Here is a 72,089-nt window from a genome sequence, read left to right as displayed (position 1 = left end):
AAATAATTATGCCTCTTGCAATATCTATCTTCCCTATTTGGTGTGTACTTGCAAACTCTATGCACTCCACAAAAATCGACATGCTTATAAGAGACATTTTCATCATGACTAGTGCAATCACCATTAGTAGCATGGATATTCAAAGAGTTCATACTAACAACATTGCAATCATGCTCCTCATTCAAAGATTTAGCGCCAAACATTTTATAGACTTCTTCTTCTAGAACTTGAGCACAATTTTCCTTACCATCATTCTCACGAAAGATATTAAAAAGATGAAGCGTATGAGGCAAACTCAATTCCATTATTTTTTGTAGTTTTCTTTTATAGACTAAACTAGTGATAAAACAAGAAACAAAAAGATTCGATTGCAAGATCTAAAGATATACCTTCAAGCACTCACATCCCCGGCAATGGCGCCAGAAAAGAGCTTGTTGTCTACTACGCAACCTTCTTCTTGTAGACGTTGTTGGGCCTCCAAGTGCAGAGGTTTGTAGGACAGTAGGAAATTTCCCTCAAGTGGATAACCTAAGGTTTATCAATCCGTGGGAGGCGTAGGATGAAGATGGTCTCTCTCAACAACCCTGCAACCAAATAACAAAGAGTCTCTTGTGTCCCCAACACACCCAATACAATGGGAAATTATATAGGTGCACTAGTTCGGCGAAGAGATGGTGATACAAGTGCAATATGGATGATAGATATAGGTTTTTGTAATCTAAAAATATAAAAACAGCAAGGTAACTAATGATAAAAGTGAGCGTAAACGGTACTGCAATGCTAGCAAACAAGGCCTAGGGTTCATACTTTCACTAGTGCAAGTTCTCTCAACAATAATAACATAGTTGGATCATATAACTATCCCTCAACATGCAACAAGGAGTCACTCCAAAGTCACTAATAGCAGAGAACAAATGAAGAGATTATTGTAGGGTACGAAACCACCTCAAAGTTATCCTTTCTGATCGATCTATTCAAGAGTCCGTAGTAAAATAACACGAAGCTATTCTTTCCATTCGATCTATCATAGAGTTCATACTAGAATAACACCTTAAGACGCAAATCAACCAAAACCCTAATGTCACCTAGATATTCCAATGTCACCTCATTTATCTGTAGGCATGATTATATGATATGCATCACACAATCTCAGATTCATATATTCAAACCAACACAAAGAACTTCAAAGAGTGCCCCAAAGTTTCTATCGGAGAGTCAAGAAGAAAACGTGTGCCAACCCCTATGCATAAGTTCACAAGGTCACTAAACCCGCAAGTTGATCACCGAAACATACATGAAGTGAATCACGTGAATATCCCATTGTCACCACAGATAAGCACATGCAAGACATACATCAAGTGTTCTCAAATCCTTAAAGACTCAATCCGATAAGATAACTTCAAAGGGAAAACTCAATCCATTACAAGAGAATAGAGGGGGGGGGAACATCAGCAGATCCAACTATAATAGCAAAGCTCGCGATACATCAAGATCGTGCCAAATCAAGAACACGAGAGAGAGAGAGAGAGAGAGACAGAGAGAGAGATAGATAGATAGAGAGAGAGAGAGATCAAACACATAGCTACTGGTACATACCCTCAGCCCTGAGGGTGAACTACTCCCTCCTCATCATGGAGAGCGCTAGGATGATGAAGATGGCCACCGGTGATGGATTCCCCCTCCGGCAGGGTGCCGGAACGGTCTCTCGTGAGGTTTTTGGTGGCTACAGAGGCTTGCGGCGGCGGAACTTCCGATATATTGTGCTCCTCGATGTTTGTAGGGTATATGGATATATATAGGCAAAAGAAGTCGGTCAGGGGAGCCACGAGGGACCCACAAGGGTGGGGGGCACGCCCAGGGGGTAGGGCGCGCCTCCCTGCCTCGTGGCTTCCTCGTTGCTTCCCTGACGTATACTCCAAGTCTCCTGGATTTCTTCCATTCCAAAAATAACTCTCCCGAAGGTTTCATTCCGTTTGGACTCCGTTTGATATTCTTTTTTTGCGAAACACTGAAATAGGCAAAAAAATAGCAATATGGGATGGGTCTCCAGTTAATAGGTTAGTCCCAAAAATGATATAAAAGTGTATAGTAAATCCCATAAACATCCAAAATGGGTAATATAATAGCATGGAACAATAAAAAATTATAGATACGTTGGAGACCTATCAGGGCTTTGTTATCACTTCATTAACCCACGCCGGGGACTTTGGCATCACTGTGGCGGCCTGCATTGGCCGAGCCATGTCACTACCTCGGAGTGCCGAACTCCTTGCTCGGACACCTCGGGCTTGGAGGCTGGGACTTCGGCCATGCCGAGGACTGCGAACCTTATCGGATCTGTCATAGATCAATGGGTGTCTTCGTCCTGCCACAAGCCCGAATCGCGTCATCAACACCGAACACATTAACCAGCTAAGTCACTTTCATGCTCAAAAACTTTCAGTTTTTAATTTTGTTCGGTTCGCCCAATCATTATACTTTTTGGCAAAAAGCTGGTTGTGACAAAATTCCTTGTCAAAACTTTGTTTGTGACACACAAATTCAAGCACCCCGTTTATTTGGGGGCTTCCTTTATGAAGCCTTTCCTCTTGCATATAATTATACTTGTATGGCTTCGTTCCTTATTCATGTATTACACCACAATATGCACCATGTTGACTTAAGTGTTCCGCAAGCTGGGTTGCCTTGCTCCTGTGTTTACCCCTACGTTCCCGATTGTTTAGCTAGGGAGTAAAGGGAGCACCTCTGTGGATGTCACGATCGGGTCATCCGAGCTCGGACTTCAGACTGGGTGAAGCCGAAAGCTAGCGCTCTTATTGTTTTCAATCATGGTCGGCACACAACAGAACTCATGAGTACAAAAAATCTATTGCACAAGTTTCATAGTAACAATGAGCAACCGAAGAAAGGTATCGGTGGGGGTACTATTTTCTTCAAAGATGCTTCTTACACTTCATCAGTAATATAGCATAAGTTCCCTGAGCACGCTTTGTGTGTTAAAGCCTTATGGCCCGATTGCCTGGTTATCGGAAACACCGTCGATATTCTCGACAGGTGGAGTACATAACACTTTTCGGCCCTTGACCGAAGAGGGAGAAGCCGATGATCGGTTAAGACGCGTTTAAAGTTCGGTTGAACACATATATGATATAAGTACTTCGGTACATACAATCATTATACATAAAATTCTTTTACCCAAGTCACTTGGGGGCTCTTAAAATTTATATGAGCTATTTTATTGTAAATGTGTTTTCTTCTTGGTCATTGCAAAGTCTTTTTCTACCACTCCTTTTTCGACTCGAGTGTATGGTCGATAGCCGGATAGCCTGTCTTATCTCTAAAAGCCGCTCGAGTTTAGTTCGCTAAACTAACATTGGAGAAGTACTCCACCTTTGGGATAAGGAGCTTGAAGCCGTAGGCTGACCTGCGTGAAGTCTTGAGATTGGATGTGTCATGTTAAAGCACGACAGAAGCAATTTTTTTTCCAATCTTCGAATTGGCACCGAACACTTGATCTTGTTTGGACATCAAGTTTTTACTGATGTTTTTTGGTTTTCCAAGCTTATGGCACTTTTAAACTATTTGTCTGTTTCCAGCATAAGTTTCACAGTGCAACGCCGGACACCTTTAGAGATTCGGCAAAAACATTATCGGATATTGCTATATATGCATCGGTTTCAAATTGTGTCTTCGGTCAATAGTTGGGTTGCCCGGCTCCTGTGCTTGCCTCCTACGTTCCGCTTTGTTCGGCTAGGTGTGCAAAGGGAGAACCACTACGATTGTGCTTCCAGCTCGCATGGTTAAGCACCTCAGTGGAGAAAGCTTAAAACTGACTATCACAATAAGCGTAAACTGGTCAGCGATCCGATGACTATGTTAAATGACGGAGCATTCATAACATTGGCCGAAGTGTTTATGGCTTGACCTCGGCTGTCGCCGAACACTAACCGGGGGCTCATAGCTAGCTTCCCCAGTTTAAAGCTCCCATGACTAAGTGAAAGTTATAAAGCCCGCATATCTGATTGCCTCATCACTAACACAACCGCCTTCAGGCACCGAGACATCGGCTAAGGGTTGTCTTGTTATTGCGGAAACACCCTGCATAGTATCTACAAAGGGGTAGAAGCTGATGATGGGCCACTTTCAACTAATAAACGGGCGCAATGGAGTCAAAATAAACATATCATCGGTATTTGTATTTAATATACAAGGGCTGCCTTCCGTAATCATTGTTATAAAGCCACAAATATGCATCAATTTGACTTAAGATTTTTCCAAGCTGGGTTGCCTGGCTCCTGTGCTTACCCCTACATTCCCGATTGTTCAGCTAGGCGGTAAAGGGAGCACCTCTGTGATTGTTACCACCGGGTCATCCGACTTAGTACCTTAGACTGGGTGAAGCCGAAAGCTAGCAATCTTAAAGGATCACATTGGTCGGCAACGACGGAAGTGAAAATTTTGGTTCATTAATACCATCGCGTCCGGGAACTTTCCCTGAACTAAATCCTCAATATTTTCCTCCCACATTGATTGGAGGTGAGGTTTCATGATCATGATAAGCATGACAACCCAAAGAAAGGAACCGATAGCAGGACTATTTTCCTTGGAAGCTGTTTCTTACATTAAGTAATATAACATATCTCTCCGCATACCTTTGTTTATAAAACCGTATGACCGGATTGCCTGGTTTGCCGTAAATCTTTGCTCTCATGAAGGCTTTATAAAGAAGGACAAACACTCCCCGATTGCTGGCCGAGGAGGTTGAAGCCGATGGTCGGTCAACAAAGTTTTGTACAATGCGGATCCGAGCATTAATGATGTAAAATACTTGGATACATAGGATCATAAATTGCGAGTAAAGTCGATTTATTGCAGCTCATCTTTTAAAGACCAAGCGAGCCACTTACATAAAACTCTCCTAAATCCCAAGTGGCATCGATTTCCTATCTATTAAGCCCCTTGGGGCCAACCTTGGAGAGCCCAGCTTTCGCTGGCTCTAGCTCCTTTAAGAGATCTTTATTCTCTTTTCGAGAAGTTTGTGTTAAACACAACAAAATTTTCTGTCACACGGATATCAATCCTTAATTCGGCCACCCGTGCCCACATTAAGGATCGGGGGCTACCGGGCTTCGCGCTCATTATTTATAAATATTAAAGGGGCACATCAATCCCCTGATCTGGTGCTGCCACCCGACTAGTGTCTCGGGGGCTACTGCGTTGTCTGTTCAATGCAGAAAATTCAGAGTGCTTAGTGTTCAGCTTGACCGAACTATGGGTAAATGCGTCTTCGGACAACAATAGGTACCATCTAGGCCTATCTGGCGTGAAGCTAATATATTGCGGCAACTTCTCAATACCCTCTCTCAAGGGCCCGTTCGCCGATCACTATTATCTCTAATATATTACACTGCGTTTCTATTCCTATGCATGCTGCTGAGCTAGGAGTTGATCCTTAGGACGATTCTGCAAATCTACCTAAGTCTTAGGGGCTACCAGGATCAGCAGTTTTATGTTTTCCTTCAGGTGCACCTCGGGTTTAGACTGACACACACCTTGAGGGCTACTGGATATACATATACTGGCTATATATCTCGGCAGAGAGTAAATTGCACCAATAAAAAATATTCACAAAAATCAGCCCACGATCGGGGTGGTGCACCACCTCGGAAGCAGTCTGGCATAAAGCTCGGGCGCCAGTGGCTGGCTCCATAGAGGGCATTTCCGGCATTAAGCTTGGCTGAATTCGTTCAATCTTTTAAAAGATCGAGGTAGTTTACGACACCTCGGACGCTGACCGTCGTTGGAGCTCGGAAGTGGTCCGGCATAAAGCTCAGATTCGAATGGCTCGTTCCATAGAGAATTTTTCAGCGCTAAACTCGGATAACCTCCTTCAAACTTTTTCAAGCCAAGGTGATCTATGACACCTCAGATATAGTCCGGCGTTGGAGCTCGGATATAGTCCGGCGTTGGTGCTCGGCTGCAAAAGATATCTTGAATGCAGTCCGGCGTTGGATCTCGGATGCAAGAGGACACTGTCGCACGGGAACAACTTAAAACCCGAGGTGTGGCATAAAAAATAATCCTAAGGCATTGATAAAGGCCGAGAACTTAAAGGGCCTCCTCGGATACCCGATGTGTAAACCCTTCAGATTCACTTCGGCGATACTCAAGATCGAAGATGAGAAGATATGTTGAACCGGTTTTCAAGAATGATGATCAAAGATGAAGAACAGTTCGGAAGGATCGAGGAGCGTCCCCAACTTGAAGACTGGTTCAGAGGGATACTGACGGTGTCCTGGACTAGGGGGTACTCACTAAGTCTGATAGTAAGTATAGGGGGTACGTTTAAGGAGGCAAGGTCCTAGCTACGACAAGATTGTACGCAAGTGTTTACGAGTTCAAGCCCATCTCGGAGGAGGCAAAATCCCTACGCCTCGGTGCCCTGAGGAGGTCGACTAGAATATGGGAGTGTGTGTTACAAGGGGTGCGAACCCTTGTTCCAGAGGAGGGGGTGGCTTATATAGAGTGCGCCAGGACCCAGCCCACCTCCGTTACAGGGGTTCAATGTACATAAAGATAGGGCGTTACTGATAACGCCAACTATAAAGTGTTATTAATGCTCTAAAAGACTACGGAGTGAACGCCTGACCGTTGCTGTCTTGAGTGACTCCTAGTCTTCAATAGGTCGAGTGGTTTCTTGTATGGTCGAGTGATATAAGGAGGGGGGATACCCAAGTGATTAACTGGTCGAGTGGATTGCACTCGACGCCTTCAACTGGTACTCCCTGCTGTCTCTTGGGTGCCTTTGCTTCTAGGGTAGTGACCTTGGGTAGGGTGTATAGGTCAGGCCTATGACCCTACCCTAGGTCTATATCCTCATCATTAGCCCCCGAATGGATTGAGGTCCGAGTGAAAAGAAGTTCAAAGTTAATCCTGCCTTGACTCTCGTGCTTCACAGATACTGGTGTTGGACTGGAGGTCCAGGTTGGAACTTCAGCTTCGTTTCAGTCGCCTTGATCGATTCAGAAGTTGTCGAGTGGATTTGCACCGCCACTCTGTCGAGTGTTACTTTTGACGCGAAATCTTTGGCGCGATTGGTTACAGCTTATCCCGGATCTCGCGGGATTCGAAATTTTGGGGAAGCACATGAGGCGGAGCGCGCCGTAGTGAGCGGGATGGATAGACAAGGGCACCTCGATCCCTGCGCCACCTTTTTCGCCATGTACCCAGAACGCGATTGTTGCGGGAGTTGACAGGATCGCTCGGTCACACACGTCAGCCACTCGGAAGTGTGTCTTTATAAGGCTTTTCGAGGCCGAGGCATCTGCACTATGCGCATCCATCCTCCCTCTTTCTCCTCTGCTTCTCCGGTGCCCCTTTCTCCTCCGCTCTCGACGCCGCCGTGCCGCCACCATGGTGAAGGACAAGATGACAGCGCTAGAACGCGCGAAGAAGGTGACGGGAGCGGCGAAGGTCAAGAAAACGAATCGTGGGTCGGCGTCGAGGTCCGGGCTACCGCCGGGTTGGACCCAGGGCGATTGGATCTGATCTTTGCTCCGGCCGGAGGATTTGGAGGAGCTGGCCGACTTCGGTCTGATCGTCGCTGGAGCTGCGAGGCTGCCGAAGGGGGAGATGGAGCCTCGGCCACGGCCGGGTGAGTGCGTCTTGCTTGCCACCCATGTCGACCGTGGTTTCTCCCTTCCCCCGCATCCTTTTTCCGGGGTTTCTTGAACTTTTTTGGAGCTCAGCTCCATCACTTCTCCCCCAACACCATTACGTACCTTGCCGCATTTGTGTCCATCTGTGAAAATTTCCTGGGTTGTCGACCGCACTGGTGTCTTTTCTAGAACATCTTTACAATCTGCTCCTAGTCGGTGAAGAAAGCAAATTTGAGTGACGAGAGGATGCACGTGATCCAAATGTGTGGGGGTTTGGGGATCCAGAAGAGGAAAATGAGTTCTTTCCCTTCCATGACACTTCCTGAGTCGGTCAGGGGCTGGCAGTCGACCTGGTTCTACTGCCAGGATATTGCGACTCCCGGTCAGTCGACTGGTCTTCCCCCTTTCTCTTTAGATAGCGCCCAGCAACCCTGTTCGTTGAAAGTGACTATTGCAGAGAAGGTGGAAATGAACATGTTGGTCGAGAGAGTGGTCCAGTTGATCAATCAGGGTGTAGCCGTCATGGACTTGTTGGAGGTGTTTCTCAGTCTATGCATCCAGCCGTTGCATGCACATGACCACTTGATGTGGATGTACTCCAGAGCCAACGATACCACTCGGGTTCATCCAGAGGAGGTTACGATCGAGACAGTGGCCCTGTGGCTGAAGGGCATTACAGGAAACAAGGATAACCCCAGGGGAGCCAGGAGAGTCAACCCATTTAGCGCCAACAACCAGCCGGACAAGGTCTGATCCTCGATACCGACTATACTTCAATATGTCTTGTAATTATCTCTGAATCCGACTGATATTTGTTTGACTTCTTGTCTTGTAGGTTTTTACCGAGATGTACTTGATGCCCAATGGTTTGCAAGCTCTGGAGCAAAACCAGGAGGGAGAGGACAACACGGAAGAAAGCGGTGATTGGCAATCTCCAAAAGACGATGACGAGGAGGGAAGTGATGAGTCGGACGACGACGAGGTAGTCGACTCACCACCTCACTCAAAGCGTTGATCCAAGCAATTCCAAGATCCAGCGGGCGGGCGTGGCAAGACCGTTGCTCCAAGTACTCAAGCACAGAAGCGCACTTGGACTTCGACTCCGGAGCCGACGGAGAAGGTCGCCAAGCAACCAAAGGTCGCCCCTTCAAAGGTTCGGAAGACCTTGCCCAAAATCAAGATGGATATTCCTATTGCCTCTGGGTGAGTGCTTTTACCTTTCCGCGTTTTCTTCTTCCGACTGATACTTCTGCTGTGACCGAGTGGATTGTGAACTTTTCCAGCCCTGCAACTTCTGCGACTGATATGGATGTTGACAAGGCCCTAGGCGATGAGGAGACCGATGACGCGTCCACTTCCAAAGATGGTACGCCCTTCCCAACTTGAATTTGTTCTACCGACTGGATTGTCTATCGAGTGAACTCTTAAGGTTGATTTTTGTTGTAGCTCCACGGGACGTCATTGAACTTCCAGATGATGATGAAGAAGTGCCTCTGAGGGAGAGGAGAAGGAGGGGCAGAGCTTCAAGCGGGAAGACGTCCAGCGATCCGGAGATTCGGCTCGGACCAATGTTACCTTTGCCGATACGTTGTCGACTGACCGTCCTTCAGGGTCGACCGCTCAGGCCCGTGTCACTCTAGTACAACTCCATGCATCTGACCCTGTGACTGCTCCAACTGAACTGCCATCATCACTCTTCGCTTCATACCAGACTCCAGACGACCCACCGAGTGCCGCCAGGGAGGCTCTTCTCCAGGTAAATCTCGTGATGGAGCAGATGAAGGTGGTGCATGAGGCCAGTCAGGTTGCTTACAATGCCAGCACCGCTCTGCAAGCCAACATCAAGGTTAGTTGATTTCCGACTGGTCCATTGAGCAAGAATAGTTTCCACTGTTGCTTCACTGTCCATATGATGTCCTTGGATGAGCGTTTTGGAACCTATTATGTGCATCTATGTGTTTGCATTTTGCATCCAATCACCCACTGGGGTGTTTCTGACTTAGAACTGAATAGCTCTTTCATTTGAGTCGACCAGGTTGGGTCGAGTGTTTTTCCGAACCAATGGGGGCACGCAGAGTGCACCCATTGGGTGTAGTCCCCGAGACCGCGGTCAACTGCTTGGTAGTCGGCTGGGGTCTGAGAATCTCTCTCTCTCTCTTTTTTTACTCATGCTGGGCAGACCATGCCGAGTGTAAAACCAGACCAGTGGGGGCACGCCAAGTGCACCCACTGGGTGCAGTCCCTGAGACTACTGTTGAATGTTTGATTCAGCGGTAGTCTTAGAGCAATTTTTGCTGTGATTGACTTTAGTTTCTGTCGACTGACATATCTTATTTGCTGTCTGCAGAAGTCTTGTGATCTTGGAGCTCAACTTTCTGAGCTGAATAAGAAGTAGATCAGCCTCAGCCTTGATCTGGAACTGGCTAAGAAGAACCTCAAGAAGGCCTAGGATGAAACAACTATCATGGGAGGTAACCACTCGTCCACTGTCCACCTTATGATTCTCTCTCTCTTTTTTCAGTCTCTTTGAACCGAGTGACCCCACTTGGACAGATGTGCATAGTGAAAACCGTCAACTTCAAGCTCGTCTGAAGAATGTTATTTCTTTAGACAAAATGAAGCAGGCTCTGGAGAAGAAGGATTAGGACCTTGCTGCGGCCCAGAAGGAGGCGCGAGAGAAAACAACACTTGCGGACAAGATGTTGGCTTCAGTCAGCAAGTTGGAAGAGGAGAACTCCCAGTTGAAGACCGCCGTTTCTGAGGCCAACCAAGAGGTTGTGCCGCTGAAGAAAGACAAGGAGAACTTGACCGATGAAGTTGGGAGCCTTAATGCCAAGAAGGGCGAACTTGAATCTTATCTAGGGCAGCTTGCTGCCAAGTTGGTCTTAAAGCTTGAAGGTATTTCCTCCTGTTTGACTAGTTTGTTAATGTCGATTGACACGCCTTGTTAAACTGTTGACTCACTTCTTTTCCGAATGTGCAGAATTTTGCCAAGACTTTGAAGCAGAAACCGGGCGGGTCGAAACGGGTCTTGACCCATCAACTCCCCTGTCAAGGATGATGTTGCAATGAACGTGTTGCGGTTGGAGTATCGCCTAGACGGCGCTGTGGATTATCTTGCACGACTGAAGGTTGCAATGACGCGGATTGATGCTGAACTCTGGCCTCAGGTGGAACTCTCATAGGAATCGAGTCTCTAATGACTCGATTGAATCAAATCCCTGGTCGAGTTTAGGAATGGAGGAAGTCATCTGCTCGTTGTGGTGCTGACGTTGCTCTATCATTGGTCTAAGTACACTACAAGGACGTCAAAGAAGACAAGTTGGCGGCCCTCAAGGTTGCCAACACCAAGAAGCTCACTTTCCAGTCCTTTATCGACACCTTCCTTGACGCCGCCACTCGCATCGCAGACAACATCAACCTCGACAATTTATGTGATCCAGCAAGTCCTTCTCCTGCCGAGTGAACGAAAACATTATGTCCCACCTTTATTTACCTCGGATTGCCGAGTAGTTATGTAACCGTTAAACTCTTTCAGGCTTGAATGCCTGAGTACTTCTGCCCGTCGCGGTTCTAAACTTTTGCAGGATTTATCTAAACTTGGCTTTCCTTGAATATTATGGCTTTTGCATTTATGGTTTCTGAATGTCTTTCGACTCCGAGTGAACTTTATCTTTTCACCGTTCTTCGAGCGGATCTGACATCTCTTCGTCCTTGCGGATCTCAAATGTGGTGTTTGGTCAACACCTAGTTCGTCCTTGCAGATCGGGATGGAGCGCATGTTGTATTTGTGGCGCAGCTCATACGAGGTGTTCAATCGACACCTCGTCGTCCTTGCGGATCGGGATGGAGCGCACATTGTGAGGATTGCTCTCCACTCGAAAAGTTTTTAACTTAGGCGATTACGGGGTCGCAGCTAAGCCTCCGAGTGGGAGGATTGCTCTCCACTCGAAATGCTTTTAACTTAGGAGATTATGGGATCGTAGCTAAGCCCCCGAGTGGGAGGATTGATCTCCACTTGGAATGTTTTTAACTTAGGCAATTACAGGGTTCCAGCTAAGCCCCCGAGTGGGAGGATTGCTCTCCACTCGGGATGTTTTTTTAACTTAGGTGATTTCAGGGTCGCAGCTAAGCTTTCGATTGGGAGGATTACTCTCCACTCAGAATGTTTTTAACTTAGGTGATTTCAGGGTCGTAGCTAAGCTTCCGAGTGGGAGGATTGCTCTCCACTCAGAATGTTTTTGACTTAGGCGATTACGGGGTCGCAGCTAAGCCCCCGAGTGGGAGGATTCCTCTCCACTTGGAATGTTTTTAACTTAGGCGATTACGGGTACGCAGCTAAGCCTCCGAGTGGGAGGATTGCTCTCCACTCGGAATGTTTTTAACTTAGGCGATTACGGGGTCGCAGCTAAGCCTCTGAGTGGGAGGATTGCTCTCCACTCGAAATGTTTTTAACTTAGGCGATTACGGGGTCGCAGCTAAGCCTTCGAGTGGGAGGATTGCTCTCCACTCAGAATGTTTTTAACTTAGGCGACTACGGGGTCGCAACTAAGCTTCCGAGTGGGAGGATTGCTCTCCACTCAGAATGTTTTTAACTTAGGCAATTACGGGGTCGCAGCTAAGCCCCCGAGTGGGAGGATTGCTCTCCACTCAGAATGTTTTTAACTTAGGCGAATCAGGTTCATGGCTAAGTCATCCATTGGGGGATTTGGACACAAATGATTATGGGGAATCAATCATTAAGATACTGTAAAAACCTTGTCTTTGGGAAGCAAACTGAAGTACTCTTATTACAACTCATCGGTTCGAGTGATTCTAAGTATAGAAAGGACGAAGCAGCTTTGCTTTCCGTGCACATGGCTCGTCCATGTTCTTGGCTACGTTGTATATGTAGTATGCTCCATTGTGAAGCACCTTGGTGATGATGGACCTTCCCAGGCCAGAGCAAGCTTGTGAGGCCGTTTCTGATCCACTCAGAGCACAAGGTCTCCTTCCAGAAATGCTTGACCTCTGATGTTGCGAGCATGGAATCGGCGCAGATATTGCTGATAGATGGTCGACCAAATCAAAGCCATCTCGCGTTCTTCTTCCAGGAGATCAACTGCGTCTTCGCGTGCCTGCTCAGCTTTAGCTTCTGAGAAGAGTACCACTCGGGGGGCATTGTGCAGCAAGTCACTCAGCAGTACAGCCTCGTCGTCGTTCTCAGCCCCCATAGGACAGACGGTAATTTGGTCACCCAAGCTCCAGCAGCGTGCTTAAGGTCGCGCATCAGTCGGGGTTTTAACAATTGAAGGATCAAACCATTCGCCTTCTTTGCTTGTCCATTCGACTGCGGGTGTGCAATGGACGCATAGTTGACCCGAGTGCCTTGGGATGCACAGAACGCCTTGAACTCATTAGAATCAAAGTTGGATCCGTTATGTGTGATAATGCTGTGAGGAACTCCATATCTGAATATCAACTCCTTGATGAAACTGACGGCAGTGCCTGCACCAAGGTTTTTGATGGGCCTGGCTTCGATCCACTTAGTGAACTTGTCGACTGCTATGAGCAAATGGGTGAAACCACTTGTGCCAGTTTGAAGGGTTCAACCATATCCAATCCCCAGACTGCAAACGACCAAACAAGTGGAATGGTCTTCAGGGCAGACGCAGGCTTGTGGGACATGTTGGAGTAGAACTGGCAACCTGCGCACTTGTCAACTATATCTTTCGCCATCTCATTCGCCCGAGGCGAATAGAATCCTGCTCGGTATGCTTTAGCCACGATGGTCCGAGAGGACGCATGGTGACCACAGGTCCCCGAGTGGATATCGTTTAGGATCATTCGACCTTCTTCTGGGGTGATGCAGCGCTGAGCCACTCCTGTGACACTTTCTCTGAAAAGCTGTCCTTTTATCACTGTGAAGGCTTTGGATTGATGGACTATCTGGCGAGCTTCATCTTCATCCTCTAGGAGTTCCTTCCTGAGAATGTATGCGATGTCCAGTACTGTCCAGTCGGGTCTGATTACCAACACCTCCATGATCAAGCCGACCACAGCTAGAACCTCGATCTCAGTCGGGTCGGTTGAACTTATTGGTTATGGGGGATCTTCCTTGAAGGGATCTTCTTGCACTGACGGGGTATGGAGATTCTCCAAGAACACGTTGCTGGGGATAGGTTTTCGAGTGGAACCTATCTTAGCCAGATCATAAACAACTTGATTCTTGATTCACGGTATGTGGTGGAGCCCTAACCCCTTGATACGTCTCCAACGTATCTACTTTTCCAAACACTTTTGCCCTTGTTTTGGACTCTAACTTGCATGATTTGAATGAAACTAACCCGGACTAACGCTGTTTTCAGCAGAACTGCCATGATGTTGTTTTATGTGTAGAAAAGAAAAGTTCTCGGAATGTCCTGAAAATCCACGGAGGAACTTTTTGGAATTAATAAGAATTTCTGGGCGAAAGAAATACACGAGGGGGCCCACAGCTTGTCCATGAGACAGGGGGCGCCCCCCTATAGGGCGCGCCCCCTATCTCGTGGGCCCCCTGGATCTCCACCGACCTCAACTCCAACTCCATATATTCCGTCTCATGGAGAAAAATTCAGAGAGAAAGTTTCATCGCGTTTTATGACACGGAGCCGCCGCCAAGCCCTAATCTTTCTCGGGAGGGCTGATCTGGAGTCCGTTCGGGGCTCCGAAGAGGGGGATTCATCGCCGTCATCATCATCAACCATCCTCCATCACCAATTTCATGATGCTCACCGCCGTGCGTGAGTAATCCCATTGTAGGCTTGTTGGACGATGATGGGTTGGATGAGATTTACCATGTAATCAAGTTAGTTTTGTTAGGGTTTGATCCCTAGTATCCACTATGTTCTGAGATTGATGTTGCTATGACTTTGCTATGCTTAATGCTTGTCACTAGGGCTCGAGTGCCATGATTTCAGATCTGAACCTATTATGTTTTCATGAATATATGTGTGTTCTTGATCCTATCTTGAAAGTCTATAGTCACCTATTATGTGTTATGATCCGACAACCCCGAAGTGACAATAACCGGGATACTTCTCGGTGATGACCGTTGTTTGAGGAGTTCATGTATTCACTATGTGCTAATGCTTTGTTCTGGTTCTCTATTAAAAGGAGGCCTTAATATCCCTTAGTTTCCACTAGGACCCCGCTGCCACGGGAGGGTAGGAAAAAAGATGTCATGCAAGTTCTTTTCCATAAGCACGTATGACTATTTACGGAATACATGCCTACATTACATTGATGAATTGGAGCTAGTTCTGTGTCACCTATGTTATAGCTATTACATGAGGAATCGCATCCGGCATAATTATCCATCATTGATCCATTGCCTACGAGCTTTTCACATACTGTTCTTCGCTTATTTACTTTTCCGTTGCTACTGTTACAACTACTACAAAAACCCCAAAACTATTTTTGCTACCATTACCTTTATTATCATACTACTTTGCTACTAAATACCTTGCTGCAGATACTAAGTTATCCAGGTGTGGTTGAATTGACAACTCAACTGCTAATACTCAAGAATATTCTTTGGCTCCCCTTGTGTCGAATCAATAAATTTGGGTTGAATATTTTACCCTCGAAAGCTGTTGCGATCCCCTACACTTGTGGGTTATCAAGACTAATTTCTGGCGCCGTTCCCGGGGAGCATAGCTCTATTCTCTGAGTCACTTGGGATTTATATCTGTTGATCACTATGAAGAACTTGAAAGACGCTAAAGCCAAGATTTTGCCCTCAACTACGAGGGGAGGTAAGGAACTGCCATCTAGCTCCGCACTAGATTCTCCTTCTGTTATTAGTAGGCTTGCGACACCTAAACCTGCTACTGCTATGAATTCTGATATGTCGCATGTTATTGATGATGCCACTTCTGCTATGCATGATGAAACTACTTCTGTGTGTGATACTACTTTGCCATTAGGTGAATTTCTTGATGAACAACTTGCTAGAGTTAGGGGGAATGAAAATATTTAAGAGGCTATTATTGATGATAGTGATGATGAAGGTTCTCCCAATGATTATGTATTGCCTGTTGTTCCTAAGGGTTATGTTATGAATGAAGAAGCTGCTAGGGAAATCTTTGCTTGCAATGATAGATATGATCTTAAGAAATTATTAGCTAAATGGAAGCAGCAGTCTCTTAATGCTAGAATGAAACCCGACCCTGCTTTTGCTACTTCACCTATCTGTGTTACTGATAAGGATTATGAATTCTCTGTTGATCCTGAAATTATTACTTTAATTGAATATGATCCTTTTTATGGCCTTGAATCTGAAACTGTTGTGGCACATCTTATCAAGTTGAATGATATAGCTACCCTGTTTACTAATGATGAGAAGTCTCGCTATTTTTATATCCTTAAGATATTTCCGTTCTCATTAAAGGGTGATGCTAAGACTTGGTACAATTCTCTTTCTCCTGGTTGTGTGCATAGTCCCCAGGATATGATTTATTACTTCTCTGCTAAATATTTCCCTGCTCATAAGAAACAAGCTGCCTTGCGGTAAATATATAATTTTATGCAAATCAAAGAAGAGAGTCTCCCACAAGCTTGGGGGAGGCTTCTCCGGCTACTTAATGCTTTGCCTAATCATCCTCTCAAGAAAAATGAAATACTTGATATGTTTTATAATGGACTAACCGATGCTTCCAAGGACTACTTGGATAGTTGTGCTGGTTGTGTTTTCAAGGAAAGAACAGTCGACGATGCTGAACTACTATTGAATAATATGTTGACTAATGAAAATAATTGGACTCTTCCTGAGCCAGTTCCTGAGGCAATTTCTAAACCAGTTAAGCCAACTCCTGAGCCTATTCCTAAACCCACTCCGAAGAAGAGAGGTGTTTTATTTCTCAGTCCTGAAGATATGCAAGAGGCAAAGAAATCAATGAAAGAAAAAGGTATTAAAGCTGAAGATGTTAAGAATTTACCACCTATTGAAGAAATACATGGTCTTAATATACCGCCTGTTGAAGAACCACATTGTCTTTATAACCCGACACAGGTAGTAAAGGGGCTGTTATTGATTGCAACAAAGGCAGTGTCACTTTTCATGTTAATGGTAATGAGCATACAGTACACTTTCCGAGGAAACAATCTCAAGTTCATAGCATCAATTCTATTGGAAAAGTTCCAACTATTATTATTGGAGGTTTTGAATTTCCTCTCCCTACTGTCAAGAAAAAGTATGATATTCTTATTGTTGGGGATTTTCATATCCCCGTTAAGGTAACTTAGTGTTATTCGAAATTTCTCCGGTTCCGTGCTATTCGGAATGAGTTTGTTAACTTTGTTAGTGGGTTCATTTTGACGATCACGAGATGGATGAAACTAGAAGGCACAACCTTCTGTACCCTCTTTTTACTTTCTGTTATTTAGATTAAATAAAGCAAAAATAGTATTATCTGTTTGTTTTCTGAATTATCCGTGCATTAAAAAATAGTCCGAAAATAAAAGTGCTCCAAATGCCCTGCAAATTTAGTATGATTTTTTCTGGAATATTTGAGGATTTTAGGCACTGAAAACACTGTAGGAGGGGCAAGCACCAGGCCACGAGAGTGGAGGGCGCCCCCCTATAGGGTGCGCCCCCTATCTCGTGGGCCCCTGGTGGCCCCCCTCCACTTATGCCAGCATCCACACACTTCATCTTCTACCCAAAAAAATCACCGTCCAGCTCAAGCACGAGTTCTAGCTTGTTTTGCTGCGATTTTCGATCTCTTAGCTCAAAGCTCCATTCACAAAACTGCTTTGGGAGATTGTTGCTTGGTATGTGACTCCTCCATTGGTCTAATTAGTTTTTGTTCTAGTGCTTTATTCATTGCAAATTTTTGCTGCATAGGTGACCATGTTCTTGAGCTTGCATGTTAAATTTTTGAGGTCCCAAGCAATTCCAATGCATGCTATAGACTCTAGGCACTTGTAGGAGTAGTTGCTATCAATCTTGTTTAGTTTTATGCACTTTTATTTTGAAGTTACTAAAAATTTCAGATTTATTTCAGAAAAATAAATATGCTTAGAAGAATGTACCAAGGTGGTTCCTCGGTGAAGAAAGGGCCCATGATTGCTATACGTGAGCAAGATGTTGCATTGCCGAGGGACGCGAATGTACGAGCTTGTGAGTGGCCATCCGATGATTTTATGGTCAGAGCAGGCTTTAAGGAGGAATTTGACGCGTATGTGCGTAATGCTGAGCTGAAGGACTTCTTACAAGATAAGTGTCCTTAGTACTATCAATTGACTGATTCCTTTGTGCGGAGGTTTAAAAATAACCATACGCGTAATTCTCCTAGTGTCCTATTTGATATTTATGATACATCTTACACCATGGACTTAGAGGATTTTACAAATGCTTGCAAACTCCCATAGTGGGGTAATATTAATGATCCTCACAAATCTGAATTTAGAGATTTTCTTGCTAGTATTACTGTGGGAGAATCTAGGGACATAGAACAAGCTACCATAGGGAGCATTCATTTTCCGGCTATACATTATTTTGCTCTCTTCATTGGTAGATGTATTAACGGTAAGGATGAAGCATGTCACATGTGTGTCCTTGATCTGTGTGTCCTCAAGAGTGCTGTGTTAGGTTATAAAGGTTATAACTTGGGGGCAATAGTTGCATGAAGGTTGCAGAATAATAGTAGAAAGGGAAATTTCTTTGGAGGAATTTATGCAACCCGTGTGGCTAATTATCTTAATATAGCCCCACGAGAGGGGGATATGATTTTCCCCCCTGTTTATTTGGATAAATAAGCTATGTTTAATCATCATTTTCTTGAGAGGAATGAACAATTCCTCCATTATCGACTAATCTATGACAGACGCAACGTCGTCCCCGTTACTCTTCCTGCTCCCTACCTTTTTGATTATCAGGCAAAAGGAAGATATGTTGTCACCAGGGAGGAAGCAGCTGAATACGAGAGGGGAGTGGAGGCAGCTCGCCAACACGCTGCACCTCAGGAGGTGGTTGCCGCTGCATCTCAGTACAACCCCGGTTTCACTTATGGATATCAGCTAGGCGATCCTTGGTACTAGACCAACTTAGGCCAAAAGCCTAAGCTTGGGGGAGTACGTATTTCTCACCGACTTTACATTCATGTTCACACACTAGTCGTCAGTGCTCATACTCTTTCATTGTATTACCCATGCTAGTTTAAATTTCTTTTTCTAGTTTTCTTCTTGTGTGCTTGATAAACCTTAAGAAAAATCAAAAAAAAATTAGTTAGTTTAATTTCCATGCTTGTAGTAGAAATTGAAATGAAAACCCAAAAAGATTTCTAGTTCTTCTTCTTACTTGTTGGGAGCTTTCCCGTGTAAATAGTTTTATTTTCTTTTCTTTCCTTTGGGGGTCGAGAAGACCATATTGAAAATGTTTAGTGGCTCTCATATGCATGCTTGTTTATTTAACTTAGAGCCCATATTACTTGTCATCTCTTTTGAGTTGAATGCTTGCAGATTCCAGCTTAGTCCAATGCACGTGCACTCTTATTATTATACACATCGTTCGGTCGTGCAAGTGAAAGGCAATAATGACGATATATGATGGACTTATTGGGATGAGAAAAGATGGTATGAACTCGACCTCTCTTATTTTTGTAAATATGATGAGTTCATCGTTTCTGAGTCAGCTTATTATGAAGTAAACATATTTGCAATAACATTTAGAGATTATAGTTACTTGTGCCATGCTTGATTAGCTTTGAGCTATAATGGTTTACCTTGCGTGCCAACATGCTATTAGAATGATTATGATGTGATATGATGGGATGGTATCCTCCTTTGAATGAATTGAGTGACTCGACTTGGCACATGTTCACGCATGTAGTTGAAACAAATCAACATAGCCTTCATGATATTTATGTTCATGGTGGATTATATCCTTCTCATGCTTGTATTCGGTGTGAATTAATTTTAATGCATGTTTATGACTGTTATCTCTCTCTTAGTTGGTCGCTTCCCAGTCTTTTGCTAGCCTTCACCTGTACTAAGCGGGAATACTGCTTGTGCATCCAAACTCTTTAAACCCCAAAGTTGTTCCATATGAGTCCACTATACCTTCCTATATGCGGTATTTACCTGTCGTTCCATGTAAATTTGTATGTGCCAAACTCCAAACCTTCAAATGAAATTTTGTTTTGTATGCTCGAGCAGCTCATGTTACAACTAGGGCTGCCTATATCTTCCATGCTAGGTGGGTTATTCTCAAGAAGAGTGGACTCCGCTCCTCATTCACGAGAAAGGGTTGGTAACTGGGATGCCCAGTCCCATGATCCAAAAAGATCAAAGAAAATCAAAATAATTAAACAAAACTCCCCTAGGGCTGTTGTTAGTTGGAGGCACTCGTTGTTTCGAGCAAGCCATGGATTGATGCTTGTTGGTGGTTGGGGGAGTATAAACCTTTACCATTCTATTTGGGAACTGCCTATAATGCATGTAGTATGGAAGATACAGCCATCTCATAGTTGTTGCATTGATAGCGAAAGTATGCCGCTCAAAATCTTATTCAATCTCTGTTCTAAAATCGAGCTCTGGCACCTCTACAAATCCCTGCTTCCCTCTGCGAAGGGCCTATCTATTTACTTTTATGTTGAGTCATCACCCTTCTTACTAAGAAGCACCCGCTGGAGAGCACACTGTCATTTGCATTCGTTACTATATATTTATATTTGGTATGACTTGACTGGATCTCTTTTACCATGAATTACAATGTTTAGTTAGTCCTTGATCTTTAAAGGTGCTCTGTATTTATGTTTTGCGGTCTCAGAAAGGGCTAGCGAGATACCATCTTGTTATATCATGTTATAATTATTTTGAGACAGTGTTGTCATCCGAGTTTTATTATTATGGCTCGCTAGCTGATTATTCTATTGATATGAGTAATTGTGAGACCTAGGTGTTATTGTTAGTATGGTTAGTTCATAGTATTTGCTGAACTTGAATGCTGGCTTTCCATGTTTACAACAACAAGAGCAAACAAAGTTTGTAAAAGTTTTTCTTTATCACTTTCTGTTTATCAACTGAATTGCTTGAGGACAAGCAAAGGTTTAAAGCTTGGGGGAGTTGATACGTCTCCAACGTATCTACTTTTCCAAACACTTTTGCCCTTGTTTTGGACTCTAACTTGCATGATTTGAATGAAACTAACCCGTACTGACGCTGTTTTCAGCAGAACTGCCATGATGTTGTTTTATGTGTAGAAAAGAAAAGTTCTCGAAATGTCCTGAAAATCCATGGAGGTACTTTTTGGAATTAATAAGAATTTCTGGGCGAAAGAAATACACGAGGGGGCCCATGGCCTGTCCACGAGACAGGGGGCGCGCTCCCCCTATAGAGCGCCCCCTATCTCGTGGGCCCCCTGGACCTCCACCGACCTCAACTCTAACTCCATATATTCCGTCTTGTGGAGAAAAAAATCAGAGAGAAAGTTTCATTGCAGTTTACGACACGGAGCCGCCGCCAAGCCCTAATCTCTCTCGGGAGGGCTGATCCGGAGTTCGTTCGGGGCTCCGGAGTGGGGGATTCGTTGCCGTCGTCATCATCAACCATCCTCGATCACCAATTTCTTGATGCTCACCGCCGTGCGTGAGTAATCCCATCGTAGGCTTGCTGGACGGTGATGGGTTGGATGAGATTTACCATGTAATCAAGTTAGTTTTGTTAGGGTTTGATCCCTAGTATCCACTATGTTCTGAGATTGATGTTACTATGACTTTGCTATGCTTAATGCTTGTCACTAGGGACCGAGTGCCATGATTTCAGATCTGAACCTATTATGTTTTCATGAATATATGTGTGTTCTTGATCCTATCTTGCAAGTCTATAGTCACCTATTATGTGTTATGATCCGACAACCCCGAAGTGACAATAATCGGGATACTTCTTGGTGATGACCGTAGTTTGAGGAGTTCATGTATTCAGTATGTGCTAATGCTTTGTTCCGGTTCTTTATTAAAAGCAGGCCTTAATATCCCTTAGTTTCCACTAGGACCCCGCTGCCACGGGAGGGTAGGACAAAAGATGTCATGCAATTTCTTTTCCATAAGCACATATGACTATTTACGGAATACATGCCTACATTACATTGATGAATTGGAACTAGTTCTGTGTCACCCTATGTTATAGCTATTACGTGAGGAATCGCATCCGGCATAATTATCCATCGCTGATCCATTGCCTACGAGCTTTTCACATACTGTTCTTCGCTTATTTACTTTTCCGTTGCTATTGTTACAACTAATACAAAAACCCAAAAACTATTTTTGCTACCGTTACCTTTATTATCATACTACTTTGCTACTAAATACCTTGCTGCAGATACTAAGTTATCCAGGTGTGGTCGAATTGACAACTCAACTGCTAATACTCAAGAATATTCTTTGGCTCTACTTGTGTCGAATCAATAAATTTGGGTTGAATACTTTACCCTCGAAAGCTGTTGCGATCCCCTACACTTGTGGGTTATCACCCCTCAAACTTCTTCTCTAGCTTTCTCACTGCATTGCAATAACCGGTCATTGCGGGACTCCTGACATCCCATTCTTTCATTACTTGATTAACCACTAAGTCTGAGTCCCCATAGACCATAAAGCGCCGGACGCCGAGTGAAATGGCCATACGCAACCCATACAATAGTGCCTCATACTCAGCTTCATTATTCGAAGAATCAAAGTGAATCTGGAGGACATAACTTGTCTCCTCGTGGGGACACTAAGACCACTCTTGAACCAGAGCCATTTAACATTTTGGATCCATCAAAGAACATGGTCCAATGTTTCGACTGGATTTGAGCAGCTGCTATTGTTCTGTCCACTCTGCGAGGAAATCTGCAATTGCTTGAGACTTGATGGCCTTCTTTGCCTCAAAATCAATATCTAAAGGAAGAAGTTCAATCGCCCACTTTGCCAGTCGACCAGTTGCATCTCTGTTATTCAGAATCTCTGATAATGGAGCGTTGCTGACAACTGAAACTGAGTGATCAGAGAAATAGTGTGCAACCTTCTTCATGGTCAGGTAAATCGCATAAACAAGCTTCTGATAGTGAGGGTATCTCTGCTTGACGGGGTTAAGACTTCTGAAATGTAATACACGGGGCGCTGAAATTTTAAGGCCTTGCCTTCTTCTTCCCGCTCGACTATGAGCGCTGTGCTAACAACTTGTCCCGTGGCTGTGATGTAAAGCAGTAAAGGCTCCTTGCTGATTGGAGCAGAAAGCACCGGCTGGGTGGAAAGCATGGCTTTGAGCTCTTCAAACGTTGCTTCAGCTTCGTCATTCCACTCGAACTTGTCAGACTTCTTCATCAGACGGTAAAGAGGCAACGCCTTTTCACCGACACATGAGATGAATCGGCTCAATGCAGCCAAACAACCAGTAAGCTTTTGAACGTCGTGCACATGCACTGGGCGTTTCATTCGGAGGATTGTGCCAATCTTCTCTGGATTCACGTCGATTCCTTGTTCGGAAACGAGAAAACCGAGCAACTTTCCGCCGGGGACTCCGAATGTGCACTTTGATGGATTAAGCTTGATATCATACCTTTTTAGGTTGGCAAATGTTTCAGCAAGGTCAGTCAGCAGGTCGGAACCTATGCGTGACTTAACCACTATGTCATCCATGTATGCTTCCACATTCCGACTGATTTGAGTGAGCAGGCACTTCTGAATCATGCACATGAACATGGCACTGGCATTCTTGAGGCCAAAGGGCATAGTAACATAGGAAAAACACCCGAACGGGGCGATGAAAGCTGTCTTTATCTCATCGGGTCCATACAGTCGGATCTGATGGTACACGGAATGAGCGTCCAGGAAGGACAATCGCTCGCATCCCGCAGTTGAGTCGACTATCTGGTCGATGCGGGGCAGAGGAAAATGATCTTTCGGGCAGGACCGATTGATATGCTTGAAGTCAATACACATTCAGAGTGATTTATCTTTCTTGGGAACCATAACGACATTGGCAAGCCACTCGGGGTGGTATATCTCACGGATGAACTCAACGGCCAGAAGCCGAGCCACCTCCTTGCCAATTGCCTTTCTCTTCTCCGTGGCGGATCGACGGAGATGTTCCTTAACGGGTTTTGCCTTTGGGTCGACTCGCAAGCGGTGTTGAGCCAGTCCCCTGGGTACACCTGTCATGTCAGATGGCTTCCATGCGAAGGTGTCCCAATTCTCATGGAGGAATTGGATGAGTGCTTCTTCCTATTTGTCGTCGAGTGTAGTCGAGATATGGGTCGGAGCAGCATTGGGGTCGGTCGGGTGGATGTGCACTGGCTTGGTTTCGCCGGCTGACTGAAATGCGGACTCCGAGGTAGGCCTCTTGGCACGCAACAAATCACTCGGATCTGCAGTTTTCTAGTACTCTTGAAACTCTAGTGCTGCCATCTGCTCATCTGCTATCTTTGCACCGTCTTGAAGATAGTCTTCTGCTCTCTTACGATTACCTGAAACCATTATCACGCCTCTGGGACCAGGCATCTTCATCTTGAGGTATACATAACACTATCGAGCCATAAAGCTAGCATTGGCAGGTCTGCCCAGAATGGCATGATAGGAACTCTGGAAATCCACAACCTCAAACGTCAACTTCTCCTTGCGGAAATTCTTCTCATCACCGAAAACCACGTCAAGAGTGATGTGACCGAGTGATTCAGCTTTCTTTCCTGGGATGACTCCATGGAATCGCATGTTGCTCTCCCTGAGTTTGGACATCGGAATGCCCATTCCTTTGAGGGCCTCAACATACAGGATATTCAGACCACTGCCACCATCCATCAGAATCTTGGTCAGTCGGGTGCCCCCACGATTGGGTCGACCACCAGCGGTTGCCGCCCAGGGGTAGCTACGTGTGCCGGGTGGTCAGACTGGTTGAATGTAATGGTTTTTTTACCACTTCAAATATCTTGGTGTTGCCGGAGCAACCATGTTCACCTCTCTGTTAATGACCTTCAGTCGACTTCTGCTCTCGGGATCAGCAAAAATCACCAAGGTGGCATTGACATTGGGGTAACCACCATCATCATCCTTATCTTTTTCTTCCTTATCGGACTCTTTGTCCTTTTCATTGGGTTTGCTTTCTCGGAAGTTCTGGATTACGAGTCGATATTGTCGAGTGGTATGCTTGGGGAGAATCAGGTTCCCCTCCCCATCCTTCTTGGTGTGAATATGACACGACAAATCCATCACATCGTTTCCTTCTTGGTCCTTCACTTTCTTAGGGGTCCAAGGCCCTTCGGGCTTTCCTTTGAATTTTCCTTGATTCAACACTGCTGCTTCGACAGGACCTGCTGCCTCAGCCTTCCGCTTCTACTTCCGATTGGAATTTCCTCCTCATGTGTCCTGGGCGACTGCTTTGTTCTTACCACTCCGTAGTCGGTCCTCCTCTTCGCCGTTAGCGTACTTGGTGGCAATCTCCATCATCCGAGTCAGGGTCATATCTCTTGTCCGACCGAAATTCAGATTGAGCTCTCTGTAGCGAGCGCCTTCCTTGACAGCACAAACTGCTTGGTGATCTAACACATTCTCCACTATGTGGTGCAGAGTGATCCATCTCTGGATATAGTCTCTCAAGGTTTCAGTCGGTTTCTGCATGCAATGCTGCAACTCCGGTAGACCAGCAGGTCTCTTGCAAGTGCCCTCAAATGTTCTGGTAAACACTCGGGCTAACTCATCCCAACTTAAAATTCTCCGAGGGGCCAACTGATTCAGCCAAGCCCTGGCAGAACCTTCAAGCATCAGAGGGAGGTGCTTCATGGCCACCTCATCGTTGCCGCCACCAATGTGCACAGCCACTCGGTAATCCTCAAGCCAAGTGTCGGGCTTCGACTCTTCCATGAACTTACTGACGCCAGTCGCCAATCTGAAGTTATGTGTCAGGACCTCAATCCTATGCCACACCGATCTAGCATGTAACACCTCATATCACTTTGCGGCCTCACGCACGGTATTCCCACGGGTGTCGCCTTACCAGGCCTAGGACCATTTGCACCTTTTGGCTCATGTATATGATAGTGTCGCTGGCATCCATATGACAAAGAACCCGGGCTGACATGGCTAGTCATAAACCCAAAGTGGCACTAACTTACAGGGACATGCATACATGACCCAGCAACGAACGTGTCAGTCATCAGCGAGTGAATCCGGGCTGTAGCAACTGGGCTAGCAGGACTCTGGAGAATCCGGGCTGTAGCAGCTGGGCTAGCAGGACTCCGGAGAATCCGGGCTGTAGCAGGCTAACAGGACTCCGGTAGACACCGCGTCACATTTCCCCGAAGGGACAGACACAGGAACGAAGAAGGACACATGCCGGCCAGCCTAAGTGTTCCGGAGCAGTAGCAAGCTACCAAGGCTCAGTGGAAGCACTAGGAGACATTTCCCGATAAGAGAGGCTACCAAGGACAAACAACTAGATAGTCAGATCCCACACATACCAACATTTCAATAACATACACACAATATGCTCGATATGTGCAAATACAACATGGCATCACAACATGACTCTACAACTCAAGTATTTTATTCAATAGGCTCCGAGGAGCGAGATATTACAAACATGGGTCTCATGACCCAACATTTGGAGCACACAAATCAAAGCACAAGCGGAAGCTTAACATGTCTGAGTACAGACATCTAGAAATGAAAAAGACTGAGAAGCCTGACTATCTACCAGATCCTGCCGAGGGCACAAGATCGTAGCTGAGGTAACAAGCTAAACGTCGAAGTCCACACGAAACTACTAGCGAGACTGAAGTCTCTCTGCAAAAACATAAAATAGGCAAACGTGAGTACAAATGTACCCAGCAAGACTTACATCAGATCTATCTACATAGGCATTAGTATCAACAAAGGGGATGGTGGGGTTTAACTGCATCAAGCCAGCTTTGACTCGGTGGCTATCCTGAACTACGACTGCAAGTAACTCTTTTGAGGTGGCGCACACGAGTCCACATATTCACCATATCAATACACCACTATGGATCCGCTCCCGTCTCCCTACGAGAACGCCATCCATAGCACTCACGCTTATTTTGCATATTTTAGAGTATCCACTTTCACTTGTCTATGAACTGTATAGGCAACCCAGAAGTCCTTTACCGCGGACACGGCTATTCGAATAGATCATATTAACCCTGCAGGGGTGTACTTCTTCACACATGCTCTCGCCACTTACCGCCATGTACACATCATGTATCTCGACAACCTTCAAGCGGAAGCCTGGCGAGGGTGTTGGCCACGACCTGACTAACCACACAAGTCTCTTGTCCAGGTTTATCGCCTATCCGGGTTCCATCCGCAAGGAGATCCGGCCGGGGTGTCGCTCACGGCCCCAAACGATGTGAGCAGGGTTCCCAAGCCCACCATCCGGGTGCCACTTGGTACACCGTGCCACTGTGCCTAGTCTGTCCCAAGCCCACCTGTATCGGGTGCCACTTGGTAGACTACTAGCACTACCTACAAACACCAGAAACTAGTTGCAACTCCTGGACAGAGATCATGTTGATTAATAAGTCGAGAGAGTCAATTAAGGATCCCAATGTGTGGTAGTAGCTGTTCATGGATCACAAACGCAGAACTCAGTTCCTGAGGATGGCTGCAATGAGACAACCCACCATGTACTCCTACATGGCCTCTCACCGCTACCTTTACCAAATCGTGTTCACACACTTAGCTCACACACAATAGGACATATTTACACACCTCTGATTCATCCCCGATGAATCATACCTGACTCAACTCTAAGCAGTAGCAGGCATGATAAAGAAGCATGAATGAGTAGGCACATCAGGGCTCAAACAACTCCTACTCATGCTAGTGGGTTTCATCTATTTACTGTGGCAATGAAATGTCATGCAAAGGAAAGGGGTTCAACTACCGCAGCATGTAACAGTTGAGTCGTTGTTGTCCTAATGCAGTAAAAGAGAGCAGGAGCGAGAGAGTGGGATTGTATCGGAATGAACAAGGGTTTTTTTCTTGCCTGGCACTTCTGAAGATAGTATAGCTCTTCATCGGTGTCATCGAACTCATCGTCGGAACACGTTTATCGAGGGGGAACAACACCGACAAACAGAGAAGGAACACAATCAATGCAATGCAACAATATGATGCATGAATGTGACATGGCAATATGCTGTGATTTGAGTTCACGCAACTAGCAATGATTTGAATGGAGTTGGTTTGAACACTAGGTTCAAATTCAAACTCCACATGGGACATTTAAAATGCCATTTATTCAAATTGTCATAAACAGTGGCTATAAGTTGTTCAAACATGCATGAAAATGCCATAAACAGATTCTTTGAATTTTTCTGATAATTTTTCATATATAAATCTTTTAAATCTGAGTTATAGATTATTTTCTATGATTTTAGAAGTATTAACTATTTTCTGGAATTTCCTGGATTAAGTTAAATCCAGAATATGAGTTATTGCATCAGCACTGTGTCACTGTGACGTCAGCTGGTCAACTGGGTGCCTCCAGGTCAAACCTGACCAGTAGGGCCCACTAGTCAGTGACACATAGTCAGCTACAGAGGCTGACATGTGGGACCCGGTCAAAGCTGACGTGGCCAAGTCAAAGTTGACAAGGGGGGCACTGAAATTAGTGCTAATCTAACAGAGAGTTAAACTAATTATTTAGGCACTCGGCCCACATGTAAATGGACCAGGAGGTTAATTAGTGGGTGATTAGTGCTAACTAGGTGGCCACGTCGACAGTCGTCGGAGCCTCGCCGGCGGTGACCTCGAACCGCGGCAGAGTTCGCTTGGAACTCGCCAGAGGCGATGGATCGACGCACCAGGGGCACCAGAGGATAGCCCGTGCCCGTGCGCATCTAGGGAGACCAAAGGGAGGTGCAGGGGTGGTCTGAGTTGACGGCGGCGAGCACGAATGCGGCGGCCGGAGTTCGGGGTTGGTGCGGGTTAGCGCTAGGAAGCACGGGAGGGGGAGCTACTGGTGGCTATGGACTCCTGGAGCTGCGATGAGCACGGCAGTGTGCTCGGCTTCGAGCTACTGTGGCTCTGGCCACGACGGCAACGAGGCACGGTGGCGACGAGCTTCGGCCATGGTGGAAGACAGAGCTAGGGGACGGAAACGGAGGGGGCGAGCAAAGGAGAAACAGCAGGAGCTCACAGCGGATCCATATGGATGGTTAGCGGGCTCGGGGATGCTCGGGAGGCGGTGAATCAACGACAACGATCTTTGGTGGCCAATGAGGGAAACGACGGCGGTGGCGGGGTTGCGGCGTGTCCAGGGCCTCGTGGCTCGTCGAGGAGGTTGAGGACGTCGAGACAGAGCTTCTGGCCGCGTCGGTAAGGCGAGGGGGAGACAGTGGTTGCGGCTGCAGCGAGCGGAGGCGACGAGCTCCACTCGGTGGGAGAGAGAGAGAGCCAGAGGAGGGGGAGAAGGCACGGGAGAGAGTGAGAGGCCTGGGTGGGTGCGTGGCGCCCTCGGGTGAGTCCAGCGGCGAGCAAGCAAGCATGAGGTGGCTGGCGCGTGCGCGCGCGGGTCGAGCACACGCCCTCCTGCCTACTGGCAGGAGGTTGAAGACGGTGGCGGCTGCGGTGGGCTGGGCTGCTGCTGGGCTGCGCCGTAACTGGGCCAGCCAGGTAACTAGGCCAGGTAAGTGCTCTGTTTTTTTCTGTTTTGTTTTATTTTTTAATTTATTTTGCCACTGTTTTCAAATTCAAAAGAATTTCAAACAATGCCAAAACATTCTGAAATATTTTATGTTACCTCTCTGGACTATTCCAAAAGTACATAAAACACTTCAAAGCATTTGAAAACATATTCATTATATATTATGAATATGTTCCCAAATTCAAATAGATTATTGATTTAAATTCAGAGACCAAATAATTCCTTAAAAATGTTCCAGAATTTTGGTTTGATGTATAACTCTTGCCAAAATCCACAAACCTATTTTTAGGGCATTTTGGATTCACAGAATGCAATTTAAAGGGTGCTTGCCCTTCTTTTAATTAGATTTCTGAGGTTTCAACAATCCTCAATTCAAGTTTTAGAAAATAGACATGATGCACACATGAAGCTAGCCTAGAGCATTACCAGAAGGTAGGGATGTGACAGCTCACCCCCACTAGACAAGAATCTCGTCCCGAGATTCAAGCGTAGGGTAAGATGAAGGGGAACGCAACTAACATAATCTTCACAATTCAGGTTGCACTTGATAAGAACGTTGATTCGGTCACCATGTTTGTCCCAATGTCTTGCTCTAGGAACTTCAACTAACATGACAATGAGAGGATAGGGAAAACTCTAAAAGAATCGATCTTCTTGGAGATCAAGCAACTCAGGATCAGCTCACGGAGTAAGACGTAGCACATCTTTCGAGCTGGGACACGAAACATACATCTAGAGGGATGGAGTGAAACAGATGACGAAGGTTCACTAGATAGACAACAATTTCACACCTAAGAGGGTGGTGAACAGTTGTCCATGTAGCGAGGAGTTGGGTTTCCATGATACCACAACGAGACACCTTAGAGGAGGTGACTAGTGGAATTATTACCTTAAGTGGCAAAAGAATTACCTTTGATATGGAGATCATGGGATTCTCTGTACCAGCCTAAGGCAAATCTCGAGCGATGGTTTTGAGGAGTTCGGTAGAAATGGCATACTCGGACTAGTATGTATGATGTGGATTACCTTGTTGAAGACAACGCAATGGATGATTTTGCTTATCACCGGGAATGGGTGGGACCCATGGTAGACTGGCACAATGATGGGTGCTAGCTGGGAACAAAATGCAGATGTTGGGAATGATTCTGGTAACTGGGGAGGAACCCCATCAGTAGAGAGTGAATCCACTGTTTGAAAGGGTTATAGCATAACCGAGGAAACTAAGGGCACTATGCAATTAATGCTGACAATAAAACCTAGCACTTGCGCATGCTCTCAAGAACTTGAGCATTTCCATATTCATCAAGGTTTTACCAATATCCGTGTCAAGGATCCTGGCAACACAACATACTACCATGATGAACAGCGATGGATGATGCAGATGCAAAGGAAGATAACCTTCTCAGATTTCACCTTAGCGAGGCCAAGGAAACAAAATCTGGATGATCGACCGAGAGACATTTAGCACTCCGCTTCTAATGTTCTCCTTGATGTGCTAGCGTAATCCATTCATAGATATGGTTTGATATCTAGAACATCAAGTAAAAGGTCGGACTTCAGAAGCACAAGAATCCATAAGAAACAATTACTAGGGTAAATCCTATGGAATCCTTATGGGTAAGTGACCAACTTCCTCAATCAAGTTACTACAATAATAGGTCTTCTGGCTGGGTGTGTTGGCCATGACATCCACTTTACCGATTAACAAAGAGACCAATATTATAGTTCTTGGGAAAACGTTCCAACCATCATATCTGCCCGAGATTCAGATTTGGTTGGTGTCAGGATATTCCAGACTCATCAGGTCTAGGAAGGAAAATGAAAGTTTGCAACACAAATCGATGAGACGGCGTTGCAAGGTTCTCTCGAGGAATGAACTATGATAGCAAGCTCCAAAACATGAGCTGGTTCTGCTACAAACACGTGAACACTTTGTCCCAGACAAGCATGATCACCTGGCAGTCTTACAATGAAACACTACGGAGTTCAGGTGGGGAACCCTCATCAAGGATAACGAAGTCTTTACGCAAGTCCATGGATTAGATCCCAAGCATAGACTTCTCTTCCTTGAACAAAACAATCAGTGGCTTGGTGTGCTAGGGACACATATAGAATGAAGGTTGCAAGTCTCCAAACCACATAATACTTCGCACGTATGCATGACTGATTTGGGGTGATTCTAGAGGAAGCAACATTGACTTTCTGGAATCCACGGCGTCAACTTGCTCCAAATTCACATGAATTAGAGGAAGTCACTTCTTTCATCCAAGCATATGCTTCATGAATGGATCATGAAGATAATGCTTACAAAAGTTTCCAACACTAGCTGGATGTTCAACACGAATCATGGAGAAGGTAGGAATGTTGTCGATGGGCTCAACAACAATCTATCCAGGCTTCCATATAAGTGGAATTCCAGAATTATGTGAACAAGGTGATAGCATTGGTCAGACTCGAAAGATATAATGGAGTATGCTCGAGGAAACAACCACGAGTAAGACAACATTACAAATATCATTGGTTCTGATCTGATTTGATGATAGCCCATACTCAAATCAAAAATAGGATAAGATGATAGGTCCATTGACTGATCACAGGGACCAATCGATGAAGATATCATCTTTCTTCAACACACACAAATATAACCCTTGAAATGAGCTAAGTCAGACAAGATTTTATCCTCCAACTCTCCAAGTTGTTGTTTAGCTTAACCAACCAGCTTAAGGGTATGCAACATAGATTCTTGGAGAAGGGGTGGTTACAAGGCAACCAACTTGTTCACGAACTCAACATAGCGCTCAGGTGACAACCTGGTGATACTTCTGAGAAGATATTCGGAAAATCACAAACCACAGATATGTTACTAAGCTCTAGAATAGTCTTGCTTTTTAGGGCAAGATGATATGATCAGAAGAGCGAGGGATTGGCACAATCCTACTCATTGATCGAGGGGTGCACCAGGAATAAGGACTAGGTAGCACGATTAATCTTAGAATGGTGATTCGATAACCAACACGCTAAGAATGAAATTACTGTCCTTTAACTACCAAGCAACAAGGTTGCTAGGAGTATTGATTTCACACGTCATAGTTCACCTGTTGGCATACCAGTTGCAACAACACGGGGAACCGAGGAATGAATAATGAGGGCGAGGAGTATCACTGTATCGAGAGTTCATAGGATGGTGTGCAATTCCCATGATATTCTTGATTTAAATATGGTAATACTCCACGGTAGAACAGAACAAAGCTAGATTTGGCATTTTGATCTGTGGAATACAACTGCTTTGACCCAATCCTGGATATGGATGAGGTACTGGAGTTTGTTTCTCCTAGTCATTCCAGAATAGAATGACTTGATGGACCACATGAACAATAGGCATCGATAAACACGAAAGCACGACTACTCCTGACTATCAATTGGTAGACGGGGGTCAGAATACAACTAAAGGGGGAACAACTCAAAGAACATAAGACTATCTGAGTTGTGGATGCATAGATTAGTATGTCGAACCAAGTTCAACAGGTTTCTTTCGGATAACCCATGCAGAGAAGGTAGATCTGACAGAGTCACAACATAGAATGGAGAACTCATCGAGAGCACTCTTGTTGTGATCTTTTGGTTCTAAGAACTTCTGCCATAAGTAGTTCATGGTATTTGGAAGAACGATATACCACGGACCTCGAGAACTAATGCAAAGGTTACTAACATCCTAAGGGAACTAGCAAACACTATCAACATGAAGTAAGTAGGGTGAATCTCGGGTTCAAAAGACCCAGGAGTAGAATATCTACAAACTAAATGGCATCACAGGATGCTTTCGAGAATGATGGCCAGAATGATCACACTGGGAACACAAAACATGACTAGCTTGCTAGGTGATCCCCTAGGATACCTAGGGTCATAATAATAATTCCAATATAAATGTCAAGGCAATGAAGTACCTCAACACACTAGTTAGTGTGGTTGATCTGGCACAAAGGAACTTTGGAACGGTAGGAAGGAATTTGCAAATGCATCAGATTATTTAGAAACCTGGGATGACTCGGACAGCATAACAGCTGTAAATGCTCAAGATGATTTGAGACATCCTACAAAGTGGTGGCATAACCACTCGATCGCCACAATATCAAGGTTCCGAGATCAACTATGAACACACAGAGGTAGTAAAAACTAAACTGAGGCTTAAATCCAACAATCTGATAAGTCTACGGATTAGTAACACGTGATCCTGATAGAGAGAAGAGAAAGCCTACTTTCTTAACCCCGTAGAAAAGATAGGATGACTCGGATCAGAAGGTCATAAGGTAAAGGAGTAAAAAGAGCCTTACGTTCCCATCCCACAATCAATTCCCCTACATATAACTAAAGCATTTCTAGACTCAACTTCGACCAGTTTGGCTTGGTAAACCTACAGGCAATCAAGCTATGATACCAAAGCTGTCAGGACCCCGATCCTATGCCACACTGATCTAGCATGTAACACCTCATATCACTTTGCGGCCTCACGCACGGTATTCCCACGGGTGTTGCCTTACCAGGCCCGGGACCGTTTGCGCCTTTTGGCTCATGTATATGATAGTGTCGCTAGCATCCATATGACAAAGAACCCGGGCTGACATGGCTAGTCATAAACCCAAAGTGGCACTAACTTATAGGGACCGGCATACATGACCCAGCAACGAACGTGTCAGTCATCAGCGAGTGAATCCGGGCTGTAGCAACTGGGCTAGCAGGACTCCGGAGAATCTGGGCTGTAGCAGCTGGGCTAGCAGGACTACGGAGAATTCGGGCTGTAGCAGGCTAACAGGACTCCGGTAGACACCGCGTCACATTTCCCCAAAGGGACAGACACAGGAACGAAGAAGGACAGATGCCGGCCAGCCTAAGTGTTCCAGAGCAGTAGCAAGCTACCAAGGCTCAGTGGAAGCACTAGGAGACATTTCCCGATAAGAGAGGCTACCAAGGACAAACAACAAGATAGTCAGATCCCACAGATACCAAGCATTTCAATAACATACACACAATATGCTTGATATGTGCAAGTACAACATGGCATCACAACATGACTCTACAACTCAAGTATTTTATTCAATAGGCTCCGAGGAGCGAGATATTACAAACATGGGTCTCATGACCCAACATTCAGAGCACACAAATCAAAGCACAAGCGGAAGCTTAACATGTCTGAGTACAGACATCTAGAAATGAAAAAGACTGAGAAGCCTGACTATCTACCAGATCCTGCCGAGGGCACAAGATCGTAGCTGAGGTAACAAGCTAAACGTCGAAGTCCACACGGAACTACTAGCGAGACTGAAATCTCTCTACAAAAACATAAAATAGGCAAATGTGAGTACAAATGTACCCAGCAAGACTTACATCAGATCTATCTACATATGCATTAGTATCAACAAAGGGGATGGTGGGGTTTAACTGCATCAAGCCAGCTTTGACTCGGTGGCTATCCTGAACTACGACTGCAAGTAACTCTTTTGAGGTGGCGCACATGAGTCCACATATTCACCATATTAATACACCACTATGGATCCGCTCCCGTCTCCCTACGAGAACGCCATCCATAGCACTCACGCTTATTTTGCATATTTTAGAGTATCCACTTTCACTTGTCTATGAACTGTATAGGCAACCCAGAAGTCCTTTACCGCAGACACGACTATTCGAATAGATCATATTAACCCTACAGGGGTGTACTTCTTCACACACGCTCTCGCCACTTACCGCCATGTACACGTCATGTATCTCGACAACCTTCAAGCGGAAGCCTGGCGAGGGTGTTGGCCACGACCTGACTAACCACACAAGTCTCACGTCCAGGTTTATCGCCTATTTGGGTTCCATCCGCAAGGAGATCCGGCTGGGGTGTCGCTCACGGCCCCAAACGATGTGAGCAGGGTTCCCAAGCCACCATCCGGGTGCCACTTGGTACACCGTGCCACTGTGCCTAGTCTGTCCCAAGCCCACCTGTACCGGGTGCCACTTGGTAGACTACTAGCACTACCTACAAACACCAGAAACTAGTTGCAACTCCTGGATAGAGATCATGTTGATTAATAAGTCGAGAGAGTCAATTAAGGATCCCAATGTGTGGTAGTAGCTGTTCATGGATCACAAACGCAGAACTCAGTTCCTGAGGACGGCTGCAATGAGACAACCCACCATGTACTCCTACATGGCCTCTCACCGCTACCTTTACCAAATCGTGTTCACACACTTAGCTCACACACAGTAGGACATATTTACACACCTCCGATTCATCCCCGATGAATCAGACCTGACTGAACTCTAAGCAGTAGCAGGCATGATAAAGAAGCATGAATGAGTAGGCACATCAGGGCTCAAACAACTCCTACTCATGCTAGTGGGTTTCATCTATTTACTTTGGTAATGACAGGTCATGCAAAGGAAAGGGGTTCAACTACCGCAGCATGTAACAGTTGAGTCGTTGTTGTCCTAATGCACTAAAAGAGAGCAGGAGCGAGAGAGTGGGATTGTATCGGAATGAACAAGGGGTTTTTGCTTGCCTGGCACTTCTGAAGATAGTATAGCTCTTCATCGGTGTCATCGAACTCATCGTCGGAACACGTCTATCGAGAGGGAACAACACCGACAAACAGAGAAGGAACACAATCAATGCAATGCAACAATATGATGCATGAATGTGACATGGCAATATGCTGTGATTTGACTTCATGCAACTAGGAATGATTTGAGTGGAGTTGGTTTGAACACTAGGTTCAAATTCAAACTCCACATGGGACATTTAAAATGCCATTTATTCAAATTGTCATAAACAGTGGCTATAAGTTGTTCAAACATGCATGAAAATGCCATAAACAGATTCTTTGGATTTTTCTGATAATTTTTCATATATAAATCTTTTAAATCTGAGTTATAGATTATTTTCTATGATTTTAGAAGTATTAACTATTTTCTGGAATTTCCTGAATTAAGTTAAATCCAGAATATGAGTTATTGCATCAGCACTGCATCACTGTGACGTCAGCTGGTCAACTGGGTGCCTCCAGGTCAAACCTGACCAGTAGGGCCCACTAGTCAGTGACACATAGTCAGCTACAGAGGCTGACATGTGGGACCCAGTCAAAGCTGACGTGGCCAAGTCAAAGTTGACAAGGGGGGGGGGCACTGAAATTAGTGCTAATCTAACAGAGAGTTAAACTAATTATTTAGGCACTGGGCCCACATGTAAATGGACCAGGAGGTTAATTAGTGGGTGATTAGTGCTAACTAGGTGGCCACGTCGACAGTCGCCGGAGCCTCGCCGACGGTGACCTCGAAGCGCGGCGGAGTTCGCTCGGCACTCGCCAGAGGCGATGGATCGACACACCAGGAGCACAAGAGGATAGCCCGTGCCCGTGCGCATCTAGGGAGACCAAAGGAAGGTGCGGGGGTGGTCTGAGTCGACGGCGGCGAGCACGAATGCGGCGGCCGGAGTTCGGGGTTGGTGCGGGTTAGCGCTAAGAAGCACGAGAGGGGGAGCTACTGGTGGCTATGGACTCCTGGAGCTGCGATGAGCATGGCAGTGTGCTCGGCTTCGAGCTACTGTGGCTCTGGCCACGACGACAACGAGGCACGGCAGCGACGAGCTTCGGCCGTGGTGGAAGACGGAGCTATGGGACGGAAACAGAGGGTGCGAGCAAAGGAGAAACAACAGGAGCTCACAGCGGATCCGTAGGGATGGTTAGCGGGCTCGCGGACGCTCGGGAGGCGGTGAATCGACGAAGACGATCTTCGGTGGCCGACGAGGGAAACGGCGGCGGTGGTGGCATTGCGGCGCATCCGGGGCCTTATGGCTCGTCGAGGAGGTCGAGGACGTCGAGACGGAGCTTCTGGGCGCGTCAGTGAGGCGAGGGGGAGACAGTGGTTGCGGCTATAGCGAGCGGTGGCGACGAGCTCCGCTCGGTGGGAGCGAGAGGGAGATAGAGGAGGGGGGAGAAGGCACGGGAGAGAGTGAGAGGCCTGGGAGGGTGCGTGGCGCCCTCGGGTGAGTCCAGCGGCGAGCAGCCAAGCATGAGGTGGCTGGCGCGTGCATGCGCACGTCGGGCACATGCCCTCCTGCCTACTGGCAGGAGGTTGAAGACGGTGGCAGCTGCGGTGGGCTGGGCTGCTGCTGGGCTGCACCGTAACTGGGCCAGCCAGGTAACTAGGCCAGGTAAGTGCTCTGTTTTATTTTTTTCTGTTTTGTTTTATTTTTTAATTTATTTTGCCACTGTTTTCAAATTCAAAAGAATTTCAAACAATGCCAAAACATTCTGAAATATTTTATGTTACCTCTCTGGACTATTCCAAAAGTACATAAAACACTTCAAAGCATTTGAAAACATATTCATTATATATTATGAATATATTCCCAAATTCAAATAGATTATTGAGTTAAATTCAGAGACCAAATAATTCCTTAAAAATGTTCCAGAATTTTTGTTTGATATATAACTCTTGCCAAAATTCACAAAACTATTTTTAGGGCATTTTGGATTCACAGAATGCAATTTAAAGGGTGCTTGCCCTTCTTTTAATTAGGTTTCTGAGGTTTCAACAATCCTCAATTCAAGTTTCAGAAAATAGACATGATGCACACATGAAGCTAGCCTAGAGCATTACCAGAAGGTAGGGATGTGACATTATGAGGGATCTCAGCGGCTCTGATGGCTCTTCCGAAACACTCTGGGCCAGAAACGTGGACCCTGCTTCCACTTGGCCTGTCTCTATCCAACCCTTCTCTGTATGCTCTGTTCCGGTCGAGGAAATCCTGCACAAGGACGGACCTTGCATCGAAGCCGGGCTCTTTGGGGTCGACTGGAACTCTGCGGTCGTTTCCATACGGATTCCTGTTATCATATCGTCGGGGCGTGTATGACCTGTCCCTCGGAAGGGGCGAAGGCACTCAACGATGGTTGTCGCGGGCATACTCGCGATCATACTCTCCATGAGCTCTTCCCAGGTGCCAATCCTGGCGGTGATCACGATCTTCACGCTGCAAAGGCGACCTAGGACTATGTGCCGACTGAACGGTGTCTGCTCTTACTGATCTGCTATGGATTCTGTTCCATGACTGGGACACAGCAGAGTTTTGATCTCCCGCTGCTCGGAGCAGCGCTCTGATATGTCCCAAGCCCCTTCTAGCCTCTGAACAGGACGGCTGAATGGACTCTGTGATATGTGTACCTGCTGCTAGATTCTGAATTGGTGTGTGGAATACCTAAGTTTCCGATGGAAACAATTGTCGTGAACGCCGACTGGACCCAGAGATCAGTCTACGGGCACGCTCGTCGAGAGAATTGGAGATTCTCCAAACGAGTGCGCCCAGCCAGCATGGCCAGGAGCACTGCCTTCAAGGCCCGAGCCTCAGCAGTTTCCCCTATGATGGGGGTCTGAAGAGCCTCCACGTTGCGGTGGTGCAGCTCCCCCCTTTCTTGCGAGCTGAGAGGTTCGGGTAGATAGTCATCATGGCCAAATGACGGGCCATCACCGTCACCGTTGCCGCCGCTGCGACAAAAACCAGGTGGGCCATGATGGGAGTCAACCATGAGGAGTTCCGCCGCAGGGTCACAACTCCCGCTCTTGGAAAAGGTGTCTGCGAAATCAGTCAGCAGGTCAATTGGTCCGTAGCAAAATACATCGGGCTTGATCGCCGCGACTTGGGGGTGAATGCCTGATGGGCCACCGCATGCTTCATCCACCGCTGGAGCCGCGAACGACCAGATCACTTGCGGTGGCGTCCAACAGAGTGAGACGACGACCCGAGTGTCGATGTCAAAACCGGCGGATCTCGGGTAGGGGGTGTCGAACTGTGCGTCTAAGGCTAATGGTAACAGGAGGCGGGGGACACAATGTTTTCCCAGGTTCGGGCCCTCTCGATGGAGGTAATACCCTTCTTCCTGCTTGATTGATCTTGATGATATGAGTATTACAAGATTTGATCTACCACGAGATCGTAGAGGCTAAACCCTAGAAGCTAGCCTATGGTTATGATTGTTTCATCCTACGGACTAAACCCTCCGGTTTATATAGACACTGTAGGGGGCTAGGGTTACACGGAGTCGGCTACAGAGAAATGAATCTTCATATCCGAATCGCCAAGGTTGCCTTCCATGCAAAGGAGAGTCCCATCCGGACACGGGATGGAGTCTTCTATCTTGTATCTTCATAGCCCAACAGTCCGGCATACGCATATAGTCTGACTGTCCGAGGACCCCTTAGTCCAGGACTCCCTCAGTAGCCCCTGAACCAGGCTTCAATGATGATGAGTCCGGCACGCAGATTGTCTTTGGCATTGCAAGGCGGGTTCCTTCTCCAAATACTTCAAAGTAGATCTTGAACACAAGAATCATGTCAGCTCTGCAAAACAAATTCCACATACCACCGTAGAGAGTATAATATTCCACGAGTCCAATCTGCTGACAATTTTTCATAGCGTGACATCACGCCACTGCCCCGTCATGATTCGAACCGTTTATTAGCCTGTTGTTTCGTATTTCGAGGTGCGGTTTCACTGGCACGTCTTGTCGAAGCAGAGATCGTGTACCCTTATCACGGGATTCTCATCAATACGGGCATGGGTAACCCAACCGCGCCATTTGCACGGCGTTTGGGGAATAAGCGAGTTTTGGGGCAAGTGGGGAGGCACATGATTTTACTGCCTTTCTAAAGGGATAAGGATTCCCCTCGTTCCTCCATGCCTTCTCCTTCCTCTGCTCATCAATTCTTGAGCTCCAACGCCCAAGCTTTCGCCTTCTCCGCCAAAAAAGCATTCCGAACATGTCCGGATCCGGAGCGGGAGGCAAGTGTATGGCCTCCTCTGTCAAGAAGGAGGACATCAAGAAGCTCCGGGAGGCCGGGTACTTGGCCAAAGACATCGCTCATCGGCTTCCGGCCAAGGGGCAGATCGTCCCCACCCTGGAGCCCCAGGAAAGGGTAGTGTTTCTCTCCCACTTCGTCCACGGGCTGGGATTCCCCCTCCACCCGTTCATCCGCGGACTGATGTTCTACTACGGGCTAGACTTCCATGATTTAGCTCCCAACTCCATCCTCAACATCTCGGCATTCATTGCCGTGTGCGAGGCCTCTCTCTGCATCACACCTCACTTCGGCCTTTGGCTGAAGACCTTCAACGTGAAGCCAAAGGTGGTGAGCGGCCAACAAGCGGAGTGCGGAGGCGCCATGGTGGGCAAGATGCCCAATGTCACCTGGCCCGAAGGCTCCTTTGTGGAGACTGTAAAGGGGTGGCAATCAGGGTGGTTCTATATCACCGAGCCGCGCAACACCAACTGGGCGGCGACCCCCGAATTATGATCCGGCGTCCCCATGCGGCTCACCTCCTGGCAAGAGAAGGGCTTAGCCTGGGGCTTAGCAGAAGAACTGACTGGGCTCAGACATGTGTCCAGAACATGATAAGCAAGAAAATTAAGCTTGTCAACATGGTCCAGGTTATGCTCCTCCGCCAGATTCTTCCGTGCTAGAGCTGGACTTGTAATTTGTGGGAGTTCGACCCGGCCAAGCATCAGACGCTGCTGGAGCTCTTCGGCATGATGCACGAAGACGTCTAGAAGGTGCTCTTTAAGGCCAACGAGGTACCACCACCCACAATCGAAGATCGTGGGCTCAGCGCAAAACGCCGGGCTAATCCGGTAACTTATTATGTTTGCAAGATATACCTTTTACTGGCATATCTGCAGGAGGAACCTAAGCCTCCATGCCAATCTTTCAGGTCTGGGTAACGATAGTGGAGCAGATTAACTGTCCGGCTCCGCTACCTGAAGATCCAAAAACAGCTCTTCTGACGAAGATGTTGTTTCCGACGCCCTATGAGGTGCTAGAGAAGAAAGCCAAGAAGACGGCCAAGGGGACCAGAGATGGTCTCCAACGCAAGGGTGCTTCGGACGTGACGTCCGAAGATGCCAAGACGCACTCCTCCACCGAAGGCGACGACGAAGAGGAGGAGGAGGAAATCCGTTTCCCCTACTAGGGGGAGAAAGAAGAGGAAGGCCTCCACACATGATGAGGCCAAGGCGTCCAAGAAGGGAAAAACCTCCCTTCCGGACTACTCCGCCGCAGCCACCAACAACGACAAGGAGTGGGAGCCCAGGGTCAAGACCCTGGCCAAATTGTAAGTATTCGGACACGGTAGTATTTTCGGCCTTTTCACTTTATCGTTTTTTAATGTGCTAGACACGCACCTGCAGTCCGGCCAAGTCCAACATCGAGCTATCTTCCTCTTCGGAGGGATCGCTGGACCCGTCGGCGATGAATAATGGGTCCCTTTCGATGGCCTCCTCCCCCAAGGCCACAGACAACACCTCGGTGTTGTCTTGAAGGATACCACGCCAAGGGGGGACCGTTCCGGTGATGTCGGAGGATAAAACCCTGGTTGCCGAACACATGGGGGGAAAGACCCCCATGGACACCGATGATGGGGGCCGCATCCAGTTTGGCCCCCAGCCGAATACAGCTCTGGAGACCCAAGTGGCTCAGGATTCAGGCAGGCGGCCTCCCCTGAATGAGGGGGTGAGCCGCCTCCACCGGTGACCTCTGTCCATCCAGAGGCACCGGACAGCTTGCTGGAGGCGCTTCGAGGCGCTTCCATTGTTGAAGAACACCGTACTCTTATGAGTATGGTGATCGAGAAGATCCAGTCCGCCAAGAGCGGACTGACCGAAGCCTGCACTAGCCTTCTAACAGGCTTTGAGGTAAGTAATAAAATTGTGAAAGAATATCACAGTGTTGAAAGTAGCCCCTGATGCTCTGTTTGGTGTTCGGAAAGAAAAGTCGAACAGAGGATCAAATAATATTTGCAGGAGTCTAACATAAGATGTCTATGTGAATAAGCAGGCGTCGCTGATAGCTGCTGCCGCTCATACTACGGAGGTCACCGAATTGAAGTAGAACCTAGAGCAGGCTGAGGGAGAGCTCGGCCTTGTGAAGAAGCAGCTTGAAGAAAGTAAAGGTATGTAGTATCCTGCTTGTATATTTATGAAGGGTGAACGGTTCATGCTGATTAAAGCGTCATGAACTTTTTTAGGGGCCACGACCGAGGTGGCGGCCCTCAAGAAGGTGTTAGCCGATGCCGAGGACAAAGCGGCCAAGGAACATGCCGCGCACGAGAAGCAGGAGGCTCGGGTCAGCAAGGTCCAACAAGAGCTCCAGGACGCCGTCAACAAGTATGAGTCCTTGGAGCGTGATTCTAAGACTCAAGAGTCTGAACTTTCCAAGGCCCTCTAGAACATGCAAGATGCCTGAGCCGAAGCCCAGAGGGCCCTCCAGGAGGTTCAGGCGGCCAAGATGATTGCAACGGGTACGGCTTTTATTATGCAAAGCAAGCATGTGAAGGAGACATTCTTTTTACTTACCTGAATTTGGAGTTCTCCAGGAGTGTTTGGGGTCTTCCGCGCGGCATATCAGATGCCGCAGAGTTCTACCAAATCGAAGAAGGGAGCTCTACGGAGAAGCTGTTCTATTCCCAATACCTCGGACCAGAACATCCGGTGCCCTTTAGCAACCAGCTGAAACAGCTGGTCGAGCTGCACAAGGCGGCCGAACTGGACATGAAGGACCTCATAGTCTAGCTATGGCCTGTCGAGCCCATGCCCAGTAGCTACTTCAGACTCGTGAAGCGGCTTGTTAGCGCCTGCCCGCGGCTTGAAGTCATAAAGCGGTCGGTTTGCATTGAAGGTGCACAGATGGTGTTTGCCCGCGCTAAGATGCATTGGGCAAAGATGGACACCACGAAGCTGATGACCGAGGGGCCTCCTGAGGGCAGGGAGCACCACCGACCCGAACTATACTATGACAGTGTCCTGGAGGGATCCCGCCTTGTGGCGGAGCAATGTGCAAAGGATGTAATCTTTGAATGAATGCATTCATTTTATCCTGTCCTGTAATAGTAAACAAGTTCATTATGCAATATAATGCTTGTTTATTTAAAATTTTACCTCCTGTGCGACCGTTTATAAAATCTGAGAGTTGGACAGTCGTCAGCTTCTGCCCGCACGTAGCTAGTATGGGGGTGTTCGGGATAAATCTAAACACTCTTTATCCAAGTTTTTGGTCCTTTAAGGAGGTGTTTAGCACAATGAACAAGGCAATCAAACTATATGGCTTTATCACCCTCACTTAGCCATAGGAGTTCAATAATTTTAAATTTTGGCGCAGCACCTAGTATTCGGAAGGCCAAACTTGGGGCTCTATACATGCCTAATAGGACAAAAACCGATTCCTCGCATGAAGCAGAAAAAATCTCTAAGGATTTTGAAACCTCTCGAACAACGACCAACTCTCACCGCATCATGACAGTCAACTTTCGGCTTTCTCTACTGAGGTGCTCGTCCGGAAGAACCGGGACACAATCGTAGTAGTTCTCCCTTTACTACCCTAGCCGATATACCGGAACATAAGGTAGCAAGCATAGGAGCCGGGCAACCCAACTATTGACCCAAGACATGATTCGGAGCCGATGCATATAATGCTATAAGTTCGGGGTGCCGAACTATACTGTAAAAGTGTTCGGACTTTCTTGCCATTTTATGGGGTACACTGAAGCCCCTAGCGAATTAAGGCGTACCAAAATGTACGAGTGCAATAAATACAAAGACAAGGAAAAAATTAAGTAATAAGCGGACGCTGCAAATTATTTTCCATTGTAATTTGATTAATACGTCAAGGCATATGTGTACAAGTAGTGCAATAAGCGAATAAGGCTATTTGACATGCCACCAAGAGCGTGCTGCGTGCGGGTATGTAAAATAGGAATAACGACCATTAGCAGAGACCACCTAGAAATTCCCTTGTACGTCAAAGCCCCTTGCCTTTCTTGGTGTATCCTTCCGCAATGGGTCCGATGATCAGGTTATCAGAAAAGCCTCAAGAAGAGAAAAACATAAAAGGAAAAGGAAAAGTGAAGGTATGCGGATCAAGGGGCGGTTGAGCCGCATTGTGGACCACGGTCTAACTGTGCCTCCGTCTATGCCCATGGTATTTTAAGTGCATAATTATGTACAGGCGGCACGAATTTCACCGCTTGATTGGGACTAGGACGGAGGCCGAATTGCTAGGAGAGCTCTGGACGAGCCGGACGGTCCTGCTGTAGAGTAGTTCAGATTCGCTTGACGGTGTCCGGGGGCTTTATTGCCGAATTGAAGGTCTGCCTGAGAAGGCTACTCTGTACTTCTGGTGCAAGGGCCGCGGTGTGCTCCTCAGTATGGAGGGAGTGCTCCGTATTTCCATTGACTGTTATTACACCACGAGGTCTGGGCATCTTGAGCTTGAGGTAGGCATAGTGCGGCACCGCATTGAATCGAGCGAACGGGGTTCGTCCGAGCAGTGCATGATAACCACCGTGGATGGGGACGATGTCGAAGATTAACTCTTCGCTTCGGAAGTTATCCGGGGATCCGAAGACCACTTCTAGTGTGATTGAGCCCGTACAACAAGCCTCTACACCTTGTATGACACCTTTAAAGGTGGTTTTGGTGGGCTTGATCCTTGAGGAATTGATACCCTTTTTGCACACTGTATCCTGATAGAGCAGGTTCAGGTTGCTGCCACCGTCCATGAGGACTCGTGTGAGGTGGAATCCATCAATAATGGGGTCAAGGACCCGTGCGGCTGAACCGTCATGACGGATGCTGGTCGGATGGTCCCTGCGATCAAAGGTGATCGAACAGGAGGACCATGGGTTGAACTTTGGGGCGACTGGCTCCATCGCGTAGACGTCCCTTAGTGCGCGCTTCCGCTCCCTTTTGGGGATATGGGTGGCATATATCATGTTTACCGTTTTGACTTGGGGAAGAAACTTCTTCTGTCCCCCTGTGTTGGGTGGCTGGGGTTCCTCGTCGTCATCGCTTTGCGATCCCTTTTCCTTGTTTTTGGCGTTTAACTTGCCGGCCTGTTTGAAGACCCAACATTCTCTGTTGGTATGATTGGCTGGTTTATCGAGGGTGCCGTGGATTTGACATGGACGATCGAGTATGTGGTCCAGACTGGACGGGCCCGGATTGTTTCTCTTAAATGCCTTTTTCCACTGACCGGAGTTGGAGCCACTGAATCCATTATTGACGGCCATGTCTTCAATTTTATCGCCATTATATCGACGCTTGTGTTTGTTGTGTCGGTTCTTGCCGTTGCTATCTCTGGCTTCGGAAGTGCCAGGTTTACTTGAGGTGCTGTTGCTACGGGCTAGCCAGCTATCCTCGCCCGCACAAAAGTAGGTCATGAGCGTCGTAAGGGCTGCCATGGACTTCGACTTCTCTTGGCGATGCTATGCTTAAAGGCCGCTAGGGCTTCAACATACGGACAGTCGACGTTCTGGTTATTTTTAGTTAGGAACCGATTCCAGAATTTCCTGGCTGACTCTCCGGGCTGTTGGGTTATATGACTTAAGTCATCAGCATCCGGAGGTCGGACATAAGTGCCTTGGAAGTTATCAAAGGATGCATCTTCCAGGTTCTCCCAACTGCCAATGGAGTTTTCGGGCAGACTGTTCAACCAGTGCCGAGCTGGTCCCTTGAGTTTTAGCGGGAGATACTTGATGGCATGGAGATCATCACCGTGGGCCATATGTATATGTACAAGGAAGTCCTCGATCCATACCGTGGGATCTGTTGTCCCATCATATGATTCAATGTTTAAAGGTTTAAACCCTTCTGGGAATTCATGTTCCATTACTTAATCTGTGAAGCATAGGGGGTGTGCGGCGCCTCTATGTCGGGCTATGTCGGGACGCAGCTTGGATGGAGCCGGTCTGTGGTAGTCGGCCCGGACAGGTGTGTCATATTCGTCGTGGTGGCCATCATTGCGCATTGGGGCGCACTTCCGTGATCCATAGATCGATCTGGTTTGTCCTGCTTTGTTCTCCAAGTGGTACCACAGGTCATGTGTGTATCCCCGAGCTGTTGTGTTTCTGTTTGTTCGGCGAGGCAGTGCGGGCTGAGTTACCGCTTTATCTCGGCCACGCAAAGGTTGGTCAGCCACATTATGCGCTAGTAGTACGGGCTCCCGTGCCTCGTCATCGAATTGAGGTAGCAATTTGCGCTTTGGGTAACTTTTGGCTGGGTGTTCGAGTCCATATTCCTCGGCTGCCAGGACCTCACTCCATCTATCAGTGAGCAGATCTTGGTCAACTTGAAGCTGCTGCTACTTCTTCTTCAAGCTCTTTGCAGTGGCTATTAGCCGGCGCTTAAAATGCTCCTGCTCGACAGGATCCTCCGGTACGATAAATTCCGCCGAGGCTCACCTCGTCCTCGGAGAGAGGCATGTAATTGCTATCCTCCGAGTCATCATTCACGGCCTGTTCATCAGGGCTGGCTCACCTGTCTTCCCATTCAGCCTATTCGAAACTTGGCTTGGCGGGGTCTTCGTTGTCTTCGGCATCGTCTGGAGTGCTATTTTCTCTTGTGCCGGTATCGCTATTTTTACCATGGCGTGATTTAGAGTGGCGCCGCTGACGTTGGCGCTTTGGCTGCTTCTCAAGAGGCTTATCCTCAACTGGATCCTTTTTATTCTCGCCATTTTCTTCTTTAGGTGTATCCACCATGTATATATTGTATTAGGAGGTGGCTGTCCAGCGCCCTGTGGGCGGTGTTTCCTGGTCTTCTCCGGCATTGTCGTCCATACCGTCAATGTCTTTGGAGTCAAAATCAAGCATGTCGGTTAAATCGTTGACAGTGGCTATCAAGTGGGTGGTGGGTGGGTAACGAAGTTCTTCATCGTCTGCTTCCCACTCAAGCCGGACATAGTTCGACCAAGAATCTCCTGCCAAGGAGAGGGATTTCACCGAGTTTAACACATCGCCTAAGGGTGAGTGTTGGAAGATGTCCGTGGAGCTGAAGTCCAAGATCAGCGCCCAGTCAGGTTCGATGGGCGCGGATACACGCGGTTCGGTGCTTATGGCCGGAGACGAGTCCGAGGTTCCGATGACACATGCATTGCTATAGGTCGGACCTGTGTTAGGCTCTAACACCATTGAGTCTGCGGTTTCCATGGCGGGGTTGAGCTTCCTGTCCTCGGATGGCGCGTTCTGCTCTAGATCTAGGGCCGGAGCGGTTATAGGTGCTGTCTCCTGAGCATAGTCTGATGACAGATTTAGGTCATGTTCATTGTGACGGTGGGGTGCAGCTATCATGGGCTCGAATACGTCGAAGATCAAGTCTCCGTGGATGTTGGTGGTGTAGTTCAAGCTTCCAAACCTGACCTGATGGCCACGGGTGTAGCTGTCGATCTGCTCTAGATGGCCAAGCGAGTTAGCCGCATCACGAAGCCGCCGAATACGAAAATCTGTCTGGGGAGAAAAATCTCACCCTGGACTGCGTTATTGTAGATGATTGAAGGGGCCATCAAGCCTTATGATGACGACACAGTGGAACTCTCAATGGAAGCACCAATGTCGGTGTCAAAACCGGCGGATCTTGGGTAGGGGGTCCCGAACTATGCGTCTAAGACTAATGGTAACAGGAGGCGGGGGGCACAATGTTTACCCAGGTTCGGGCTCTCTCGATGGAGGTAATACCCTACTTCCTGCTTGATTGATCTTGATGATATGAGTATTACAAGAGTTGATCTACCACGAGATCGTAGAGGCTAAACCCTAGAAACTAGCCTATGGTTATGATTGTTTTCTTCCTATGGACTAAACCCTCCGATTTATATAGACACCGGAGGAGGCTAGGGTTACACAAAGTCGGTTACAGAGAAAGGAATCTTCATATCCGAATCGCCAAGCTTGCCTTCCATGCAAAGGAGAGTCCTATCCGGACACGGGAAAAATTCTTCTATCTTGTATCTTCATAGCCCAACAGTCCGGCATACGCATATAGTCCGGCTGTCCGAGGACCCCTTAATCCAGGACTCCCTCAGTGAGGACCGGCTGAAACAAAGTCGACGGCTGCCGAAGGAGGACGCCGCAGGCACTCGCACAAAAGTGCGACGAACCATGAATCGGGAGGGCCTCGACGTCGAGGGGGGCCTCCTGAAGCTAGGCGGAGTCGTCGGCGAGAAAGTGAGCGCGCCGAGTCGGAACTCGCGGCCCATGACCAAACCGCCGCCGGAAACCATGTTGATGAAGATTGAAGAAAACACAACCTCACCGGAAGTCGCTAAGACGCTTTGCCCCATGGTGGGTGCCAACTGTCGTGGAACTAAGTCTGATAGTAAGTATAGGGGGGTACGTATAAGGAGGCAAGGTCCTGCTATGGCAAGATTGTACGCAAGTGTTTACGAGTTCAGACCCCTCTCGGAGGAGGTAAAAGCCCTACATATCGGTGCCCTGAGGCGGTCGACTGGAATATGGGAGTGTGTGTTACAGGGGGTGCGAACCCGTGTCCCAGAGGAGGGGGTGGCTTATATAGAGTGCGCCAGGACCCAGCCCACCTCCGTTACAGGGGTTCAATGTACATAAAGATAGGGCGTTACTGATAATGCCAACTATAAAGTGTTATTAATGCTCTTGAAGAATACGGAGTGAAGACCTGACCGTTGCTCTTCTTGAGTGACTCCTGTTCTTCAATAGGTCAAGTGGTTTCTTGTATGGTCGAGTGATATAAGGAGGGGGGATACCCGAGTGATTGACTGGTCGAGTGGATTGCACTCGATGCCTTCAACTAGTACTCCCTGCTGTCTCTTGGGTGCCTTTGCTTCTAGGGTAGTGACCTTGGGTAGGGTGTATAGGTCAGGCCTATGAACCTACCCTAGGTCTATATCCTCATCACTCACCACATCATCTCCCGACCAGGTGGATCGGGCCGAGGACCCCCATGGCGGTTCACTCATGGTCCACTTCGGGCAGCCCATGCCGCATACAAGGAGTATTCCACAAGACTTGGTGATCAGGACAAGGACTCCTCTCCACCAACGTATTTGGCTAGGACTCTTGTTATCCTAGGCCTCTAGTGCATTATATAAGCCAAGGCCAGGCTAGTCGATAGATCCTTATGACAATCATACAAGCAAGACTTCTAGGGTTTAGCCATTATGATCTCGTGGTAGATCAACTCTTGTAATACTCATATTCATCAAGACCAATCAAGCAGGAAGTAGGGTATTACCTCCATAGAGAGGGCCCGAACTTGGGTAAACATCGTGTCCCCTGTCTCCTGTTACCATCGACCTTAGATGCATAGTTTGGGACCCCCTACCCGAGATCCGCCGGTTTTGACACCGATAGGGGCACCGCACACGGCTAAGAGAAGACTTGGTTTGTTGTAGTGTGCCCCTATCCCCATATATAAAGGAGGGAGGAGGAGGAGGCCGACCCTAGGGGCGCGCCAAGAGTATGGAGTCCTACTAGGACTTCCAAGTCCTAGTAGGAATCCTTTTCCTTTTCGGAGTAGGGGAGAAGGAAAGAGGGAAAGAGAGAGGGAGTAGGAAAGGGCAAGGGGGGCGCCGCCCCTTCCCTAGTCCATTTCGGACCCATTGGGGGGGGGGGGCGCCACCTCCCCTTGGCCCGCCTCCTCCTTTCCCATATGGCCTAAGAAGGCACATTACTTCTCCCCGGGGGTTCGGGTTACCTCCCGGTACTCCGGAAAAATACCTGAAACACTCCGGAACTATTCTGGTACCCGAATATAACTTTCCAATATATCAATCTTTATGTCTCGACCATTTCGAGACTCCTCGTCATGTTCGTGATCTCATCTAGGACTCCGAACAAACTTCAGTCATCAAAACACATAACTCATAATACAAATCGTCATCGAACATTAAGCGTGCGGACCCTACGGGTTCGAGAACTATGTAGACATGACCGAGACACATCTCCGATCAATAACCAATAGTGGAACCTGGATGCTCATATTGGCTCCTACATATTCTATGAAGATCTTTATCGGTCAAACCGCATAACAACGTACGTTGTTTCCTTTGTCATTGGTATGTTACTTGCCCGAGATTCGATCGTCGGTATCATCATACCTAGTTCAATCTCGTTACCGCAAGTCTATTTACTCGTTCTGTAATACTTCATCCCGCAACTAACTCATTAGTCACATTGCTTCCAAGGCTTATAGTGATGAGCATTACCGAGAGGGCCCAGAGATACCTCTCTGAAACACAGAGTTACAAATCCTAATCTTGATCTATGCCAACCCAACAAACACTTTCAGAGACACCTGTAGAGCATCTTTATAATCACCCATTTATGTTGTGATGTTTGATGGCACACAATGTGTTCCTACGGTATTCGGGAGTTGCATAATCTCATAGTCTGCGGAACATGTATAAGTCATGAAGAAAGCAGTAGCAATAAAACTTATCGATCATTATGCTAAGCTAATGGATGGGTCTTGTCCATCACATCATTCTCTAATGATGTGATCCCGTTCATCAAATGACAACACATGTCTATGGTCAGGAAACATAACCATCTTTGATTAATGAGCTAGTCAAGTAGAGGCATACTAGGGACACTTTGTTTTGTCTATGTATTCACACATGTACTATGTTTCCGGTTAATACAATTCTAGCATGAATAATAAACATTTATCATGATATAAGGAAATGCAAATAACAACTTTATTATTGCCTCTGGGCATATTTCCTTCAGTCTCCCACTTGCACTAGAGTCAATAATCTAGTTCACATCGTCATGTGATTTAACACCAATAGTTCACATCTGTATGTGATTAACACCCATAGTTCACATCGCCATGTGACCAACAATGAAAGGGTTTACTAGATTCAATAATGTAGTTCACATCTCTATGTGATTAACACCCAAAGAGTACTGAGGTGTGATCATGTTTTGCTTGTGAGAGAAGTTTAGTCAACGGGTCTGCTAAATTCAGAGCCGTATATATTTTGCTAATTTTCTATGTCTACAATGCTCTGCATGGAGCCACTCTTGATAATTGCTCCCACTTTCAATATGTATCCAGATTGATACTCAAAGTCATCTGGATTGGTGTAAAGCTTACATCGACGTAAGTTTTTTAGGACGAACTCTTTATCACCTCCATAACTGAGAAATACTTCCTTAGTCCTCTTAGGTAACTAAGGATATATTTGACCGCTATACAGTGATCCACTCGGGGATCACTATCGTACCCCTTTGCCAAACTCATAGCAACGCACACAGCTGGTCTGGTACATAGCATGGCATACTTTATAGAACCTATGACCGAGGCATAGGGAATGACTTTCATTCTCTTTCTATCTTCTGCTATGGTCGGGTTTTGAGTCTTACTCAACTTAACACCTTGTAACACTGGCAAAAACCCTTTCTTTGACTGATCCATTTTGAAGTTTTTCAAAAAACTTTATCAAGGTATGTGCTTTGTGGAAGTCCAATTAAGCGTCTTGTTCTATCTCTACAGATCTTGATGCCCAAAATGTAAGCAGCTTCACCAAGGTCTTTCATTGAAAAACTCTTATTCAAGTATCCCTTTATGCTATCCAGAAATTCTATATCATTTCCAATCAACAATATGTCATCAACATATAATATTAGAAATGCTATAGAGCTCCCATTGACTTTCTTGTAAATACAGGCTTCTCTAAAAGTCTGTATAAAACCATATGCTTTGATCACACTATGAAATCGTTTATTCCAACTCCGAGAGGCTTGCACCAGTCCATAAATGGATCGCTGGAGCTTGCACGATTTGTTAGCACCCTTTGGATCGACAAAACCTTCTGGTTGCATCATATACAACTCTTCTTCCATAAATCCATTAAGGAATGCAGTTTTGACATCCATCTGCCAGATTTCATAAAATATGCCAACTGCTAACATGATTCGGACGGATTTAAGCATCGCTACAGTTGAGAAAATCTGATTGTAGTCAACACCTTGAACTTGTCAAAAACCTTTTGCGACAAGTCGAGTTATGTAGATAGTAACACTACTATCAGTGTTCATCTTCCTCTTGAAGATCCATTTTTTTTCTATGGCTTGCCGATCATCGAGCAAGTCCACCAAAGTCCACACTTTTTTCTCATACATGGATCCCATCTCAGATTTCATGGCCTCAAGCCATTTCGCGGAATCTGGGCTCATCATTGCTTCCTCATAGTTCGTAGGTTCATCATGGTCTAGCAACATGACTTCCAGAATAGGATTACCGTACCACTCTGGTGCGGTCCGTACTCTAGTTGACCTACGAGGTTCGGTAGTAACTTGATCTGAAGTTTCATGATCATCATCATTAGTTTCTTGACTAATTGGTGTAGGAATCACTGAAACTGATTTCTGTGATGAACTACTTTCCAATTCGGGAGAAGGTATAATTACCTCATCAAGTTCAACTTTCCTCCCACTCACTTATTTCGAGAGAAACTCCTGCTCTGGAAAGGACCATTCTTAGCAACGAATATCTTGCCTTCGGATCTGTGATAGAAGATGTACCCAACAGTTTCCTTTGGGTATTCTATGAAGACACACTTCTCCGATTTGGGTTCGAGCTTACCAGGTTGAAGTTTTTTCACATAAGCATCGCAGCCCCAAACTTTAAGAAACAAGAGCTTAGGTTTCTTGCCAATCCATAGTTCATACGGTGTTGTCTCAACGGATTTTGACATTGCCTTTAAAGTGAATGCAGCTGTCCCAAATGCATAACCCCAAAATGATAGTGGTAAATCGGTAAGAGACATCATAGATCACACCATATCCAATAAAGTGCGGTTACGACGTTCGGACACACCATTACGCTGTGGTGTTCCATGTGGCGTGAGCTGTGAAACTATTCCACATTATTTTAAATGAAGGTCAAACTCGTAACTCAAAGATTCTCCTCCACGATTAGATCGTAGAAACTTTTATTTTCTTGTTAGGATGATTCTCTACTTCACTCTGAAATTCTTTGAACTTTTCAAATGTTTTGGACTTGTGTTTCATTAATTAGATATACCCATATCTGCTTAAATCATCTGTGAAGGTCAGAAAATAATGAAACCCGCCATGAGCATCAACACTCATTGGACCGCATACATCGGTATGTATTATTTCCAATAAGTCACTATCTTGTTCCATTGTTCTGGAGAAAGGAGTTTTAGTCATCTTTCCCATAAGGCACGGTTCACAAGTATCAAATGATTCATAATCAAGTGATTCCAAAAGTCCATCTTTATGGACTTTCTTCATGCGCTTTACACCGATATGACCCAAACGGCAGTGCCACAAATAATTTGCACTATCATTATCAACTTTGCATCTTCTGGCATCAATATTATGAATATGTGTGTTACCACGATTGAGATTCAATAAACCATCAACATTGGGTGCATGACCATAGAAGGCTTTATTCATGTAAATAGAATAACAATTATTCTCTGTCTTAAATGAATAACCGTATTGCAATAAACATGATCTAATCATATTCATGCTTTAATGCAAACACCAAATAACATTTATTTAGGTTCACTCTAATCCCGAAAGTATAGGGGTGTGCGATGATGATCATATCAATCTTGGAACAACTTCCAACATACATCGTCACTTCACCCTCAACTAGTCTGTATTTATTCTGCAACTCCTGTTTCAAGTTACTAATATTAGCAACTGAACAAGTATCATACCTAGGGGTTACTACGAGCACTAGTAAGGTACACATCAATAACATGTATATCAAATATACCTTTGTTCACTTTGCCATCCTTATTATCCACCAAATAGTTGGGGTAACTCCGCTTATAGTGACCATTTCCTTTGCAGTAGAAGCACTTAGTTTCAGGCTTAGGTACAGTTTTGGGCTTCTTCACGGGAGTGACAACTTGCTTGCCAATCTTCTTGAAGTTCCCTTTCTTTCCCTTTGCCCTTTTCTTGAAACTACTGATCTTGTTTAATCATCAACACTTGATGCTTTTTCTTGATTTATACCTTCGTTGATTTCAGCATCACGAAGAGCTCGGGGGTTTCTTTTGTCATCCCTTGCATATTATAGTTCATCACGAAGTTCCAGTAACTTTGGTGATGGTGACTAGAGAACTCTGTCAATCACTATCTTATCTGGAAGATTAACTCCCACTTGATTCAAGCGATTGAAGTATCCAGACATTCTAAGCACATGCTCACTAGCTGAGCAATTCTCCTCCATCTTTTAGGCGAAGTACTTGTCTGAGGTCTCATACCTCTCGACACGGGCATGAGTCTGAAATACCAATTTCAGCTCTTTGGAACATCTGTTACAAAACATGATCATATGGATCCTGCTAGTTGCCGGTAACTCTGTTACAAAACATGATCATCTCATACAACAACTTATATCACATCATGTCTTGACCATATCACATCACAGCAAGCCCTGCAAAAACAAGTTAGACATCCTCTACTTTGTTGTTGCAAATTTTATGTGGCTGCTACGGGCTTCTAGCAAGAACCATTCTTACATACGCATCAAAACCACAACGATGTTTCATCAAGTGTGCTGTTTTAACCTTCAACAAGGACCGTCCGTATTCAAACTCAATTCAACTAAAGTTAGAGAAACAAACACCCGCCAGCCACCTATGTGTAAAAGCACGTCGGTAGAACCAGTCTCATGAACGCGGTCATGTAATGTCGGTCTGGGCCGCTTCATCCAACAATACCGCCGAATCAAAGTAAGACGTTGGTGACGGTGTCCTGGACCAGGGGGTACTCACCATGTCGTCTCCCGATCAGTTAGATTGGGCTGAGGACCCCCATGGCCGTATACTCATGGGCCAGTTCAGATAGTTGCCGCATACAAGGAAGATTCCACAAGACTTGGTGATCAAGACAAGGACTCCTCCCCACCAGCGTATTCGGCTAGGACTCTTGTTATCCTAGGCCTCTGGTGCATTATATAACCGAGGCCAGGCTAGTCGATAGATCATATACACAATCATACCATAGGCTAGCTTCTAGGGTTTAGCCTCTACGATCTCGTGGTAGATCAACTCTTGTAATACTCATATCATCAAGATCAATCAAGCAGGAAGTAGGGTATTACCTCCATCGAGAGGGCCCGAACCTGGGTAAACATCATGTCTCCCGCCTCCTGTTACCATCGACCTTAGACGCACAGCTTGGGACCCCCAACCCGAGATCCGCCGGTTTTGACACCGACATTGGTCCTTTCATCGAGAGTTCCACTGTGTGATCGGCAAAAGGATCAATGGCTCGTCTGCAGATTAACTACGATGTCGACATCTTTGTCACCGGCTTGACTGGTCACCTTGGCTTGACCAAGGACTGTGCCCTGCCTCCGATCGTCATGTTTGGATAAGGGCCTTCATCAACACCAACTCCGTTCTCTATCAAGATCATGGAGGAATAATCCATGGAGCTCGGGGGCTCAACGTCAACATTGCCCCTCGGGCGACCGTGCTGTTTTTCTGGACAACGAACTTGTATACGCCGCCACCGCCTCCTCGAGTGCCGTTTTAACGATTGCTTCGGCGGGATTGTGCGGAATTGAGTTTACAACAACCCTGGAAAATTTCGTCGAGTTCCGATGGAGGAATCTCTGGCAATGTCCAATATACCGGAGCCCTGTCAAACCTGGACGGGAATCTGGACGAGTTTAGGGCGTGGCCTCCAGAGCCCAAGTCGGAGGTTCTTTGGAAGATCCAACCATTGATTTGCTGTGGAATTCCAATATCTACCACCCCTCAAAATTTCAGCTCGATCCGACCGTCCAAACTCCGGGAACCTTCCGATTAGTGCATCACTTTTCAGATATGTTTCCTGCGCGAATATGGATCCGACTCGAAATCATGTTTCTTTATGAACGTGATATTTGACAACCTTTTTAAAGGAATTTTCTTCAAAGGTATTGTGCATTATTTTTAACACGCGCCCATAAAATTTAAATCCTCCTCCGAGGTAATCTTCGCCATCACGCTGGTGTCAAACCAGTCCGGCAATATAGCTCCACGGTTGCCGAACTGCGCTAGACATGTTGTCGCTTTTTGAGCCAAGATCAACTTCTTCGGATCCTCACCTCGGTGAGCCGAATAAGAGTTCGGAATCGAAAAGGATAAATCATCACCAACATCACCGCCCCACGGATTACACCGAGCAGGCACACCGGCATTGCCGCATGGTCACTCTATCCAACCAGCATTGGACGCGTCACAAGTTATGACCTGGGTCGGCATCGCCGCACTGTTGCCTCTTCGAGCCAATATCTGTCACGCCGAACTACTTCAACACCTCGGCTGACATGGCAGCTGCAAAAACTCCTCACCGTCCTGCTCCGTCACCTCGGCTAGACCGCGGACTTGGCTATTTCTTCATCAACATACTCCGGTGACTTCGGCGTCACCAGCCGACCAACTTCATCATGTTAGCTGGACCAGGGGCTTTGCCTAGGCAAGGCAACCTTTGCCAGCATCACCATGTCGTCGCTTTATCACCCATCAGGCAATGGGTGTGCGAATCGATTCCCAATTTGCGGAGTCGCTTTTCTTCGGATTACTACAACAAATAAACCATGTGCTATTAATCCTAACAATTTTTGCTTGTTGGGCTTATTTTTCTTAAAGGAATTATTTCTCTGGTTTGTTCCATCATCTGTACACAGGTCTACCAAATGGTGGCCACATTAAAAATGGTCGCGTGGTGGTTCGATCAGTTTCCATACATAATTTGGCGAACGCCGCATCCAAAACTCAGACCACTTTACAAATTCAGGCTTTGTCACGCCTTCACTGCGTCACGCCGACGCCCTGCATCAACATTTGCTTTGGCGCCAGGCCACATATCTTAAAATAAATCATTCTTGCGTAGAGCAATTATTCAAGGATAATATATATATTATTATTATTTCCTGGACCGCACTGTTTTATGTGTGCAGGTAATCGATTTTGACGGCGTTACGTGGTCACTACTCCGGAATGCCGAACTCCTTGCTTGGACACGCCGGGCCTGGGGGTTGGGACCTCGGCCAAGCCGAGGACTGCGAACCTTGTCGGTTCAATGGGCGTATTCGTCCCGCCACAAGCCCGAATCGCGTCATCAACACCGAACATATTAACCAGCTAGGTTGCTTTCATGCTCAAAAACTTTCAGTTATAAATTTTGTTCGGTTTGACCAAGCATTATACTTTTTGGCACAAAGTTGTTTGTGACAAAGTTCCTTGTCAAAACTTTGTTTGTGACACACATATTCAAATACCCCGTTTATTTGGGGGCTCCCTTGATGGAGCTTTTCCTCTTGCATATGATTATACTTGTACGGCTTCATTCCTTGTTCGTTTATTACACCACAATATGCACCATATTCGCAAGATGGGTTTCCCATCTCCTGTGTTTACCCTACGTTCCCGATTGTTTGGCTAGGGAGTAAAGGGAGCACCTCTATGATTGTCACGATCGGGTCATCCAAGCCGGACCTCAGACTGGGTGAAGCCGAAAGCTAGCGCTCTTACTATTTTCAATAATGGTCGGCACACAACGGAACTCATGAGTACAAAAAATCTATTGCACAAGTCTCATAGCAATAATGAGCAACCGAAGAAAGGTATCAGTGGGGGTACTATTTTCTTTGAAGATGCTTCTTACACTTCGTCGGTAATATAACATAAGTTCCCTGAGTGCACTTTGTCTGTTACAGCCTTATGGCCTGATTGCCTGGTTATCTGAAACATCGTCGATATTCTCGGCAGGGGGAGTACATAACACTTTTCGGTCCTTGACCGAACAGGGAGAAGCCGACGGTCAGTTAAGACGCGTATAAAGTTCGGGTGAACACAGATATGATATAAGTACTTTGGTACATACAATCATTATACATAAAATCCTTTTGCCCAAGTCACTTGGGGGCTCTTAAAATTTATATATGAGCTGTAAATGTGTTTTCTTGTTGGTCGACAGAAGCACAATTTTGTTCCAATTTTCGGATTGGCACCGAACATTTGATCTTGTTCGGACATCATGTTTTTACTGGCGTTTTTTGGTTTTCCAAGCTTTTGGCACTTTTAAACTATTTATGTGTTTTTCGCATAAGTCTCACAGTGCAATGTCGGACACCTTTAGAGATTCGGCAAAAACATTCTCGGATGTTGCTATATATGCATCGGTTTTGAATTGTGTCTTCGGTCAAAAGTTGGGTTGCCCGATTCTTGTGCTTGCCTCCTACGTTCCGCTTTGTTCGGCTAGGTGTGCGACGGGATAACCACTGCGATTGTGCTTGAAGCTCGCATGGTTAAGCACCTCAGTGGAGAAAGTCGAAAACTAACTATCACAATAAGCGCAAACTGGTCAGTGATCCGATAACCGTGTTAAATGATGAGCCATTCATAACATTGGCCGAAGTGTTTATGGCTTGACCTCTGCTGTCTTCGAACACTAACCGGGGGCTCGTAGCTAGCTTCCCCAGTTTAATGCTCCTATGACTAAGTGAAAGTTATAAAGCCAAGATATCTGATTGCCTCGTTTCCGCTAACACAACCGCCTCCGGGCACCGAGATGTCGGCTAAGGGTTGTCTTGTTATTGCGGAAACACCCTACGTAGTTTCTACAAAGGGGTAGAAGCCGACGATGGGCCACTTTCAACTGCTAAACGGTTGCAATGGAGTCAAAATAAGTATATATCATCAACATTTGTACTCATTATACAAGTGTTGCCTTCCGTAATTATCGTTATATAAAGCCATAAATATGCATCAATTTGACTTAAGATTTTGGCCCAGCTGGGTTGCCTGGCTCCCGTGCTTACCCCTACGTTCCCAATTGTTCGGCTAGGCGGTAAAGGGAGCATCTCTGTGATTGTTACTACTGGGTCATCCGAGTTAGTATCTCAGACTGGGTGAAGCCGAAAGCTAGCAATCTTAAAGGATCATACTGGTCAGCAACGCCGGAAGTCAAATTTTTGGTTCCTTAATACCATAGAGTTTGGGAACTTTCCCCGAACCAAATCCTCAATATTTTGCTCCAACATTGATCGGAGCTGAGGTTTCATGATCACGCTTAGCATGGAAACCCAAAGAAAGGAACCGATAGTGGGACTATTTTCTTTGGAAGATGTTTCTTACGTTAACAAGTAATATAACATATCTCTCCGCGTACCTTTGTTTATAAAGCCGTATGGCCGGATTGCCTTGTTTGCCGTAAATCTTTGCCCTCATAAAGGATTTATAAAGTAGGACAAACACTCCTCGACTGCTGGCCAAGGAGGTGGAAGTCGATGGTCGGTCAACGAAGTTTTTTACAATGCGGATCCTAGCATTAATGATGTTAAGTACTTGGATACATAGAATCATTACACATAATTTGTGATTTTACTACGGATATCGATCCTTAATTCGGCCACCCATGCCCACATTAAGGCTCGGGGGCTACTGGGCTTCGTTCTTATCATTTACAAATATTAAAGGGGTACATCAATCCCCTGATCTGGTGTTGCCACCCGACCAGTGGCTCGGGGGCTACTGCATTGACAATCCAATGCAGAAAATTTAAAGTGCATAATAGTTTTCGAGGAGATTATTATCCTCAGGTTGGTCGGCCACACCCAACCCGAGTCTCAAGGACTTTGCACATCGTGTTTTTATTCCTAGGTATGCTGCCGAGCTGGGAATTGATCCTCAGGCTGATTTTAAGAATCGACCTGAGTCCCAGGGCTACTAGGGTCAGCGGTCTGATTCTTTCCTTCAGGTGCATCCCAGATATTAGGCCAACACGCACCTTGAGGACTACTGGCCATACATCTCGTTAGAGATTACATTGCACAATTCGGAATTAAATTCATAAAAATTAGCCCATGGCCAAGGTGGTGCACCACCTTGGAAGTAGTCCAGCATAAAGCTCGGGCGCCAGTGGCTGGCTCCATAGAGGGCATTTCCGACATTAAGCTCCTTCAGACCTTTTTTGAACCAAGATGACCTATGACATCTCAGATACAGTCCGGTGTTGGACCTTGGACACAGTCCAACGTTGGAGCTCGGATACATTTCGGTGTTGGGGCTCGGATACATTTCGGCGTTGGAGCTTGGAAGCAGTCCGGCGTTGGTGCTCTGCTGCAAAAGATACCTCGAATGCAGTCCGGCATTGGAGCTCGGACGCAAGAGGACACTTCCTCCCAGGAACAACTTCAAACCCGAGGTGTGGCATAAAAATAACAAGGCATTGATAAAGGCCGTAAACTTAAAGGGGCTCCTCGGATACCCGACGTGTAAACTCTTCAGATGCACTTTGGCGATCCTCAAGATCAAAGATGAGAAGATTTGTTGAACCAGTTTTCAAGACCAACGACCGAAGATGAAGAATAGTTCAGAAGAATCGAGGAGCGTCCCCAACTTGAAGACCGGCTCAGGGGGCTACTGACGTTGTCCTGGACTAGGGGGTACTCACCATGTCGTCTCCCGATCAGTTAGATTGGGCCGAGGACCCCCATGGCCGTATACTCATGGGCCAGTTCAGATGGTTGCCGCATACAAGGAAGATCCCACAAGACTTGGTGATCAAGACAAGGACTCCTCCCCACCGGCGTATTCGGCTAGGACTCTTGTTATCCTAGGCCTCTGGTGCATTATATAAACCGAGGCCTGGCTAGTCGATAGATCATATACACAATCATACCATAGGCTAGCTTCTAGGGTTTAGCCTCTATGATCTCGTGGTAGATCAACTCTTGTAATACTCATATCATCAAGATCAATCAAGCAGGAAGTAGGGTATTACCTCCATCGAGAGGGCCCTAACCTGGGTAAACATCGTGTCCCCCGCCTCTTGTTACCGTCGACCTTAGACGCACAACTTGGGACCCCCTACCCGAGATCTGCTGGTTTTGACATTGACAGCTGGTGGTAAGAAGTATGACTATTATCGCCCACAACTTTGTGTTCTACGTGTGCATAAAACATCTATGCATAGACCTCGCTTGGATGCCACTGTTGGGGAATGCAGTAATTTAAAAAAAACTCCTATGATCACGCAAGATCTATCTAGGAGATGCATAGCAATGAGAGGGGAGAGTGTGTCCACGTACCCTCATAGACCGAAAGCGGAAGCGTTTAGTAACGCGGTTGATTTAGTCGAAATTCTTCGCGATCCAACCGATCCAAGTACTAAACATACGACACCTCCACGTTCAGAACATGTTCAGCTCAATGACAACCCTCGTGCTCTTGATCTAGTTGAGGACGAGGGTGAGTTTCGTCAGCACGACGGCGTGGCGACGGTGATGATGATGTTACCGGCACAGGGCTTTGCCTAAGCACTACAGCGATATGATCGAGGTGTGTAACTGTGGAGGGGGGGCACCGCACACGACTAAGAGAAGACTTGGTGTGTTCTAGGGTGCCCCCTGCCCCAGTATATAAAGGAGGGAAGAGGAGGAGGCCGGCCCTGGGGGGGGCGCCAAGAGTATGAAGTCCTACTAGGACTTCCAAGTCCTAGTATGAATACTTTTCCTTTTCGAAGTAGGGTAGAAGGAAAGAGGGAAAGAGACAGGGAGTAGGAAAGGGCAAGGGGGGCGCCGCCCCCTTCCCCTAGTCCAATTCAGACCCATGGGGGGGGGGGCGTGCCACCTCCCCTTGGCATGCCTCCTCCTTTCCCATATGGCCCAATAAGGCCCATTACTTCTCCCGGGGGGTTCCGGTAACCTCCCGGTACTTCAGCAAATACCCGAAACACTCAAGAACCACTCCGGTGTCTGAATATAACCTTCCAATATATCAATCTTTATGTCTCGACCATTTTGAGACTCCTCGTCATGCCTGTGATCTCATCCGGGAATCTGAACAAACTTCGGTCATCAAAACACATAACTTATAATACAAATCGTCATCAAGAACTATGTAGACATGACCGAGACACATCTCCGATCAATAAACAATAGCAGAACCTAGATGCTCATATTGGCTCCTACATATTCTATGAAGATCATTATCAGTCAAACCGCATTACAACATAAGTTGTTCCCTTTGTCATTGGTATGTTACTTGCCCGAGATTCGATCATCGGTATCATCATACCTAGTTCAATCTCATTACCGGCAAGTCGCTTTACTCGTTCCGTAATACTTCATCCTACAACTAACTCATTAGTCACATTATTTGCAAGGCTTATAGTGATGAGCATTACCGAGAGGGCCCAGAGATACCTCTCCAAAACACGGAGTGACAAATCCTAATGTCGATCTATGCCAACCCAACATACACTTTCAGAGACACCTGTAGATCATCTTTATAATCACCCATTTATGTTGTGACGTTTGATAGCACACAAGGTGTTCCTCCGGTATTCGGGAGTTGCATAATCTCATAGTCTGAGGAACATGTATAAGTCATGAAGAAAGCAGTAGCAATAAAACTTATCGATCATTATGCTAAGCTAATGGATGGGTTTTGTCCATCACATAATTCTCTAATGATGTGATGCCGTTCGTCAAATGACAACACATGTCTATAGTCAGGAAACATAACCATCTTTGATTAACGAGCTAGTCAAGTAGAGGCATACTAGGGACACTTTGTTTTGTCTATGTATTCACACATGTACTAAGTTTCCAGTTAATACAATTCTAGCATGAATAATAAACATTTATCATAATATAAGGAAATATAAATAACAACTTTATTATTGCCTCTAGGGCATATTTCCTTCATGCCCTTCTTGCCCTCCATACCAATACTTTCCAAGGAATTTATTATTTGACAACATAAAGTAAATTCATTTTTCATTTCAGGACTGGGCATCCCTAATCCCTTTGTCGTACTCTCGTGCAATGACAAGTGAATAAACACTCATCATGAGAATAACACATCTAGCATGGAAAATATTGGTCACCCTTCACCGCATCATGAGCGGTAGAGCACACAAAAGAGAAATTTATTTTGAAAATTAGATTTGGCACATGAAAATTTGCTTTGAACGGCATGGAAATACCTCATATATGTAGGTATAGTGGACTCATAAGGCAAAACTGGTTTAAAGGGTTTCGGATGCACAAGTAGTGATCATACTTAGTCCGAAATGAAGGCTAGGAAAAAGATTGAGAAGCGACCAATGAAAAAGTGAAAAAATATCGTACCCAAGCATTAAGCATAAGTAACGCCGAATAATGCACCATAAGTAGGATATAAATTTCATTGCATAACTATTGACTTTCGTGCTTGCATAGGGAATCACAAACTTTAACATCAATATTCTTACTAAAGCACAATTACTCATCAACATGACTCACATATCATAACGTCATATCTCAAAACCATTACTAAAAATCAAGTTTATTTTGTCCAATGATATTCATGAAAGTTTTTATTATATCCTCCTTGGATATCTATCACTTTGGGCCTATTTTCATATGTTGCTTTTAATAAGCTCAAACAAATATAAGTGTAGAACATGAGCATAATTTTTTCTTTCTCTGAAAATAATCTAAGTGGAGCAAGAGAGAATTTCTTAAAAAAATACTAACTCCCAAATAAATCTAAGTGAATCATGAGAGCATTTCTTCCAAAATAACAAAGCACACTGTGCTAAAAAGATATAAGTGAAGCACTAGAGCAAATCCATGGCTCTAAAAATTTAAGTGAAGCATAGGAGTAAGCATAGCATAATTTTTGTCTCTCTCAAAAAGGTGTGTCCAGCAAGGATTCAAGACTTAGAACACAAAGAAAAACAAGAAAAGACTCATATCATACGTGATCCAAGAAAAACTCATAATATATGACGAATAAAAATATAGCTTCAAGTAAAATACCGATGGTTGTTAGAAGAAAGTGGGGATGCCACTCGGGGGCATCCCCAAGCTTAGTTGCTTGCTACTTCTTTGAATATTATCTTGGGGTGTCTCGGGCATCCCAAGCTTAGCCTTTTGCTAATCCTTATTCCTTCATCCATCGTAAGATCACCCAAAACTTGAAAACTTCAATCACACAAAACTCAACAAAACCTTCGTGAGATCCGTTAGTATAAGAAAGCAAACCACAACTATAAGTACTATAGAAAACCTAATATTATTTTGTTCTTGCATTATATCTACTGTATTCCAACTTTTCTATGGTAAAAACTCATCAAAGAAAACCATAGAATCATCAAAACAAGCACACAATGCAAAGAAAACATAATTTGTCAAAAACAGAACAATCTGTAGCAATCTGAATATTTCGAATACTTCTGTAACTCTAAAAATTCAGAAAAAAATTGGATTGACGTGAAAATTTTGTCTATTGATCTTCTCCAAAAATAATAAACTCAAAAACACTCTTCTATTAAAAATGACAAATAATCTTGTGAGCGCAAAGTTTTTGTTTTTAGCAAGATCAAATCAACCTTCACCCAAATCTTTCCAAAGGACTTACTTGGCACAAACACTAACTAAAACACAAAACACACAATCATAACAGTAGCATAATTGTGCTAACACACAAGAATAGAAAGCAAAAAGCAAAAATAAATTATATTCATTGGGTTGCCTCCCAACAAGCGCTATCGTTTTACGCCCCTAGTAGGATCTAAGTTTTGTCATCCTTATCCTTGTTTTCTTTGGAGATATTTGTGTCGGGAGGTTTTGTAAGTAAGACATAAAACACATTATCCATGGAAACCTTAGCACTATCAATTTACTTTTTATCATAATCCCTTCGATTTTCGGTAGTGATCCAAGAATAGTGTTAATTAACATCGTTAAAAACTTGTTGGATCATATCTAAAACGGTGACTGCTTTTTAAGATTCTCATCAATGATTTGGTTATCTCCAAGCAAATTTCTTAAAGCATAATCACTATTATAAATAAGTTCATCAATCACGGGGTTTTCACTATTCATGCCATAAAAATTAAAAATTTCCCTAGCTTTCCGTATTATGTAGGCCAATTCATTCATCAAAACAAGAGTGGCTAAGTTTTTAGCTTTAGGATCCTTTATAACGGGAAACTCATAGAACAATCTTTGCAAGGTAGGATCAATATGAATAAATCTAGTTTCAAGTTTCATAACAAGTGCCGAAATAGCTTCCGCGTAAGATTTAGCCCTTTTAAGTATAGGAATATTATCGAGACTTAATTTTCTGACACAATTGAAAAATTCTTGGATATGTTCTTTTCCCATAAAATCCCCTTGCCCCAAGACAAAAGTTTTGGCATCCAGATTCCCCGTACGCTCCATTTTAGGAGTTATGCCATCATCTATTTTTGCCATACCAAAGTCACTCATGGTGACAAGTTCAAGCAAATAAAAGATCTAACGAGAAAACGTCGAACGAAAAAGAGGGCGAATAAAATGACAAATTTTTGTGAAGTGGGGGGAGGAAAACGAGAGGCAAATGGCAAATAATATAAATTGCGAGGAGATGAGATTTGTGATTACGAACCTGGTTGATGTTGAAGATCCTCCCCGGCAACAGCGCCAAAAATTCATTTTGATGTCTGCTAGAACTACGTCGGTATTTCCCAAAGAGGAAGGGATGATGCAGTATAGCGACGGTAGGTATTTCCCTTAGTGATGAGACCAAGATTATCGAACCAGTAGGATAACCTCCTCACACCACGTAACCAACACCTGCACACAAATAACAAATACTCGCAACCCGATGTGTTAAAAGGGTTGTCAATCCCTTTCGGGTACGGCACCTCAAGATAGGCAAATAACGTGAGTAAAAAGTGGTAGATAGGATAAATAGATCGTGGAACAAATAAATTGCAGCGAGGTATTTCTGTATTTTTGGTTTAATAGATCTGGAAATAAATGCAAAGCAAAATAAATCGCAAAGGCAAATATGATGAAAAGACACCCGGGGGTCGTAAGTTTCACTAGTGGCTTCTCTCGAGAAAAATAGCAAATGGTGGGAAAATAATTACTGTTGGGCAATTGATAGAACTTCAAATAATCATGACGATATCCAGGCAATGATCATTGTATAGGCATCACGTCCAAGATTAGTAGACCGACTCCTGCCTGCATCTACCACTATTACTCCGCACATCGACCGCTATCCAGCATGCATCTAGTGTATCAAGTTCATGGAGAAACGGAGTAATGCGATAAGAATGATGAAATGATGTAGACAAGATCTATTTATGTAGAAATTGACCCCATCTTGTTATCCTTAATAGCAACGATACATACGTGTCGTTTCCCTTCTGTCACTGGGATCAAGCACCGTAAGATTGAACCCATCTAAAAGCACCTCTTCCCATAGCAAGATAAATAGATCAAGTTGGCCAAACAAAACCCAAATATCAAAGAAGACATACGAGGCTATAAGAAATCATGCATATAAGTGATAAAAGAAGACTCAAATAACTTTCATGGATAAAAACATAGATATGATCATAAACTCAAAGTTCATCGGATCCCAACAAACACATCGCAAAAAGGCTTACATCATATGGATCTCCAGAAGACCATTGTATTGATAATCAAGGGAGAGAGAGGAGTCCATCTAGATACTAACTACAGACCCGTAGGTCTACAAATAACTACTCAGGCATCATTAGAGAGGCACCAATGGAAGTGGTGAACCCCTCTGTGATGGTGTCTACATTGGATCTGGTGGTTCTGGACTCTGCGGCGGCTAGAATTGATTTTCGTTGACTCCCCTAGGGTTTCTAGAACATTGGGGGTATTTATAGAGAAAAGAGGCGGTTCAGAGGGCACCAGAGGTGGGCACAACCCACCTGGGCACGCCTAGGCCCCCAGGCGCGCCCTGGTGGGTGATGTCTGCTAGAACTACGTCAGTATTTCCCCAAAGAGGAAGGGATGATGCAATATAGTGAAGGTAGGTATTTCCCTCAGTGATAAGACCAAGGTTATCGAACCAGTAGGAGAACCACCTCACACCACGTAAACAACACCTGCACACATATAACAAATACTCGCAACCCGACGTGTAAAAGGGGTTGTCAATCCCTTCCGGGTACGGTGCCTCAAGATAGACAAATAACGTGAGGTAAAAGTGGTAGATAGGATAAATAGATCACGGAACAAATAAATTGCAGCAAGGTATTTGTGTATTTTTGGTTTAATAGATCTGAAAATAAATGCAAGGGAAAATAGATCGCAAAGGCAAATATGATGAAAAGAGACCGGGGGGTCGTAGGTTTCACTAGTGGCTTCTCTCAAGAAAAATAGGAAATGGTGGGAAAACAGTTACTGTTGGGCAATTGATAGAACTTCAAATAATCATGACGATATCCAGGCAATGATCATTATATAGACATCGCGTCCAAGATTAGTAAACCGACTCCTGCCTGCATCTACTACTACTACTCCACACATCGACCGATATCCAGCATGCATCTAGTGTATTAAGTTCATGAGAAAACAGAGTAATGCAATAAGAACGATGACATGATGTAGACGATATCAGTTTATCTATTGCGGCGATATAGATCTCATCTTGTTATCCTTAGTAGCAACGATACATACATGCCGATTCCCCTTCTGTCACTGGGATCAAGCACCGTAAGATCGAACCCACTACAAAGCACCTCTTCCCATTGCAAGATAAATAGATCAAGTTGGCCAAACAAAACCCAAATATCAAAGAAGAAATACGAGGCTATAAGCAATCATGCATATAAGAGATCAAAGAAAACTCAAATAACTTTCTTGGATAATAACATAGATCTGATCATAAACTCAAACTTCATCGGATCCCAACAAACACACCACAAAATGAATTACATCATATGGATCTCCAAGAGACCATTGTATTGTTAATCAAGAGAGAGAGAGAGAGAGAGAGAGAGAGAGAGAGAGGAAGCCATCTAGCTACTAACTATGGACCCGTAGGTCTACAAAGAACTACTCACGCATCATAGGAGAGGCACCAATGGAATTGGTGAACCCCTCCATGACGGTGTGTAGATTGGCTCTGGTAGTTCTGGACTCTGCGGCGGCTGGAATTTATTTTTGTCGACTCGTCTAGGGTTTCTGTAATATTGTGGTATTTATAGAGCGAAAAGGCGGTTCTGGGGGCACCTGACATGGGCACACCCCAGCAGGGCGCGCCTGTGCCTCCTGGCGCGCCCTGGTGGGTGCTGCTCACCTCGAGCAGCCCCCCAGGTGCTTCCTTGGCCCATTGGCTTTCTTCTGGCGCAAAAAATCCTCCAGGAGTTTCGTTGCGTTTGGACTCCGTTTGATATTGATTTCCTGCGATGTAAAAAACATGCAAAAAACAACAACTGGCACTGGGCACTATGTCAATATGTTAGTACCAAAAACTGATATAAAATGAATATAAAATGATTTTAAAACATCCAAGAATGATAATATAACAGCATGGAACAATGAAAAATTCTAGATACATTGGAGACCTATCAACATCCCCAAGCTTAATTCCTCCTCGTCCTCGAGTAGGTAAATGATAAAAACAGAATTTTTGATGTGGAATGCTGCCTAACATGCTCATCACATTTCTTTTCTTTATAGCATGGACATATGAACTTTTATATGATTCAAAGCAATAGTCTAGTTTTGACATGAAGACTTTAATACTCAAGCATACCAACAAGCAACCATGTCTTTCAAAATATCAACAATAAAGCAAGTTATCCCTATCCCATCATGCTCAATCATTGATCCATTCACGAAACACACTCGAATATTAGCTACACCCAATGCTCAAATATGATCATAGTGCCCCTTAGTTGGTGCTTTTATAAGAGAAGATGAAGACTCAAATTCAAAATAAAAATTGCATAATAAAAGAAATGCCCTTCGTGGAGGGAAGTAGGGATTGTAGAGGTGCTAGAGCTCTAAGCTTAAATTGAGAGATAACAATTATTTTTGAGAGGCATACTTTTCCCAGCAACAAAAACGACTTGGAGTATCACAACACTTTCCACGCTAGATACATCATAGGCGGTTCCCAAACATAAAATAAATTTTATTCCTTTTTCCACCATAACTTTCACTTTCCATGGCTAACCGTATCCACGGGTGCCCTCCATACCAACACTTACCAAGGAATTTATTATTTGACAACATCAAGTAAATTCATTATTCATTTCAGGACTGGGCACCCCTAGTACCTTTGTCGTACTCTCGTGCAATGACCAGTGAATAAACACTCATCATGAGAATAACACATCTAGCATGGAAAATATTGGCTACCCTTTACCGCTTCGCGAGTAGTAGAGCACACAAAAGAGAAATTTATTTTGGACATTAGAGATGGAACATGCAAATTTTCTTAGAATGGCATGGAAATACCGCATATAGGTAGGTATAGTGGACTCATAAGGCAAACCTGGTTTAAAAAGGGTTTCAGATGCACAAGTAGTGATCATACTTAGTCCAAAATGAAGGCTAGCAAAAAGATTGAGAAGCGACCAACCAAAAAGTGAAAAATATCATACCCAAGCATTAAGCATAAGTAACACCGAATAATGCACCATAAGTAGGATATAAATTTCATTGCATAACTATTGACTTTCGTGCTTGCATAGGGAATCACAAACCTTAACATCAATATTCTTACTAAAGCACAATTACTCATCAACATGACTCACATATCATATCGTCATATCTCAGAACCATTACTAAGAATCAAGTTTATTTTGTCCAATGATCTTCATGAAAGTTTTTATTATATCCTCCTTGGATATCTATCACTTTGGGACTATTTTCAAATGTTGCTTTTGATAAGCTCAAATAAATATAAGTGAAGATCATGAGCATGATTATTTTCTTTCTCTCAAAATAATGTAAGTGAAGCAAGAGAGAATTTCTTAAAATTTACTAAATCCCAAATAAATCTAAGTAAAGCATGAGAGCATTTCTTCAAAAATGACAAAGCACACCGTGCTCAAAAAGATATAAGCGAAGTACTAGAGCAAGTCCATGGCTCTAAAAATTTAAGTGAAGCATAGGAGCAAGCATAACATAATTTTTGGCTCTCTCAAAAGGGTGTGTCCAGCAAGGATTCAACACTTAAAACACAAATCAAAAAAAGGAAAGACTCATATCATACAAGACGCTCCAACCAAAACTCATATCATGTGACGAATAAAAATATAGTTTGAAGTAAAATACCGATTGTTGTTAGAAGAAAGTGGGGATGCCACTCGGGGGCATCCCTAAGCTTAGTTGCTTGCTATTTCTTTGAATATTATCTTGGGGTGCCTCGGGAATCCCCAATCTTAGACTTTTTCTTATCCTTATTCCTTCATCCATCGTAACATAACCCAAAACTTGAAAACTTCAATCACACAAAACTCAAACAAAACCTTCGTGAGATCCGTTAGTAAAAGAAACCAAACCACTACTATAAGTACTGTAGCAAACCTATTCTCATTTGTTTTTGCATTATACCTACTGTATTCCAACTTTTATATGGCAAAAAACTCATCAAATAAAACCATAGAATCATCATAACAAACACACAATGCAATGAAAACAAAATCTGTCAAAAACAGAACAGTCTGTAGCAATCTGAACATTTCGAATACTTCTATAACTCTAAAAGTTATGAAATAAATTTGTGGACGCGAGGCATTTTTCTATTAATCCTATGCAAAAAGAATAAACTTAAAATCACTCTTCTATAAAAAATGACAAATAATCTCGTGAGCAAAAAAGTTTCTGTTTTTCAGCAAGATCAAATAAATTTTTACCCAAGTCTTCCCAAAGGTCTTGCTTGGCACAAACACTAATTAAAACACAAAAACACAATCATAACAGTAGCATAAATGTTCTAACACACAAGAACAGAAATCAAAAAGCAAAAATAAATTTTATTCATTGGGTTGCCTCCCAACAAGCGCTATCGTTTTATGCCCCTATCTAGGCATAACGCGTAGGATCTAAGTTTTGTCATTTTTGTCCTTGTTTCCCTTGGAGGTGTTTGTGTCGGGAGATTTTGTAAACAAGACATAAAACACATTATCCATGAAAACCTTAGCACTAGCAAGTTGCTTTTTTATCATATCCCCTTTGATTCCCGGTAGTGATCCAAGAATAGTGTTGATTAACATCGTTGAAAACTTGTTGGATCATATCTAAAATGGGGACTTGCTTTTTAAGATTCTCATCAAAGATTTGGTTATCTCCAAGAAAAAGTCTCAAAGGATAATCACTATTATAAAGAATTTCATCGATCACGGGTTTTTGCACGATTCAAGCCATAAAAATCAAAGATTTCCCTAGCTTCCCATATTATGTAGTGGAATTCATTCATCAAAACAAGAATGGCTAAATTTTTAGCTTTAGGATCCTTTCTAACGGGCAACTCATAAAACAATCTTTGCAAGGTAGGATGAGTATGAATAAATCTAGTTTCAAGTTTCAAAACAAGTGCCGAGATAGCTTCCGCACAAGTTTTAGTCCTTTTAATTATAGGGATATCATCAAGACTTAATTTTTCGTCACCATTGAAAAATTCTTGGATATGTTCTTTCCCCATAAAATTCCCTTGCCTCAAAACAAAAATTTTGGCATCTAGATTACCCGTATGCTCCACTTGAGGAGTTAGGCCATCATCTGTTTCTGCCATGCCAAAGTCACTCATGGTGATAAGTTCAAGCAAATAAAAGAGATGGCGAGAAAACGGCGAATGAAAAGGGGGTGAATAAAATGGCAAATTTTTGTGAAGTGGGGGAGAGGAAAACGAGAGTAAAATGGCAAATAATGTAAGTTGAGAGGAGATGAGATTTGTGATTAGGAACCTGGTTGATGTTGAAGATCCTCCCCGGCAACGGCGCTAGAAATTCCTTTTGATGTCTGCTAGAACTACGTCGGTATTTCCCCAAAGAGGAATGGATGATGCAATATAGCGACGGTGGGTATTTTCCTTAGTGATGAGACCAAGGTTATCAAGCCAGTAGGAGAACCTCCTCACACCATGTAAACTGCACCTACACACAAATAACAAATACTAGCAACCCAACGTGTAAAA

Source organism: Triticum aestivum, chromosome 3B (genome assembly GCF_018294505.1).
Source record: "Triticum aestivum cultivar Chinese Spring chromosome 3B, IWGSC CS RefSeq v2.1, whole genome shotgun sequence".
In the NCBI taxonomy this organism is placed as follows: Eukaryota; Viridiplantae; Streptophyta; class Magnoliopsida; order Poales; family Poaceae; genus Triticum; species Triticum aestivum.
This window is presented reverse-complemented; position numbering follows the sequence as displayed.